The following is a 60,989-nucleotide window of genomic DNA, read 5'->3' as shown; positions in this document are numbered from 1 at the left end:
ATCACCTCTGCGAAGTGCTCCCCATACATTTTTCGGAGTCGCGAACATGAGCAGAGTCACTCCATGCCAGCAGAGGGGCGTTTCATCTAGTCCCAGCAGTTTTGATCTAGCTCTTTGAAAAACTACGAGTGATTTTGCTCTTGTGTCTGACTCCAGCCTACCAAGGACTACTCCAGACTATGGTGGATACAGAGGTGCGCCAATGAGCTGCTCTGGACACCTTCCCATTGCCGACCTGAGGGTACAGTCACACTGTATCCATGTTGTGGCCTGCAAATGATGGTGGGAAAGGACATTGTCCACCTTGGCAGGAGAGGAATTCCAAGCTGAGGAGAGTGGAGGCCCCTTGTGGTACCTATGGGCCAAGACTGGCAGCTGGTATCTTGGTTTTAACCACACCTGGGTTTTCCTTAAAAACTGCACAGAACACAACTGACTGCCAAGCTTGCTTAGGGCTACTTGGCACTCAAGGTAACCCCACTTCATAGGACGCCTTATGACTCTGCCTCTCCTCCACACACTTGCAGTAGATAGTAGAAGAGTACTTCTTTCTCTCAATACTGCAGCCTCCAGCTAAGAAACGTCTCCATTCACGCGAGAAAAGAGGAAAGGCAGATGACAGAGATGACAGAAAAATTTATATATTATTACATTATTCATACATACACATATCTATATGTATATATATAAAATATATGAATTAATTAGTAGTATGTAATACATTAATAATTATTCGCTCATATGAACATAGATAAACACACAGGAGCGCCCAGCTGCGGCCAACCGCCGCTCCCGCTGAAGGGGAGGGGGGAGACGGGGGGGGGGAAACGGGACGGCGCGCGCATGCGCTCCAGTCGCGACCTCCCGCCCCGCCCAACGGCCGCCCTCCCAGGGGAAGGGGCGGGGCTGCGCGGGCGGGCTGCCGCGCCCCGGCTCGGAAGCGGCGCGTGCCGCGGCGGTTGGCTGCGCGCGCCGCCGGGGAGAGGGGAGGAGGGAGCGGCCGCTCTTGCCGGCGGACTCGGCTGCTCTGGAGGAGAAGGGCGGCGCGGGAGGGGGGAGAAGGGAGGCGGTCGGGCCTGCTCCAAGATGGCGGCGCAGAGGAGGAGTCTGCTGCAGAGTGTGAGTGGCATCTTCCCCCCCCCCCTCCGTGCACACGCACTCCCGAGATGTGTGTGAGGGGGGCTCAGGCCTTCCTCTCGCCCGCGTACCGCGGCGCCCTGTGGGAAGAGGGGGTGGCGGTGGGGCCTCTCCTGTGGTGGTGGGTCGTTGTCCTCTGTGGTGCTGCCTCAGGGCAGCGGGTCCCTGCTGGGCAGCCCGGCCTGGGCGGAGGGGGAATCCTGCATGCTCAGGTGTCTGTTCCCTGTGCTGCCCCCCTCCGCCCCCCCCCCGCTCTGCAGTGGGGCATAAGTGAGTAGGGGGTGGGGGCGGCAGGTGGCTGAGAGGGGCCGTGCCTGGGCTGTGGGAGTGGGGCAGCCGGGCAGGCCTTGGCAGGCCCTATGCCTGTGTGTGCAGCGTGTGACAGGCGGCCGGCAGCCCCCAGGGTTCCTCTCCCACTGTCTGCTGCGACAGGACCTTTGCCCTCTTTTCCTGGGTGGAGGTACTCCAGCAGGGAGTCACAGCATTCCCCGTGCTCCTGTGCCACAGGTGTGGGGCAGTCTGGTTCACCAAATGGATCGCTAGTGCTGTGCTGTGCCAAGTGTAAAACTCGGGTGCAAATTTTAGTTCTGATTTCTTGTTAGCAAGAGCTGGAGGTGCAGCCAGAGCTCAGCTTCAGAGGGAAAGAAAGTGGTAAGTGGTACAGATCCAGCAGTGGCAGGGAATATGAAGTTACTGCCTGGGGTGGTGTGCTCTCTGTTTAACAAAGCTGAGAGAGGCTGAGAAGAGGGTGGGGATGGTCTTGCTACCCATGCTGAACCTGAGTCCTCATTTTAGGCTGTTTGGACTGGTCTTTTTTCTTTTCCTTTCTTCCAGGAGCAGCAGCCCAGTTGGACAGATGACTTACCATCTTGTCATCTCTCTGGAGTGGGCTCGGCTCCAAACCGTTCCTACAGTGCAGATGGCAAGGGGATGGAGGGTCACCCCTTGGAAGATAATTGGTTAAAATTCAGGTGAGTGAGTTGCATGCAGGACAAAGACCATAGCAGACACAGGGGCAGCTAAGAGCAGTGTTTGGCTTGTCACAGTAGGACTTGGGAGTACAGGATGGGGCCAGAGTGTGCAGGAGTTGTCTGTGACACAAAAAAGGCACACATAATGAGTTTCTCCAGACATCTGTGACCTCTTTCCTCCTACCCTCTCTGACAGGAGTGAGAACAACTGCTACCTCTATGGTGTCTTCAATGGCTATGATGGCAACCGAGTCACCAACTTTGTGGGTCAGAGGCTCTCTGCAGAACTGCTGTTGGGCCAGCTACATGCAGATCACAGTGATGCTGATGTGCGCCGGGTTCTGCTTCAGGTAGATAAGATTTGGCTGAAAACAGCTGCTGCTTCTCACAGTACCCACCTCCTCTTTTTTACCACCAAGGGAACAGCATCTGGTTTCTGAGAGGATTGGGAACATCTGCCAATAGCTGAGATAGCACTCCTCCTGAGCAGCTGTAGTGCTTTGTTTCGCTCACACCTCATACCCATCTGTCCCCTGGCTCAGTCAGCGCATTGCTGAGAGCTCTGTGGGAAGCTGCAGCCTGTCTTCACTGGACGTATAGGGACAAGTCAGCCTGTGAAGGAGATAACAGTGAGTAAAAGAGAATACTTAATGTGTGGGGAGATGGAGTGTGAGCATACTTTCCTGAGTGACAATAAATAAGTTCTTACAATCAACACACAAAATCAGACAGGTCTCTGACATCACTCTGAACATAACTTGTATATTTTTATCTCCTGTTTTGAGTATTGCAGATTGTTTTTGTACAAGCTGCTAATTAATTGCACTAAAATAACTGTTCTTAGGTGTGATGTAGTAGTGATCCTTGAATGTCTATACAGTGATCAGTCACTCTTGTGAGGCAGTTTTGGTGGGTGGGGATGGATAGCCTGAAAGCTTTGCAGATATTAGGTGAGATCTCAGTCTCTCTTATGGTCTCTCCTAGGCTTTTGATGTGGTAGAGAGGAGTTTCCTGGAGTCCATTGATGATGCTTTGGCAGAGAAGGCCAGCCTGCAGTCCCAACTACCAGAGGTAAGGTAGCCTTACCAACAAAGATTGTGGGAGGTCCCTCCCTCCAGATTTTTAGATAAGTCTTGGAGACACTAGTCAGTCTGGTCCAAGGGAGGCTGTAACTGAAAATTAGTTCTCTTTTGGGCACTTGTGTGAAATGAAGCAGGTGTATTGGTCCAATTCCCACTGTATTCTTACTGGCCCTACTTAGACTCATTATTAGTCATCTCAGAAGAAGGGTGAGGAACTGAACGTGATGCAGAGATGAGAGTTCACCTCTGTGCATGTGGCTCTTCCAGAATAAAGTCATATGACACAGATAACAAACAAGGCCTCAAATTTGCATGGCATCTGGGCAGATGTGGATTCTGCTTTTCAGATGAACTGGACAGAACCTTATCAGAGCCATGTTATTTGTTAGGATGTTTCTTTGTCTCAGCCTTATGGCAAGATTGCATAAGACAATTCCCTCCTTTCAGCATTCGAATTCCAGCTGTGACTTCTATGTTGTGGATTGTATATTTAGGCTTCAGGTGGTATCTTGTGTTCCAGGGTGTCCCTCACCACCAGTTGCCTCCTCAGTACCAGAAGATTGTGGAGAGATTGAAGGTTGTAGAGCAGGAGATCTCTGGAGGAGCCATGGCTATTGTGGCTGTTGTTCTCAACAACAAGCTCTATATCGCCAATGTGGGTGAGTTGTTCTTTGTCAGCCTCTCAGTCGTGGCATTTCTGAGGATGGCTGCAGTTCTAGGAAGGGAAAGATATTTGGAACTGGTGGGGCATTTTTTTGGTCTGTGGCCATGAAGTGATAAGCTTATAACTTACAGCAGTTGCTGAAATCAGTCTAAGTCTTTATATCTGCAAATATTAGCTCATATAATGTGTATTTCCAAAGAACAGAGGAAAATGGATTGTGAGGCAGTAGTGCAGGTTCAATGAGAAGTGGAGAGCCTTCTTTTGAGGTACTAGCCCTGGCCTGAATGAAGAACTGCTTGGCAGGCCTGGTATGCTGTGAGCAAGGCTACTTTTAGGAGATTGTGATAAGACAGTACACAAGGCTTGCTTTTCTTTTCCTTCCTTATTCTTCTTTTCCATTTCTTCTCATCATTTGGATATGTTCTTAACGGTAGAGCTGTCTGGTGTCTCATATTACTGCTTCTACTGCAGGTACTAATCGGGCACTGCTGTGTAAGTCCACAGTGGATGGGCTGCAGGTGACTCAACTCAATGTGGACCATACAACAGAGAACGAGGATGAACTTTTTCGCTTCTCTCAGCTGGGTGAGTATTGGATTTCATGCTCTTATCTGAGAACATCTCATGGCTCAGTTTATTTGTATTACTGGGAATGACTCCAGCCACTGGAAACAATAACTGGCCACAAAAAGCAACTCCTTGTGGGCTGTGGTTTCAAATTACAAGTTTAGTGCCTTCTTTTTCTGCAAATCTAGCTGCTGTGAGGTTACCAAGCGAGTCGGTTCAGCTTGCTGAACCAACAGAAAACTATCTTTTTTTTTTTCCACGTTTTGAGAGTTAGTTTCATGTCCGGCTGCCAAACTGAAATTGATTTGCCCTCCAGCTGCGTGATTGCTAGAGTCGATTTGAAGGCAGGAGCAGAATCGCACAGCTAGAGGGTAGAAGCAGGAAGGACAGTGTGTGACCGCCCCTTTGGAGGCAAACCACAGTTATGCTGGGTTGAGTTCTGCCTGATGTCTCACCCTTGGGATGGTGCATTTCAATATGCCTTTGTACAAACTGTTGCAAAAAAGCAGCTACGTTTCAAACAGAACCGGCCAAACACTGATGTTTACTGGTGTCGTATCAGTAGCTATTGAGCTTTGTCCAATATGGACATTTTGCTTCAGGCCATTTCCCTTTTTCTTTACTGTATTTGACATGTTTTCTTTCTTTGTTTAGCCCAAATCGTTGGTGTGGTTTTTAATACCAAATTCTTCTTACTGAGATACTTATGTCCCGTGGGTGCATTTTTTTTTTCTTTAGGGCTAATTTGGCATTCTTCATTATCTTCACCTATTAGATATATTCTTATCTAGTAAGGCTGTTGGTGTGGTAATTTTCTGCTGCAAGATCTTATCTTGCATTTCATTTTTCTTCCATTTTCTCTTCCCCCCCCCCATAATCTTGTGATAGTGGTATGTACTATGAAATAGAAAAACGAATATGAAGGTCTAGGGAAAGAGAACTTTCAACTGCCTTTCCACTACCAGAAGAACGATGCAGAATTCAGGTGCAGTCCGTAGCAGAACAGGGGTCTGATAGATATACTTGCTGCCTTAACCTGACACAGCAGTGACTTTCCTACTGGTGATCCCAACAGAGGAGAGCACCTGTGGAACAAGCCAGTGTGCACAGGCTCTGTTGGGGCTCAGAGGAGGGCGCTGTAGGGCTAGGTTGAAGGGTAGTGATAAGATACAGTGGAAGTCGTGTTTGTCATGGTGCAGCTTGTGCTGCCTCTTTACTGGGGGAGGGAGGGAGAGAGAGGTGTTATACCTGTATTGCTGTCAATCCAGCACATTGCAGCTCATTCAGTGCTCCAGGAGGGAACTGTGATTTAGACAGAGAACCTCTGGCATGCTGCGAGCCTCCCCGTGTTTGCGTCTGTCGATAGCATGTATCCCCCTGCTGTGAGCTGGCAAATGAGCCAGGCCACGTTGATGAGTCAGCTTTGGTCTGCAGCAGATGGCAGAGTTGTGTCTTACTGCTGGGGTAGGTGTGGAGCCATCTGTGCAGTGAGGTTTGGTTTATCTTGGAGAATTTCAATTGGACCCCTGCCTTCACCTTGTACTGAGGACAGTCATCCCTAGATAAAATCTCAAAACAACATTTTCTGCCTGTTAGCTCTAGGTGTAAGCAGGGACGAATCACCAGAATCAGCAGAACAGACCAGGTAAGTGGCTTGTCTGTTCCAAGTCCTATCTCAAATAGTAGCTGCTCCCAGATGGTCCCAGTTAGGACCTCTTTCAAGATGGGCCTTCCTAACCCCTGCCAAATTAGAGTTAGTCACTGAAGCAGAGGCATGTTTTCTTAAGCTTTTTTCTTTTTTTTTGAGGTAAATACTTATTTACTCACTGTCTTAGCTTTTAGGAGTAGCCAGTACTGATTTGAGCGGTTGGCAAATTTGTTTTCTTTTACAGATAGCTCTCCTTTTTCTCTCCCAAAACAGCATATTAGGAAAATTGTCATATGGAAGTTAGGAGCAGGGTTCAATAGCAGGTGAAAGAGAAATGGAGCAGAATCCTTCACATTCTTTCTTTTCCCTCAGTCTGGCTTTCCTCCTCCTATCATACAGTCTGGAGTTGACAGGCACAGATGCTTCACCGTCTTTTCAGTGAATACGTGTGCATCCAGGCCAGCTGCCGCTGGTGGCCTTGGATTAGGACATGGGCTTTGTCTCAGAGCCAGCCATTGCATTCAGGGTGTGTATATCAGGGTGTGTGCATCTCTCTCCTTCCTGGGATACAAATAATGAGAAGGTGCCCCATTGAACAGAGTAAAGCGTTCTTCCTGTCGAGTTCCTAATGATTCTTTGACATCTTATTTTGTCTTGTAATTCTCCTTAGCTGTGAATATTTCTTTTCTCATTCCTCACTGTGGAACCACAAGAAATCCTGCAAAGTTCCCAAAAGTCAACGAGCTTTTCTTTTTTTTTCTTTTTTTTTCTTTTCCTTTAATCTGGCAGGCTTGGATGCAGGGAAAATAAAACAAGTGGGAACTATTCGTGGGCAGGAAAGCACTCGGCGCATTGGAGATTACAAAGTCAAGTATGGCTATACTGATATTGAACTGCTCAGGTTAGAAAAACTCAACTTTGTGGTTTCAGTCCCACTTTCTCTTCATGGCCCTCCACTCTCACCTATTACTCACTGTTAAGTACTAAATTTGCTATCTCTTTCCAGTGCTGCTAAATCTAAACCCATCATAGCAGAGCCTGAAATCCATGGAGGGTTCTCGCTGGATGGCGTGACTGGTTTCTTGGTGCTGATGTCAGAAGGGCTTTACAAAGCTCTTGAGGCAGCTCATGGGCCTGGACAGGCCAATCAGGTGAGTGTTCCCATGGCTGTTGGCTTACCCCAGTGGTACCAGCTGCTCTCGTGCAGACTTTCTTCCACATCTGTCCTGTGAGTGCCATCTCAGTTGGATGCCTGTGCTCCCTCATCCCAGTCTGTAATAATGAAAGCGCTGCTTTGCAAGCCAGTTGTTCCAGGCAGCTCTCTGTCCATTAGGAGACGTTCCTTAAGGAGAATGGGATGATTCAAGGTACAAAGGCAAATAGCATTGAGTGAGACTGGCAAGCACAATAGCCAGATGAGCTGTTGTAAAATATCTTATGCAAGTTGTCTAGAAAAGGATTCCTACAGAATCTACAGAATCCTCTCTGAAACATCCTCCTGCTTTTTTTTTTTTTTTTTTTTTGTGTGTGTGTGTGCACTTAGGAAATTGCAGCCATGATAGCCACAGAGTTTGCCAAGCAAACATCATTGGATGCAGTGGCACAAGCAGTAGTGGACCGGGTTAAGCGGATCCACTGTGACACTTTTGCCAGTGGTGGGGAACGGTCCAAGTTCTGTCCTCGACATGAAGACATGACACTGCTTGTGAGGAATTTCGGGTACCCCCTGGGTGAGATGAGCCAGCCCACACTGACACCAACACAAGGTATATTGGGGAGGGAACAAAACAAAGTGGAGGGTGGAAGATAAGGTCTCTTGATCCAGCACTGACTTAATATTAGGAGAAAAGATGCTCAGGCATTTTTTTGTTACGGAGTTTGCCCCAGGCTCCAGGCCCTAGAAGCAGACAATTTGACAAAATGCAGAACATTTAAGAAAGTTAGTTAAGTGCAAGTTCTTTCCTTGGAATCTTTGGCCCTTCCTTTGACTGTTCTTTGGCCCTGTGCATGCCCAGTCACTCATGTCTTGACAGGATTTATAATTCTGTTTTTTCCCTTTTCAGGAGGCCGTGTCTACCCAGTCTCTGTGCCATATTCCAGCTCCCAAAGCACAAGCAAGACAAGTGTCACGCTGTCCCTCGTCATGCCTTCCCAAGGCCAGATGGTCAATGGTGCCCACAGCAGCTCTACTCTGGATGAAGCTACCCCTACCCTCACTAAGTAAATATCATGCTCTTGTGATAGCCATAATCCTTCCCTGCACTTCACACTGTGTAATGGGATTGAAAAGCAGACAGACATCTGTCAGTTACCTGTCACTAATTCCTTTATCTGTGGTATGGCCCTCCTGACTGCAGCATCACACTGTATTCACAACCAGCATAATGTGTTATCTAGAAAGCAATTGTGTGAGGAGTGGGAATGAGTAAAGCAAGCAGCTGAAACCAGCTCGAGAAACGTGCCTTGGAAGGTGCTGCTGCAGTCACCAAGAGCACTCTGGCAGCATGCAGCCCTTCTCTTTGGGTCTTGGGTGCTAAGTGTATTGGTTGCTGTGCATGGAGGGAGCATTTTAGTAAGGAGCAGGGGCAGTGCAGGTCACCTGTATAACTACCAGAGAAGCTGTGCTGCACAATTTGGCTCGCTCAGAGGTGGAAGCCAGGGTGGAAGAATAAAGATTAAACCTGGATTCCATCTGGATCCACCTTGCAGGCTCATGCTGATGGCTCTGGTTTCAGTTCAGGCTTTGGCATAGAGTGGAGCATGTACATGCTGCAGAGCAAAGAAGCTCTCTGGTTACTGTGTTCTTGTAGCTTCCAGGAAAAAACAAGGCTGACACACCGGAGTTGTTTTGGCCACAACACAAGTCACACAAGAAGAGATCTTTCTTGCTGCCAGGCTTTTCCCGTAAAGGTCATCCTGCATGGGTGTGGGGAGGCCAGCAGAGTGCATACCTTGCCTTTTTTTATTCTTTCCCCCCTCCTTCCTCTTCTATGTTCTTCAGAAACCTGTTTGTACTTGAGGCCCTGCAGTTAAAGGTGAGGTAGACAGCTTGGGCACTCATCAATTCCACGCAGTTCTGAACCCAGCTAATGCTCTGAGAGAGGGACTACAACTTCTTTTATCTGTTTGTGAAGGATAGCTTGATCTGTGGGGAAAAAAAACTTCGCATTTCTACTGGTGTTTTTCATGTCCAAAGCATCAGCTGGAAAAAAAAATAAGATTCTCATGTTTGTTCTCTTCACAGTCAGAGCCCAACTGTGACTCTGCAGTCCACTAACACGCACACACAGAGTAGCAGCTCAAGTTCAGACGGAGGTCTCTTTCGCTCCCGACCCACCCACTCGCTCCAGCCGGATGAAGATGGGCGAGTTGAGCCCTACGTGGACTTTGCAGAGTTCTACCGGCTTTGGAACATGGACCATGGCGAGCAGGGAGCACTGACTGTGTCCTAACTTGGCGATGCGCCTCCTGCAGCCATCCTGCGCTCAGCTCTGTGAGCAAAGACTGAGGCAAGAAGGAGAGAGCTCCAGCCAACAGCTGTGTTCTGCGCAGAGTTAACTCCTATCCAGGATGTGCTGAACACTGGGCCAGGGTGCCTGTGCAGCGTGCTCACACATGTGCTGGCTGTGCAATGCATCCTGTCCTGACCCACCTCCTTCCCTTGGAAGCCCCGTGAATACAGAAAGGGATCTTGAATGCAACCCTCACTGCAAGTTATGACAAATAAAGTTGCAGAGAGGGCTCCCTTTCTGGATAATCCAAGAGTAGGGGCCTGTACAAAGGCTGTGTGTGTGTGTGTGTAGGTGTGTGTGTGTGTGTGCGCGCCTGAGTGTGTGTGCTGTCATAATGTTTCCATAACTCGGTTCATAATGCTGTGATTCCAGTGTTCAACTCCATAGAAGATACCTCTATTTTGCAGAATAAATAACTTATAGCTACACTCATTGGCACCTATGTGGCTTGCTCTATTACTTTCATCAGACATGTGTGGGTGTGACAGCTCTTCCCATTGAAACCCTGTATTTCTCCAGAGCACAGAGTTGCAGCTAGTAGCAGGCGAGCTTCTGCCTTAAAAGTAGCCTGGCCCCTTGCTGGTGATGTCAAAGCAGGTGTTTGTCTTGCGCATGCTTATTTGACAAGTTCTGTCTTTAGGTTATGACTTGGAGTTAAAATATAAATCCAGATACCCAGCAGGGCAAAATGCATGGCTTTTCCCTCAATGCACTCTCACAGGCTTGATCGGCAAAGATGCGCAGTGCAGGGGAGAACTTAGAGTGTTTTTAGAGCAGCCTCCTGGCAATGAGCAGGAGGAAGTTACGTGTTGATTATACTGGATGCTACAGCTAGGTAGTGGTGTGCCTGCCCTGAAGATGCAGAAGTGTATCGCACGTGTCAGAGCAGAGAGCTGCCTGGTGAGGGGAGGAGGTGGACTGCTCATCTGCTTGCAGCGCATCCAGTCAGCAGGAGGGATGAACTGGCTGGCAAAGGTGTTGGGATCACTGAAATGTTGCCTTTCAGTTCAGTCTTCCGACAGCAGGCGGCAAGCGAGCCTCTTCGGGGCTCCAGGCTCTGTGCTGGTCTCTGTCCCTCCCTGGGGAACCGGGTTTTCACAAGCAGTGTGAAGAGGCCTCTGGGATGACCGCTGCTGCACTGTCCTGTGGCTCCGCGCAGAAATATGATACAGTGCTGGACGAAATGAGCTGACTGCAGGAGTGAAAGTGAAAATGAGGGACCCTGATTCATTTCTGTTTCCAGACTGGTCACCTCAGGAGAATGGGAAGGGGTAAGGATGAAGTAGCAGGGTAAGACCTTCACTACGTGCAAGATTACAACAGGGCGGAGGGGGGCTGCAACAGGATAAAAGAAATAGCACTGAGGCCCCTAAGGCTTGCTGAGACGTACGTGGGCAGGATCTGAGTGGTGAGAGGCGCTTCTTTTCTTGGCACAAAGGCCATCCCTGAAACACGTGTGAGTCGCCCTCCGTCACTGCCCCGGCTCTTGACACAGCTTTGCTCTGTGGGGATACGCGCCAGTCGAGCAGGATACACGCCGGTCGAGCGGGGCTCTCGGCCACCAGGCTGTCTGCGGACGCCCTCGTTTCCGTGCCCTCCCGGGAAGGCTGGGTGTGCTGCGCGCAGCCCGACGTGCTGCCAAGGGAACCTGGTTTCACATTTGAACCCTGCCAGAGCAATGGCACTTAAGGTCTTGGGGGATGGGAGGGAAGCAGTAGAGTTGTGTAAGGGTTGCTGCGCTGTCCCCGCGAGTGACAGGACGGTGAAGTCCTCGCCCCTGCAGAGACATGGGTCCACTGCACTTGTCTCTGCTCTGCAAGGACTCAGGTCTCCGAGTCCAGCTGGGCTTTGCAGCCTGGGACCGCTCCGAAGTGCCCTGATTAATCCCAGGATCCTAGCCCTTCCCTCTAGGCTGTTGCGTGGCTATTTAATAGGATGGCGCAGTCCTGACACAGACTGAAATGGAGCTGAAAAGGCTTCAAGCTAGCCTGTGTTCCCTCAACCTGGCACAAATTTTGCTAGCTGTATAAACAAGTCTTTCTTGCTTATTCCCCCCCCCCCATTTATCTATGGTATTTGCTAACTTATACTGAGAGCAGTTCCAGTGGGAAATATTCCAGCGCGTGGATACTCCAGATAAAAGTTTAAGACTTGCCAAATGCACTTATACAAAGCAGCTCACACAAAACAAGCATATCCGTTGACATAATTACCAGTTTACTAAGTAGAAAACAAAAAGCAGGCAGAAGCGGCTAGAGTGCACCGTGCTGTCCATACAGCCACTGGGAAAAAAAAAATAAATAAATAAAAGAGAGAGAGATGGAAAAAAAGAGAGAGAGAGAAAGACAACTTGGGTTCCTATATGTGCTGGCTCAGGAGTCCAGCTCCGAGGAAAAAAAAGGGTGTCGGGCATATGGTGGAAGGAGACTCACGGGAGAAGGGCAGTGTTTGATACTGCCCTTGGGGAGCTTGGGGAAGATGCAGACTAAGGGAGCGTGGAAAAACAACGCAGTGGATGGAGGAGGACAGAACCAAAATGAGCTGGAGAAACAAGAGAAGAGGCTTTTTTCTTTCTTTCTTTCTTTTTTTTTTTTTTTTTTTTTTTTGGCAATGTAGTGAAATTCAAAACCACCAGAAACATAGCCCTAAGCAGAAAGAGAGAACAAAAATCAGCGCAGCCGCGCAGTGTGAGTCTGCTGCAGAGGTGCTAGCAAATTAAGGCCTGGACAGGCAGAATAACCCCGCCGCAAAGGCAGCTCAGCTGCCTTATCCTTTCCCCTCCCTCCCCTTTTTCTAAGTGTGGTACACAGGGTAGAGATGAACAGGGCAGCGCAGGGCGAGGGCAGCAGGTTTCCCCAGGGTTAGGAGACAGCAGAAGGGTTTGTCGCGGCACCCGGAATAAATAAATAAATAAATAAATAAATAAATAAAACCAAGAACGACCCCCCCACCCCCAACGTAGCATCCTCTCTCCATCATTGCAGGGCAGAGAGAGCTGTAGCCGAAGGCTGAAGCCGCCTGGACATTGCCCCCTTTTTTTAACCTTCCCCTTTTTCTTCCCAGTCTGTTTTTTTTTTTTTTTTTGTTGCTGTATCTAACCAGGATTTGCTTTCTTAAACCCCTGGTGAGCGTGGAGGTGCCAAGAAGCACTTGGCACCTGCCAAAGTTGCAGAGAGGAGTCTGGAAGTGCTGCCAGTTTTACACATCTCTATCCAGGAGCTAAAGAACTGCTTCTGGGAAAAAAAAAAAAAGTAATAATAATAATAAAAAAATTTTTTAAATAAATAAAACCATCACCACCACCAAACCCCCTTCCTTCCCGGGGTGCCGTGCGCTGCGGAGAGGCAGCAAAACCTGGTGCCTGTCACCTCCCCGGCGACCGGGCAGGCTCCGATTCAGCCAAGGAGAGCAAGCGTGGGGCGGTTTCACCCTCCCGCTCCGTGGCCCCGTCCCGCGGCCACAGGGGCCGATCCCGAGGGAAATCAACCAAATCAAAGGCCAAATCAACGCCCCCGAAACAGCCCGGGAGAGAGCCGGACCGCTGGCTCTGCCGTCCGGGTGCTGCACAGCCTGCAGAGCCACCAAGGTGAGCCGTCGATAAGGAGCTAAAAACCGGGATCATGCCCGGATAATCCAGTTTATCCCCGGCGTAAGATTGGCTCTGGGCTGCCCGGCTCGGAAGGGAAGGTGGCAACCAAAAATGCCATTTCCAAAAGGCCACCCCGAGCTCTGCTCGTCGTCTTGGCACGGAGGTCCAAGTCCACTCGCTTCCAGCTACCTCCAGCGGGTCCTCCCATGAGCTACAGCATTTTTTTTTTTTACCTGCAGTCACATGTTACGTGAAAGGGGAAGAGGCTCTTTCCTCTTTTTGGAAGAAAAACATGCAGAGTAACAGCTTCAGATCTGATCCCTAAAACGCTTACAGCTGCTGGATGTAAATGAGGGTCAGGCACTAAGACAAGATAGCTTTTGGATATGAATTCTTGATCCAGGTAGTTCAGTAACTTGCTTAAAACCCCAGAATTGCAACATATTCTGGAGCCAACTCTGCATTTCCTTATTGCTCCTGTCATTAGTTCATCCAGGAGTTCTCAGTTGCCACGGAGAGAAAAATCCAAAATAGCTCCACAAGGGACTTCTCAGATCTGAAGCTTAAAACAACAACAGCAAAAAAAAAGGGGGGGGCTATGTGGGAAATGGAAAAGGTGAAGAGGAAAAAGAAGACAGCCAACATGCGAACAATAAAAGCCTTTGGAGAAGAGATAAGAGTAAGAAAACACGGAAAGGTTTACTGCTAGCTAAAGGTGTGATGGGAATGAAAAGAGCTTTCACAAATGTCTGGAGGGGGGGAGAAATTAGAAGAGAAGCATATCCATTAGTAAATGAGTGTGTGAGTGTGTTATTCATGGTTGCAAATATCTGAGCTGCAGAACTGTGACATTTTTACTTCTATCTGCCTTTAGTGGCAAATTTAAGAATTTTGGAATGCAAGGGAGCAATTAAGACCTAACAAAATAGTTTCTGCCTGCTATTGCAGCCACTCTGCAAATAAAGAAGCTCCCTTGTGCACGATGGCATCCCTCCTGAACTCAGCACGGTTGTTCACCTGGATAAAGTTACTCTGTGTTTGCAGAACTGCCGCTTGAGTCAGCATTTGACAAACAAACAGATACCGTAGCTTGCCAACAAGATATAATACTCAGCGATTTAGCTAAGATACGTATCAGCCGGTGCTCTTCACCATGAGACTCCTGGGTTTGGTAAGTCGCTGAGGTCCTGAGGCCAGCTGGTGCCAGCAGATCCTCCTCCTCATCTCCTTGAGTGCTCCGCCACCCACCAGCGGTGCCTCCCAGGGCTGCAAGAGGGTTACGTTGTGCGTGGAAACACGAAGGACAGCGAAACACGCCTACGATTTACAGCTGCCGTCTGCAAAACCACTGCAAACCTGCCCTTCGTCGTAATGCTTGACACTGCCAGCCAGAGTGGCTACGTCTGGTCTGCAGCCTGCTGAGCGTGTGAGCAAGTGTGCAGTTTTGGGGAGACATACTGTCATGCTAATGGTGTTAGGCAGAGCTCTAAGCTGTCTCGGGACTGGTGGCTCTGCAAGCGGGAGAAGCCTTTCGCTCTGCTCTAATTAGACAAATTTCTCAAGGTAAAGGAACCAGGCACTGGAGAGGGGGCTGATTCCCAGCCTGCTCTACCAGCTCTTTGCCAAACCTGCTAGGAGTCTGTGGGATGAGGGAGGTGATGTGCCTTAGCAAGCCCCCCGTGCCGGGGAGGAGGGAGACACACCACTGTGCCGAAGCCCATTGCCCCAGCTTTTCCCCCATGCCGTGGCCAGACAAATGCCGTTTACAGGAAGGGCAGTACCCATGACACGAACCCACACATGGGACAGAAGAAAGATGTGAGGTCAGAGTGTTAGCCTAGTGCCATGGCTAACATGGAAAGCCAACTGTGTGGCCCAGACACTGGGGATATCCCCCAGCGGAGAAACGACAGCCGCTTCCAGAAGAAGAGCAACCGTAGCTAGGGGAGATCAAGGGATAATAAAAGACTATGTTGTGACAAACTTCGTTTGTGAGGTGCTTGATGTTTTTTGAACCACAGGAGCATGGCAGCTTCGATAAGGTATTTCAGCAGAGAACACAAGTGTTTCAGTATTTCTGAAAAAAATTAAAATTGGCATGGCTATAAATACTGTCATGCAAAAGCACACTGCCTGGAGAACCCAGACCGCTATGATAAATGACTGCTGAGTGCTATTTAGGGCATGGAGGCTTAAGTGAGTGCCAGAGCACTAGATATCTCATCAAGTCTTGGCATCTTCACTCAACAGTTCAAAGGAGAGTGTTAGAAGTCAGGGGCTAAGGAGGGTGGCAAAAGGGGCCGATCCATGCTCCCCAGGTAACCGGGTCTGGTGAAGTCCCCGCTGCGGAAAGTAGCACGTGGAGTCATCAGACAGAGGAGAGATGGTTGCTGCGGAAACTCCTCAAGACAGCAGCCCTGAGGGACAGTACCCAGAGGGCACGTTTGCTAAATCACATTAAATAGATCACCTGGGGTATGGAAGTGGCCAGAAGGTAGCTAGAAAGCAAGCTATGCCCTGTGGACTTGGTGGTGATGACCACCTTTCTTTAGGAAAATATAACTGGTGTCCAAATCCAAAGGGTTTGCTGGGACACACCGCTTCGGACAGACCCCTCCGCGAAAGCAGCGTTGAGCTCGGCTGTCAAAACAGTCTGGTCCACTGATGGCTCCACGCCGGTTTGAGCCCATCTATTTATTTATGTTAACACGATCAAAAAAACAAGTCACGTAAATGTTTGCATATCGGAATGATTCCCTGGCCAAACACCGGCAAAATTTGGACTCTTCATCCCGCTTTGGAATGTAAACACTTTTCAAAGCGCTGGAGCGGCACGGAGCAAGGCATTTCCGCCCCTCGCCAGCTCCAGCCCAACGTGGGAGTTTTTGCGGTAGCGAGGAGCGGCGACCGCGCTGCCTGGGCACGGGGCCCGGCCGCCACGCTCGGTGCGCGGGGAGGCGAGGAAGCCTAGGCTCCGCAGGTGCAAAGCGGGCTGAGAAGCAGCAAACCCCGCTCCGCTTTGCAAAGCCGGTGCCTCGCGGGGACGGGTCGGGGAGGTGGGACGAGGCACCCGTCTCCAAGGCCTGGAAAAAGCCTGAGAGGAGAGTGCAGGGGTGACGGCAGATCGGTGATGCAGGCAAAACTGGATTTTGCTTCCCCGAGGGTCAAGTGAAGACGGTGAGGAGGACCAGAGCAGGTGCGGAGAGCAGAGCATCGTCCAGGGCTTCGCTGGCCCTGCAAACCTAAGGACAGTGCTCCACGGCCTCCCGGGCCTTCCAGCTCATGCCCACTGCCTGTGTCTGTTCATGCAGATGTACAGCAGCGTCCCGCTCATCCTCAGCTCCCTAGCCATCCTTGCAAATCCCAAGAGGCCTCCAGTTTATCACTCTACCGGCAGTGCCGTTCCCACGAGGGAAGGAGCGCCATCGTTCGCTAACCGAGCCGTGTCACATCGACAGGTCCTCTCTCCTTGCTCCAGCTTTGCAGAGCCCTCGGGCTGGCTAGGAACACGAGAGACCAGCGGGGAACAGCTCCACGGGGAGCACGTCATCCCCACGGCGCTCACCCACCACTTCTGGCGTGGCTCTCGACCAGCGATACAGTCAATTCTCCATCATCCGCAGCGAAGGCATCCAGGGCTCGTGGAGAGCTGGCAGGAATGCGGAGGAGCCGAAGGGCTGCAGCAGCGCTCGCGCTGCGTTTACCAAACAAGTCTAAAACACGAGGCCAAAGCATTTACTTATGGTCTGGCTGGCGCGCAAAGTTGACCACAGTGAATGCTGCTGGAGACCGGAGGCGCTCGGAAAGGGAGCCAGTGCAAATCCTCCCCTCGCCACACTCCTCCTCCGCCAGCAGAAGAGGCCACCACAGCGCTACCGAAGCGGCCCCGGCACCTGCAAGAGCGCTATGCAAAAGCGCAAAGACGCGAGCACAAGCAAAGGAAAACTGTGCTCGGAGAACGGCCCTCAGGAGGGTTTTTTTTTTTCGCAGGAACTCGTGCCATCCGGGACAGGCTCACAGGAACCTGGGCCTCTGCGCGTCTTCCTGCCCCCAAAGCATCGTTGCTTGATAGCGAATATCTGCAAAGCACCGTCTCTGGCCACTGTATTAAGCAGATGCTGAAAGACCTGGCCTCTTTCCTGAAGACAGAAGACAAAAATCTATGTAAGGAGATAAGCGAGCTGGTCATAAAAGCAACAACAACAACAACATGAATCTTGCTAATTTAACTAAGCCCCTATATTTATTTGCTGATCCGTAAGGCCTTCATTAGAGGTTGGCTAGGAAGGCATTTGTTTTAGATTATGTCCAGGGAAAATCTTGTGCTTCTGAGAAGGTTCTTCTGTGTATCAGACCCAGGTGTTCAAACATCATGAATCAGATATCCCTTAATATTCTTATGTTTGGCTTAAAAATGAAAATGATACCAGATCCTTTCCATCTGTGTGCTGCTCTTTGAGCCTTTCAGGTGCCCCGGGCAGCTTCTCCAGGCATTTCTGTGCAAACCCCACAGTCAGAAGCATGTGGAGCCCAAGGGCTGCAGATGGGGCACGTTGCCTCTTCGCTCTCCTCTTCAGCCCTGTGCCTTCTCCCGTCGCGTTGACATTAAAGGGAATTTCACCAGGCCTGAGCTTGTTCCCTCCTGAAGGCATCTACGGTATTTTGGACACAAGCACGTTCCTCCCACCCTGCAATCCCCGCGGCCCATATAAGGGACTGGGGAGGGGGCTCCCGCGGCAGCAGCTCCTGCGCAGGGGCTCCGCAGCTGCTGCTTGGCCACAGCGAGCAACGCTTCCTCTCGGGCTCCAGCACATCTGCTCAGGCTCCGCTGCTCTGAGCCTGCTCCAGACAAGCGATCTGTCATCCCAGTGGCACTGAAATGCAAACGGCACCACCGCAACGTGCCTCTGCATCACCCCGTCCCAGCCAAAAATGGGGACACGAGGGGCAGAAAATGCCCTTTCAATAGAGTCCACGGATCCCTCTTAAACTCGGAGGAAAACTTCATCGACATCCAAGATCTGCCTCTTTTCACCTGCAAGAGCTGCTCGCTACAAGAAAAACAAGTTTAAATAAGCAGAATAAAAATAAAAGAGCACTCAAAAGGGAAATAGCTCTGCAAATTAAGACCCAAAGAATCCCTGAGGTATTTGATGCTTGAACGGCTGGACGAGATGCCATTCTGCAAGGCAAAGCATTTGCAGTCATTTATTTATTTAAATTGGCATCGGACCACTGCTCAAATTTGCCGCCAGCAGCTTTCCATCAGCTGGGATCTACCAGGCTGACGAGAGCGCGGCGAGCGCAGGGGGACGGATGGAGAGCTCTCTGTGCTCAGAGCCTTTCCTTGTTGGGTTTTTGTTCACGTGGTGGAGACAGCTGCAAGGGAAGGGGAAGTAAGTGGCCATCTACCTGAGACAACTCAGCAACACACGCAACACAAACAACGAAGCATTTCTTATTTGCCTTAGGAGCGCCCGTTGAGAGTGCCCCATCCAGCTCTTCTGTGCTTTACTGGGAGGGCAAGAAATTCAAGGCAGAGGAGGGGAAAAAATACTCCTGCCAGGACGACCAGTACCAAAGTGCTTGGGCAGCACGGTGGAGGGGGTGTGCAGTTTGAAGGTGCTTCACGCTTCCTTCATCTCCATCCTTCTTCTCCTGCGAGATCCACTTTCCTAATGGCCACAGAATTGAAAAATCGCCCCTCTGCTCCTCTTTGCCAGCGCCATGGCTCAGGCCACAGACCCTCTGAGCTGGGTGCCACGCTCAGGAGGGGGAACGAAGGCCGCACAAGAAGCACTTTGGGACCACGCGCTTTGGTCGTCTGCACTGTGATGCTCTTGGCATCACTTCAGGTGCTGTTAAAAAAGCCTGGAGGCAGGGACAGCAATGACGCACAGGGAGAGGCGACCCTCAGGTGTCTGCACATAAATACGTCAGGAAAGCACAGCTGCAGAGCACACTCCCACCAGGGCTGTGAGTTGCCCAAAATGCGGTTTTCAGGGGGGGCAGCAAAAGCTAGGTGTGGCCTCTCAAAACAGCCCCTCCTAAAGGTCTTGTAACACCTGCACACGGCCAGACAACCTGTGAGTGGGCTCCTGCACAAGGCTGAGGCTCCTCCAGCCCCTCTCCGGCTCCATGGCCCATATGGAAATGAATTGCATCAGGCTGGATGCAAGATTGGAGCATCTTGTTTGGGGCCACCAGCCTTTTCCTGCCCTTTTTCAGCTCGGGATGCAAAAACCAGCCCTTGGGTTGCTGCAGGAGACCAACCCTCCAAAATGCAGGCAGCTACAAAAGCGACACGAATTTTGTTTCCCTTCCCCAGCAGGCCTTGAGCTCAGCTCAGCTGCATTTGGACTTGTTGGTTCAAGGTGGAAATAAAGGTGAACTAAAGCCAACCCAAGCTTTGTTTAAGCACGTTACGCTCCTCTCTCTGGGGCTCTGCTGACATTGTACATAGTTTTCCGGACTCGCGCCAGACATTTTCTGTGGACACTTTCCCAGTGGCTTTCCAGACGAAGCGCTGTGATAAAAACCTAACCCATTATGTTGGAGGGCACTTCCTCCTCGCCCTCGCGTAAACAGAGAGCGGTAGTTATTTGGGACCGTTACAGCTGCAAGGAACGGCACCCGCGTAGTGCATTTCACCAAACAAAAAGGACCCCCCCCCCAATTAAAATGCAGCTAGAGAAAACACGTGAAACCTGAGATATGGAACAAATCCCAGCTTGAATCTTCTGGTTCCAAGACCTGCGTGGAGCCCATTGAGCTTGAGCTAATATCTATTCACAACATGCAAGGAGCAAAGACAAACAGGAACGGCCTGGAGCTAACGTTACACAGCGCCGTACCCACCGCCGAAGGTGCCGGCCGCCTCTCCTGCTCGGGCACCTGCTCCTGATGCCGGCCCTGCTGCCCCCGCGCCCGCCGCCTCGCTCTCCTCCGACCCGTTCCCTCTTTGCACCTCAAAGCCCTTCGCCGAGGGGGCAAAGACGGGGGAAAACTGAGGCCTTGGAGCGTCACTGGGAGCGAAGCAGTTTGGGCAGCCAGCTCCTCCGAGGCGAGCCCGACGGCGACCTGCCGAGCGCCCGCAGCCCCCGCCGCCTTCCCGGGCTGCCCTCTGCAAGCTCGGGAGCCGTCTGCGTTTCCGAGCTCTCTCGGGAATCCTTCCCCAGCTCCAAGGGATGCGTAAAGCCCCGGTCCCTCGCGGCTGCGCTCTGCCCGGCGAGCCAGGCGCCGGCGCGCTGGTTGTCGCTGGGACGCGCTGGTAAGCCTCTGTTTCTCAAGGGACTTCGGCAAGGAGTCATCAGATAAGACCAGCTGTTGACATCCGAGTGAGAAATTACCTGGAGTGGTTCAGAACGGGTGGGGAAAAAAGAGGGAAAAAAGGAAGGGAAAAAAGAAAAAGGGGGAAGAAAGTTCCGACCAGTCCTTACTTGCGTGCCGGTCCCCTCGTCCCGCCGGGCCATGCGGCCCTTCCGTGCGCGTCCGCGGCGGCGAGGCCGTCGGTGCAGCTCGGGGCTTGGCCGGGCTCTCCTGCCCTCGTCCTGGCCACCGCGCCGGTCACCGAGGCCGGCGAGCTCCATCCCGGGCTGGCTGAAGCGCGCTCGCCGCGCGCCCCGGGGCGGCGTTTTAACTCGCACGGCCAAAATCCCGCCGTGCCGTTGGAAGTGGCTCTGCCCGGGCAGGCGGGTTAAAGCGCAGCCCGCGGCTGCTCAGCAGATGCAACCGGGGCAAGACGCAAAAAGATGCTGGAGGACGAATCGAGGGAGCTTCAGCTCAGAGACGAGGGCCAAGAGGTGAGGAGAGGAAGCTGCGGGAGGGGTCTCTGGGCTGCTGCCTCGCCTGGGACCGCCGCGGCCGCCGGGAGGTTTCGGAGAGGCCACCGTGCCGTCGGGAACATTTAAAAGCAGGCTCAGGAGAGAGCCGCACACCTGAGTCAAGTCCCTCCTCGCTGTAGGCGCAGCGAGTTTCCCGGGGTTAGCAACGCTGCCGTTGCACGTATTCCTTCACCAGTCCTCTCCTCTCTGCTTCCTGCCTCCCCTCCAGCAATCCCTCCGGCTGCAGGCTCAGCGCGCAACCGGGTTTGCAGGGCGGATGCCGGAGCAGCAGGTACGGGCGCGAGCCACGCCTCGCCTTGGGCTTCGAACCTGCCCGCCTCCCCAGGAAGGCGGGCGCCGGGATTCAGCCGCCCGCGTTGAGTCTGACGGCACCTCCGCGCCTTCCCCCGTGCCCGCCTTCAGCCCCGGGACTTACTGACGATGTTAGATGCTCAGCTTGGCACCTAGCCCCAGCCACGCAGCCCGCTCCGACACCGCTGCCGAGCAGGGTCGGCCCGTGTAGACGTGTCTCCTCCCAGAGGCCTGCAAGCCGGCCTGAGGTTTCCCCCGTGTACAGACACATCTCCGGCAGCAGGTCCGCAGGGAGCATGCTGGTGGCGAGGAGGTGGCAGGATGGGACGTGCCACTCCGCCACGTTTTAGGCGCTAGCAGCCTTTGAAGCAGCTGAACAGCAGCACGGCCAACAACCTCGGCGGAGCCCCTGCCTCTGCACCACGCAGCAGCTCCCTGCGCCCCGGGGGCTCCGAGCCACCTCCCCCTGCAGTACCACGTCACCACGGTTTTTCTCCAACTCTAGGCACTGGATGTTGCCAGCGTCTGCACCTTACTGTGATCACCCCAAGAGGGTGACAGAGGTGAAAATTCACCAGAAAATGAGAGTGAATGGAAATGACAAAGTAAAACCCCTCAAGTCTGTTGCCACCAGACAAAATACACTGACAGCCAGCCCAGCAACTCACCATTTTCTTTCCTTTTCATGCCAGTAAAGTGATTTTAAGCCACATTGCAATACCCGCTAGCACATAGCTGCTGTCATGCTGGGCAGGCGGACAGAGAGTGTTTTCCTGACCCGCAAGTGGGCAAGAGAGTTGGAGCGGAAGAAGATGAGCAAAACCCAGCAGAAAACAGCATCAAAGCGGAGGAGCTGGCCCAGGCATGGACTCCTTCAGGACACAGACATGAGGAGCCTAGGGGCACTCATCTCCTCCTTCCCCTTCTTCAGCCTCCAGCAGAGGGGTACCCAAAGCTCTCCTCGAGATGCATACTTGGTCATACCCCTGTTTTGGATGTTTTGGTTATTTCCCGGGACGCTGCTGGGAGGACACGACGTGCCGGGCGGCACCACCTTCACGGAGGAATGCGACAGGGAGCCGCCAGGCACGTAGGGCTGGAGGAGGCCCTGGGACAGCTCGGAGGCAAGGTGGGTCCCGTGGCCGGCAGGGCTGGGGGCAGCATGGCCCGATCTCACCTTCCGCCTCCGCGTCCCTGCGTGACCAGGGCTCCCTACCTGACTCCCAGGCATGCGGATGCAGCTCCTTTTTAGGGGATTTGGAAATCGTTCCGCAGTGAGCAATGGGAAAAGCCCCCTTTGCTGCACTGTGCCACCTCGGCTTTCCCCACGGCGCTTCTCCGCGCGTCGCAGCCCTCCCTCCAGCGTGGTCAAACCTCGGCAGGGCGAGACAGCTCAGGCTGGGTGGCATGCAGGGGGCGGCGGGCTGGGAGAGCCGGGGGTTCAGGTTGGTTAGGCCAGAGCGTGGTTCGGCCGAGGGAAACGCAGCGCAGGGTGTCTGCAGGCAAGCTTGGCACCCCTGCGAACGGGGTCAGGAGAGACAGGAGGGTTCCCAGCCAAGGTGTGCGATGGGGGAACAGGAGAGGGGAACGGCTGCTCGCTGTTCCCCAGGTCTTCTCTCTCTTTTTTCCCCCCCTTCTTTCCCTTGTGCTATGGTAATTATGTTTACAAGACCAAATTAACAAGTGGAGTGTGAATAACAAAACTCAGCCCCAGGAAGGAAGGAGCAGGCTGCCTCCCTCCGGGCGAACGCCCACTTCTCGACCGCGGCGGCAGCGCTCTGCACCCCGGGAAACAGAGCCGCTGCACACACGTTTGTACATCCAGCATCCTCTCCTTCCACCCCTGTAGTAGCATCATACGTAGAGAAACGCTCCCGTTGGCTTCTCCTCTATCTTTGTTTTGGCACATTGCAGAACAGAATACTTCTTGAGTATTTGGCTTCTGTGGCCCAACGATGATGGCTTTTTGGCTTGTGTGTCCAGGCTTGGGGAGAGCTGGTGGATACCGATCCCCTGCTGCGATCCAGAGGGTGCAGGCTGGCTAGATAATCTGAGGTCTAGCAGTAACAGGAGCTAGAGGAACGGAGGCAGGTGACCTTCTTTTCCTGCTTGCTGCTACTCCTGAGGGAAAGACACTAGAAAACTCCTGGCCAAGAAGCATTTATTCCGCAAGAAGAGGCTTGCTGTCACAGTGAGAAAAGGTGATTTAGAATAACAGCACCCAGTGACACCAGTTCTCCCAGTGTCCTCTGCTGTGTGTCTGCGATTGCTGCGCAGCTTTATGTGCACTGCTGAAGAGCTCTTCTGCGTTGCTGCAGAAATGGCTCCGAAGCCTCTTCTGTACGTACCGTTTGTTCAATGCACAGCTTCATTTTTTTTCCAAATTTTGGGGGAAAGGCACTCTGTCACTGCCGGACCAAATTCTTGCTCAACTTTTTCTTCACCCTTCTCCTTGCAGACCACCAGTGCCTCAGTATTATTTATATTTCAGTTGCTCTTAGAGGCCCACACGTGATCGAAGCCCCAGTACATCAAGCGCTCTAAAATCCCACAGTGAAATATAGCCTCAGGCTAACGAGTTTCCCGTCTGGGAGGGAACAGGGTTAGCAGGGACAAGTGGCATGACCCGGGCCAGGCAGCATGTCAGAGGCGAAGCTGCGAGGGACGGCTCACCCGCCAAGTCCAGAGCCGCCCCGCAGCTGCTGCGCTCGCCTGCCCTCCTAGTCTGGCTCCCAGCTGCAGAAAGATGAGATTTTTTTTTTTTTTTTTTTTTTTATGCTGCCCAGATTTATTCTCTAGTATGACACGATGAAATACGATCACTTTGACTTTAAGATTGTGAACTGAAGTAAACCAAATGCATTGCAGCAAATAATCCAGGGAGCAAGGCTGCCAGAAACCCCTCAGTGAGAGCAAACAATCCTTATCTGGCAAAGTTTTACGTTGCTTCATGTCAGCGTGAGTTTAAAGGCATGTGTTTGTTTCTTACATACGAGGCATCTTTTCTGGGCAGATACTGTTATTAGTGCTGGTCCCTGAGTATTTGTACCAGCACTTGTTCATCTTCCCATTTTCTCAGCTAAAGCCTGATTGCTAGAAATAGTGATTGCCAATGACTGTAATTTTTTCAGATTTGAGGCCTCAGAGCACTCATGGAAGAGATAAATATCATTGTCTTAGGCTGCTTGCCTTGTGACCAATGATAGAAATGTCACTTTGTTGTTCTCCTCCCTGCCACCAGCAGTGCAAAATGAGCAAGGGCATCAGGTTTCAAGACTGGTTGGCTCAAAGGAGGACTTTGTTTGTGGAGTCCAGCTCAAAAAGGCGTTAAAGGGGCTGTAATCCCAAAGGGGGGGGGGAGGAGGAAGAGGCGACCTTTCCGTGATCCTCTGCGGAAAGGGCAACAGTGAAAGTTCGGCTCTGTGACCATTAACTCAGCTCTGTAACTGGGTATGAGGGAATTAACCAAATGTCAAACTTCTTGCATGCCGGCAGCCCCAGAATCACTTATCAGCCATAACCTCATGGTAAAAAAATATTGCGGAATAACGACTGAGCAGGAAGTGTTGATAATTCCTCTTTCTGAAAAGAAAGGGGCTTGCAGATACCTACTTCTGTAGCAACAAACCCCTAGGAACAGCCCCTCACATGTGCACCGGTTTCACCAAGAAGTGGTAGAGAAGCGGCTTCCCATCCCTGGCCTTCGGCAGGCAGGTCCGAGCCACCCTGCCCCGTGCCAAGCCTGCTGGACCTAGCAGCCCCCCAGGAGGAGCTTGCCCGCAGCACCCCCTTCTTTGCACTGTCCAAGGGGAAGGAAGTAAAGCCAAGGGCCGCCAAGAGTACACGTGAATATTTTGTGCTTCAGGGCAGCAGCATGGTAAGAAACAAATTGTTAGGGAGCTAAATGCACTGTCAAGGAGCGAATGTTGGCTTAAGTCGCAAACGCGGAGGAGCATCGCGGTTAGCAAATAGAGCGAGCTGCCTGCTCGGTTGAGGCTGGGCGGCGTTTTATCTCGCTTGCCTCATTAGAATTCATTTGCACTCAGAGGTTTGGATTTTCGGCCATTTAAGGTTAACTCTCTGCAATATGTTAATCAGCTTCTTTCCCCGAGGAGAAGCTGACAGGGGTTAGGGAGCACGAAAAGCAGAAGCTGCTCTGCGAGCGGTGGAACGAACGGCGTGTGGTCTCTGCCGTATTGGTGTCCGGGGTCCCTAACCCACCGGGCCTCTGCCCCACTCTGAGTCTCCCTCCAGCATCCTCAGCTCCACTGCTGGTCTCGCCAACCCCACGCGTCATACTCATCCCTGGCTCCCTGCGGTGCCTGGACCTTCAGCCCGAGGACAGCAGACACGGAGGGACACGCTCTGGTTCATCTCCCTCTTCTCCTGCCAGGTCCTGCTTTGCTTTAAGAGCTCTTCCTCGCCATCAGGTTTGGTTGAAATTGGCCAGTGGATTCAAGCCGAACCGTGGGTGGCTGATAGACAGGCAGATAGACAACACGATTGCGAGAGATTCGTTTCTGTAAGAAATCAGGCTAAAAATGACTCCTTATCCCAAGGGAGTTTGTCCAGCATGTCTCAGACTGAAGTATGCAAAGCAATGAGAAAACGCTACAGAGACAGCAATGGTTAGGGTGCTAATTTGGAACCGGCAGTCAAATTTCTCCGCTACCACAGCCTCTCTGTTTGGCCTCCAGCAAATCACATAGTCTTTTTCTAATCTTCAGTTCCTTTTATGTAAAACAGAGCTAAAGGTTTGGGAGTTTTACCTTCTGGAGTGGGTATGATGGCTAAATAAATTAAAAACCATGAGGTTCTTGGTTACTACATCTAAGTCTACAATCTCAGTCTGGTGACATCAAAGAACAGAGTGCCACAAAAAAGAAAAAGAAAAAGAAAAAGAAAAGGAAAAGGAAAAGGAAAAGGAAAAAGAAAAGGAAAAAGAAAAAGAAAAAGAAAAAGAAAAAACTTATGATGATGATGTCTGGGCCTGCAAACTCGGAACCACATGAGCTTGGAAAAAGGTCCTGTTCAGGAGGAGGTGCAGATATGGCTGTGCTTGTGTAGAAGGAGGTTCCTGCATGCTATTTCAGCTCATAATGTAAAAGCACACACAGAAACCACAATCTTCTGGATCGTTTTGGTCCAGTGTTTGCCTAGGTTTAAGAATGTCGATCCCTTGTCTTTTCTCTGCACAAAGATTAAAATACCCAGCTAAGCTAAAATTCCCTCTGGGGCTTTGTAGGGGATGTGACGGGGCAGACGCCCGGGGGAAGCTAAGGGAGCCTGCTGCTGTAGCTGGGAGCACTGGTGTGGCAAACCCTGTGGTCACAGGACAGGGGAGCTGTGGTATTGCAGCTGCATCTGTCTGTGCGAGGGGATGTTCTGCCTCAGATTCGTGATCTAATGTTCCTGAACATTTGCAACCTCTGAGTGGGCACAGTAACATGGAAAAGGGTTGGCTGTCTTCAGATGGTTCAGGGCACTATGTTCGAATCAAGGGATAATGTTTTGCTAAGGAGGTCCAAAATAGAGATGCTTTCTTCCTATCGATGCCAACCACCCTTTCGCATGATGGACGTTCATTGGCTGTGGGAAATGTGTTGGTGATTGCTGCCCTCCTCAACAGGATTTGTACTCCCCGAACTGAAATCACCCCCCTGAGCAGCGCTGACACCGCCATTTGCCAGCTATCTCAAAAAAAAAAAAAAAAAAAAAAAAAAAAAAAAAAAGCAATCAGGGACTTGATGCAAAGTGAATGATGGCTGCTAAATCCCCCTGGGGATCAGAGAGATGAGGGCTGCCTCCAAGCCCGGCTCTCTGACAGGATCTGGGGCCATCTGGGAGAGCTGCCAAGAAACAGCAGTCCCATGGATGAGCAGCCTCATCCTGGACCCACAGTGATGCACCACTACCGTACATAGCTGGAGAGTGTCACCAAATGATCCCAGACTCTAGACCTGCCAATCTGGCACAAATTAACTTCCAAAGAAGAGTGATGGAAGCCCTCGAGCCCCACAGGGAGCTGTTACCTTTCTGGCATCTTCCCACCAGTATGCTATTCCACTCACGCCTTGGGACATGGAGCCTTTCAGTGTCCTTAAAGGCTTGTGGTTGTGCGGTATTGTCTTCTGCCGCAATATTGCTCCCATCATAAGCTGAAATCTTCACTTCCTGTATTGTTATCTTCTGCTTTCTTCCTCATTGCTCTCCCACGATACTTCGGCAATACTTCCAAGGCACTTCTGAACCCAAATGACCTCTGCATGTCTTCAGTCATCGTTCCAGCTGAGTTTGCAAAGGGGAAAATTCCCCTTCGCTTAGGCTATCTCTTTGCCTGAGATCTCAGACTGTCTTGGTTTTGCCGTCAAAACTCAGAATTAGGATGGCCTTTTCTCAAGAAACCCTGTTGTGGTGCTGACTAGGTAAGATTATGAGAACAAGCAGAAAAACAGTCTGTAGGGCTCTTTTTTTCCTGGTAAACCCTTGCAGATCACCACCGGGTTATCCTAAGCACTACTCATGAGAATAAAGCTAGCAGTTTAACAGAGTTGCTTTTTATTCCCCAGCAGCTCACTCGTCTGGTAAGTGGGGAAGGGTGGCAGGATGGAAGGGGTGGCACGATGCTTTGTTTTGAGCGTGCTGTTTTTCTAAATTCCTAACAAATCGTTAGGAAGGGTGTACCCAGGTTCTGCTTCCTTTTGACCTTTAGTTAGCTCTCCGCTGCAACGGGTGAGGTTTCAGGCTTGCACTTCACCATGTTTATAGCTGTGCCGTTCGGCCAGGTTTATTTTGGTTTGGCTTGGTTTTGTTTCCCTTTACAAAAATCAGCCTGGTGAGGAAGAAGACAGGGAAAAGTTGAATGAGGAGAAGGCTTTTTTTTTTTTTTTTTTTTTTTTTTTTTTGCGGTTTGGGCACAAGATTGGGAGTCAGCAGATGCAGGTTCTATTTCTGGCATCGTAGCAAACTTCCTGGATGCCGCTGGGCGAAGCCGCCTGCACATCTCCACCTCGCCTCGCCTCCTCCCGCCCCACAGCAAACCGCCCTCCGCTCTCCCGCCCGCGCCGCGGCCCCTCCGCGCGGCGAGCGATGCTGCGGGGCGCGCAGACAACGCGGCCGCGGCGGCGGGGGAAGGCGGGGGGGGGGGGGCCGGCCGGCTGCAAAGCGAGGTGCGCTTTCGCAGCCCGCCGCACCGCCGCCGCCTCCTCCAGCCGCGCATCCCCGGCGGCCTCGCCGCCGCTACCGCAGCCCCGTCGATAGGGCCCGCGGCGAGGGGCGGCGGTGGCGGGGCGGGGGGGGGGGGGGGGGGCGGGGGCGAGGCCGCCGCTGCCCCCGGCGGCGGGAGCGGGGCCGGCGGCGCGGGGGGCGGGCGGCGGCAGCCCCCCGCGGCGGCCCGGGCGGGCCGGGGGGAGGAGACAGGCGGGGAGGGCCGGCACAAAACGGGCTGCTGCAGCCCTGCCCGCCGCTGCCGGCGCCGCGGCGGGGCTCGGCGCCGCATCCCTCCCGCGGCGGGCGGCGGAGCGGGAGGAGGAGGAGGAGGAAGGCGGCGAGGGGCTGCGGGCTCGCCTCGCCTCGCCTCGCCGCGGCCGGCGCCTCGCCATGCCGGGGGGCGGCGGGCGGGCCGGGGGCGAGCGGCCGCCGCGGCAGCCTCGCCCCGCCGGGGGCCCGGCGGGCACCGACGCGGCGCCGGCCGGGGGTGAGTGAGCGGCGGGGGGCGGCGGGGAGGGAGGGAAGGAGGGTGGGGTGGGGGGGGGGGTCGGACGCACCCACCGCGGCGCCCGCTCCCTCCCCGCAGAAGTTGGCGGCGCCGCGGGGCCGCGCACCGGCGCCCGCTCCCCACCTTTCCTCCCCCGCTACTCGTCACCTGCAACTTGTGCTCGGTGGGGACCCGTGGTGGGGAGCCCTGTTGGGGAGCGAGGTCTCCTTCTCCACCCCCCCTTCCCTCCTTATTATTATTATTTCTCTTTATTCCCCCTTCTTTCCCCCCCCCCCCATAATCCCGGCATCCCCTGCTAGGGAGCATCAGTGATGGGGAGGAGGAAGGCGATGCTGCGAGCCCCCTCTCCCACGGCACCCTCTCAGCCTGGGCGCCGCAGCAAAGGCCCATCTGCTGCCCATGCTTGCCGTGCTAGGAGGGCACGGGCTGGGGACGCGTGCCAAGCCTGCAGCAAGCGAGAAGGAGTAACAGGAGTGCGTGCGTGGGAGGGAAAACATACATACAAATGTGTGTGTGTGTATGATCATCATCAAACATCTCTTCTTCCTTCCCCCGCCCCACATCAGCTTGCTCCAGTCCCCCATCAAGGGCCACCTGCAGAAGGATGCAGGCACTGAAGTTCTCCCCGCTTCTGCAGGGCTGCCAGGGTGTTTGTGGGCTGGAAAATAGCTGTGCATTTGTTCTGGAGCAGCACAGGCTTGCACAGCTCTGTCCTTGTGAGGGCTTTGCTTGCTGGGTGAGGGTGACAAAGGTGATGGGGAAGGCAGCATCTGCTGCAGCTTGAGACTTTCTCGGGCAGCTCAGCAAGGATGGCCAGAGGCACCCCTCCACTGCCTCAGTCCGTGGCTTTCCTCGAGGGCTTTCTGCAGGCTGTGTTTCTGCAAGCTGAGCCCTCCTCTGTTTCCCAGGGAAGAAGCCAGGATCTCGTAACCGTCTCCTCCACCCTGGGACAGAGCTTAGGTCAGGAGAAATGGGCCCCCTTCTTCACTGCGCACATGCACAGAGGCAGGGCAGTGTGGGTGCTGAGTACCTCCCTTCCTGGAGAATGGCCCTCTAGTTAACACCAAATCCCTCCCCTTGAGTGGGAAGTTCAAGCCAGTGAAAACATTCAGTGGCACCACCGCTATCAAGTATGACTTGAGTCACCGGGAACCCCCAGCCCTATGCAAAATGAATTTCAAATTCCCACCTACACCTATCTCCACTCTAGCAGGATACAAGTCACCAGGACCTTTTCAGGCCTCTTCCCCTAACAGTGGGTCTCTCAGTCATCTGAGATTCCACCCTCAGAAGTGGTGTTCAAGTCCAGCTGAAGCCCATGACTTGCATGTCACTTTAAGTCCCTGTTGCTGAAGCTTGAGTTGGTGTCCTCTCCTCTGGGAGGAGCTGAAATCAAGCAGGACCTGCTATTACTTGAGCCTCAGACAGCTGAGAGCCATCTCAGAGAAGAGGGAAAAAACAAAATTCCCCGCTCCCCAATGCACTTCCAATTCCCAGCACTCCCTAAAACACAGCCATATCATCTGTGCTGCCCTTCAGCCTCAGCAGCAAGGCCAGAAACATACCCTCCAAGCTGTGATAGGAGAAGAGCAGTCCTGTGAGCTATTCTTGGGGAGCCTCCTGCTTCCCCATAGCAGTATCAGGCAGGCTTTGAATGAAAGCTGTTGCAAACTGCAGAACAGGAGCAAAGCTGGCACAAAGATCCCTCTAAGATTTATAGCCCTTCTCCACCTTCAGGAGATTTTGCAGCAGTGGTAAGAAATCCATTGCAAGGTATAACATTCCCTCCCTGTGAGGGCATTCAGTTATTATACCTGCATAGCTTGTTTATTAACACCTTGGAAATACAAATTATACCCCTGGGATTCTGACAAGCTTCAGGTGAGTTTCCTTGCCCTGCTCCTAACGTGGTGGCTCAGCTGTTGCCTTTCATGCCACCCTACACACCTTTGGTCAGTAGTGCTGTTGGTGCTCACCTCCATCAGAGGAGCCTGGAGTATGCAGAGCCATTTCCAACCTGGGTTCAGGGGCTGAGCCGTGGCCTCCCTCACTGCAAGCAGCAGCAAGATTATGGAAAGAAAGAGTTTGCCTTACCAAAGAGGTTTGAGAAGTGGAGGTGGAAAGTAGTGCGTGTATTTGCATGGCAATGTTAGCTTTAGGATGGGCCCACAACTGTAAACATTTATCGAGAGTACTTGTGCCCAACACGAGAGAGGGATAGTGAGTCTGAAGGGTTGCTGGGTCTATCCTGCGGCTGCAGAGCCTGCTTAACGTGGGCCAGATGCACTGTGGTAAGCGCAGATACGCTCAGTGTGTTCGCCTGGGGAATGTACACATGAAGTTTGTGTGCTCACGCGTTTCCCATGCTTCTTGTGTTTATCCTTCTCCTCCCTCTCCCACGCACAATTGCCTATGTAGTGTGTGACTCCGTGGCCTGCCAGATTGGTGTAACACATATTGCACGTCTTTAAGGGATGTTTGTGTGACAGACATGGGTATTTGCAAAGGCTGGGTGCATGTAGCAATACCTGCAGGTACTGCCGAGTACAATGCAGTAGAGTGCATGTGCTTCTGCAGGTGTTATGCTGGCAAAAAATATTGATGTGTATAAGCAGTCATTGTACAGGAGTTGTTTAGAATAATGCTGTGGATGTTGTTGGGCATGTACAACGAATGAGGGATACCCTAGTCCTTGCTTTAACACACACCTTGCTTTAATCTGTCAGCAAGCAGAGATAACTCTATCTTACGGCAGGGTTTATATCTGAGTTTTCAGCTTGCTCTGTCTATGTTTCCGCCTATCTTGAGAATAGCATCTTTAACACTCGCTATCACAGACTGGCTTTTTAAAAAAAAATTTTTTTATTAGTTTTTTTCTCTCCTGTGCACCGGTTCATAAAGGCTGAAGAAGAAAGAGGGGCAATTTGGTGATGGACAGAGCGGGTTAGCTGGGCCAGCGTTCATTCCTGGAGGCTGATTAGGTTTTAGGTGGGGTTACTTGCTCTCAAGCGAGCCCTTTGTACATTGTTGGAGTCCGCGACCCAATCAGTGGGACGGAGCTGGAGGAGGTGGTGCTAACGAAGGCTGGTACGGCTGACAATGGCTCCGGCAGATAGGGTGGCAGAGGGGGTACTGACTGGCACCGGAGGCATCTCTGCGTCTTTAGGTCGACGTGAGGTGCCTGAGAGGGCTGGGTCATACATCAGGCCTAACTGTGGGGATGGGGAAAGAGTGTGGCTAGTTGTCCCTCCTGCTTTTCCCTTCCGTCGCTGCCATGCTTCGTTTCGGCAACAAAAAGCCAGGCCACGTTGCATTTGTCCTGATGACAGGATGGCGTCTTGTAGTATTACGGTGCAGCGTAACGGTGGGATCTGAAATCTGGGAAAGGTAGAAGCATCGGGCAGCACAGTGCAAGGGGGTAAGGCTACATCCTAGGAAAGTCGGTGGTTCCCCACAAGTGGAGGGGTAAGCCTGGAGCTGCAGGCAGCACTCCGGGTGCTGTGGGGTGCTTTGACAGACTTAGGGCGGTGCGTTTGCTAGGGCTGGGCTGTGTGGGTCAGGCTGTGCCGCAGGAGCAACGCCGTGCGGTATGCTAGGACTAGAAGCTTGTCCCAGGTGCCAGAAACCAGGGAAGGGTTGCAGTCACAGGGAGGTGGAGATCCCCTTTCCTCACGGGGAGGTAGAAGGAGACGCTGTGTATTGGGGGCTGTGGCAAAGGATGGTCAAGAGCTCAATTCCCATATCCCTGTGAAATGGGCTCTGGTTGCACCTCTCAGGAAGACGGACCTTCCTCTTCTGGCTGCGCTGTGCTCCCTGCAGGGCAAGCCCTCTGCTTCCCTCAAGCTGCTCCTGAAGCACAACAGGTACCTCCTGCTCTCCAAACCTCTGAATACCTGAAGCAAAGCAGATACATTTTTATGCTCAGAAACTTGCCTAGTAGAGCTGATCCGCGAAAAGGAGCGCGGTGTGCTGCTCCGAGCTCTCATCGGGCAGGCCGAGGGAAGAAATAGCGATGAAGGGAACTGGGCACCTCACAAAAAGCAAGGACTTGTTCTTGAGCCGTGACTTAGAAAGTGATTATCCTCTGCTTTAGGATAGCAGTAGTTACCTGAGCTGCTTGCTGTGGGGGCCTAGGCCTTTCATACAGAGATAAGCCCCTCTCATCGACTAGGCAGCTCAATCAGCTCAGTTAACGCTTTTTCTGTTTCCCCAGCTGGCAGTGGCTAAGGGAGTACCCACACTCGTGCCCATCTAGAAAGGCTTTTTGCACACATCAGTTGTGGCTGTGGTATGTGACCAAATCGAGCTCTGCCGGCAGGCTCTTTCAGCTGATGGAGTAGAAGTTGCAAGCAGTGGGAGAGGTAGATAAGACCCTCCAGAGGGAGAGAGACGGCGGGGGAAATGCCTACCTCCTCTTTCAGAGGATTGTCTCAATGTCTTGTGTTTTTATGGCAAGGTTCATTTCAAAAGGCTTCAAAGCAACCCGTTAGGCTTCTCTTAGTTAAGCAAGCCCCTTACCTGGAGGTGGAAAAGCGGCACTCCCGTTCTGTGTCCAGGGAACCGTCGGCGTGGAGCAAGGCTGTGGCGTGCATGAAGTGACATGTTCAGGAGGAGGGAAAACAAAGAAGGGCAGAGCTCACCTGCGGCTGTCTAGCAAATCCCCTCCCACCCCCCAAACTCCTGCAGGCTGGGCTGATGCAGAGCTTGGGGTTGTCAATAACTTTCTGGTTGCCGCTTGGATCCTGCCGCCCTTTTCGCCGCGGTTATCACCTCTTTCTTGATCTGTTGTCTAATCTGTAATCCCAGCTCCCTGCTGCCTGTCCCTTGGAGTGCCATTTTTCCTCCGTGTGTAAATCCTTATGGATTGGGTTAGTGAGCAGAATCAGTCTTTGTCGTCTCTTTAGGGCTTTGGTATGATTTTTTTTTCCCCCTTGGAGCATTGCTGTGTTTGTTTTTGCATCTTACCAAAGCCGCAGCAAGTGAGTTTGAGGCGTACCGAGAGAATAATGCAAATTAGACCCACTGCATAACGTCTTCAGCAACTGTGAAATCTGTGCTCTAAAATGCAGGTAGCCGCTATGCTGACTTTATCTGCGCTCGGATCCTCTGTTTCAGCATTCAGATACCAGAATTGAACAGAAAGCAAAAGAGGCGGCGTGGCAAAGCGAGAGACATGAAAGGGAGCCTCTCTCCTAGATGCTTGAGCCCTCTGAGAAAGAAGGGGAAGGTAAGCTAGAGCCCAGAGACTTTAAACCGGTTGCACCGAGGTGGAAGACAGGGCTCTGGCAGCGCTTTTGATTCCCCCTCCTCCGACACGATCGCTTCTAGCCGGGCGGCAGGTAAAAGGAGAAGGACGGAGGCCTGAGCGTGTTGGGCACGGGCAGCTCTGGGAGCCAGGAAAGGCAGGGCTTTGGGAGGGCTGGCCGGCGCAGGGGCCCAAAGGAGGTGCTCCCTCCTCGTGGAGCTGGTAGGGCGAGGGCCGCCTTTGAGGCAGAGCCGAGCGCGGGGTAAATCGGGAGCGCGGTGCCCCGGAGCGACCAGCGCGCGCTGCGCACGAATATTTCCTGACCCCATTGCTGCGGGAAACCTCTCTCGCCCTGGTGTTCAGGGAGGCAGTGTTTCCTGAAGGCTCTTCGAGCCGGGTAGGAAAGCGGCCAGGTAGTCTGTCTGCTTTTAGCTCAGCCTCCTCCGTGTATTGCTTGCGTTAGAAAAACGGTTGCCTCTACGCTATCTCCAGGCTGTTTCCATTTCCCTTTTCTCCTTCCCTCCTGCCCCGACAGCCCTCTCTTGCCTTCGCTTTGCTGTGCTAGTGCCCGAGCCCCCTCGCTGCTTAATTTGGGGCGCAATAACGAGACGAGAAAGCCAGCTTGGGGAAGATGTGATTTCCCACTTTCCTCCTGGGACCACGTGAGGTCTCTGGAGAATAGGTGGGTTAAAGGCATTACTGTTTCCCCGGGAGCCCTTTGTCCCCGGCTACCTTCTGCTGCGCTGGTGTTTGCGGCAGGCCGGACTGTTTGCAAGTGGCCATTGGGCTTTCAGATATGTGCTGTTGGCACAGAGCCTCGGTGGCCTCAAATTCTCTATTTAGCAGCAACTTTTGGAGCTAGGGTTGACCACACCTGCATTCAGCCTGGCCAGGGGGATGACGGGATTGCTTCTGCATAATTTAGCAGTCTCTTGAATTATTTATAGTGCAGTTGTGCTCGGAACAGAGTCTTCTCGCTTCCCGTGAGCGCTGGGGGGGGGGGGGGAGTTTCTGTCAGGCATCCAGAGTCTATCACTTCATGTTGTGGGAGTGCTGTGGGTTTCCTTTCTGCCCATGTTTGCTTCCCTATGCCTTTATGCAGCTGCACTGCCCTAAGACACCGCTGTTGAGCAAACCCAGTTCTGATTTCTGCATCATTCAGGTGCATGGTACTGCAGAGCATCTCTGTGACTCGGGACTGTGCAGGAGATTCCCAAGTGCGGAGACATGTGTTTACAGTGAAGAGATGGCATCAAGTACAAGAGAGTGAATTTGGAGCTTGGATTTGGTCCCTGACTCAATTACAGTGCCATGCTGTGGATCTGGGACGGGGATCACCAGGACTGCTCTCTAAAATATTCGGGTTCTGGAGAGCATGTTTGGAAAGCCCATCTTGTCCTGTCAAAGAGATTTTTAGCTCTGGCATGACACAGTAAGTCAGATTTTGCAAGAGATCATCAGGACCTGAAGACTTGAAAGCTCGTGCAGTTATCAGCAACCCGTGTGAATTGCATGACTGAAGTTCCCATCATTTCCCACTTACTTAACCCTAAACAGAGGGAGCTGAGGGCAGAGGGAGGCTGGGACAGTTTTCACAGGCTCTTTCAGCAGATGAGTGTCGTGAGGATGAGCCAGGTGGCCTGAGTGCCCACCCCAACGCCATATGTGCTTCATCCCCTCTGGCTCACCATGGCAGCCTGCTGCACCATGCAGCTGGGTTGTCCTGCTCCTGCTCAGGCAGTCTTGGCAACTGAAACACAGCTGTGGCTTCTAATATATTGCACGCCCTTCCGGTGCACCACTAATTCTAATGGCGTGTTTATATGTTAGCTTTTATTGTCTTTTTCCTCTCCTTTCTTTCTGGCGTGGCTGTGGCGGCTGATTTCTCAGAAACAGAGTTCGAGATAAATGTGTTTGCGCCGTTGAAGACCTGAAAGGGGAGGGACAGGGTCAAGGGGGTGGAAAGCAAAAGGAACTTGGACCGTAATCAAGCAATTGTGACCATAAACCGCTCGCTCTCTGTCCACTGTGCTGCTGAGCTGAAACGTGGGGTTTCCCTGCTCCCAGCTGCACTGGGTCGGTTTGTGGCTTTGGTGCTCAGGAAGAGCTGGCGGAGTTAGCTGGGTAATCGCCATGGGGCTCTTCGACAAGCAGCTCTCTCCTGCCTGGTTCTCAGCCTGCAACACCACCAGTTCTCGAATCCAGTGGTTTTTACCTCCTGTCATGGAAGCCAGCAGCTACATAAATAATAATAATAAAAAAATTCCTCATCGTCGTTCCCAAGAAAGGTCCCAAGGTGATCTTAGGGAAGAGCGGGAAGAGAAATGGTACCAAAGCCTGTGCAATGTCCAGGATGAAATCTGATCTCACCGGATGAAGACAAACTCTTCCCCTCTTCCCTCATCCGTGCCCTGGCCCCCAGGCTCAGGGCTGGGGGCAGGTACGGCTCGGCTCTGCCGCCGCGGCTCCGGGCCTGGCCTTTCCCACTCTTTGGCCGTGCCGGCCCTGGGAGCAGCAGGCAGCTCTCCGGCGAGGCGAGTGGTGTGTGGCTTTGCCCCTAAGGAGAGGGGAACGTGGGTCTCCCGCAGTCCTCTCCGCTCGGTTTACTCCAGAGATCAGGGCGCTGCTTTGCTTAGTGAAAGGGAGCGTGTGTACGGAAGGAGTAAACATATTGTTGAGACCTGTAACGCCTGTAAACAGGATCCAGCCATCTGTGGGAGGCAGAAGAGAGATTTATGTGACCCCGAGTTAAGTGCATTAGGAGGCTTTTGATTTCGTTCTGGGAAACTGCCCCTTTTCACGGTACCATATGCCCGTTACTGGCACAGAGCGGTTAGTGAAGATTTGATTCGGACGGATTTAATCCGCGGGGCTGTGACACCGCAATCGGAAGGATTACACGAGCGGGGGCTTGCCTCGGCGAGCCGAGCTCTGCGGAGCCCCGAGCCCCTGCCCTTTGCCCACGCCGGAGGTCGGAGTCCGGGCTGACTCACTTCTGCCTTGGGGGAAGGCATTGAGGAGCTCTCCGCCTGCCTGCCGGCGCTTTCCTTTCCTTCCGAAAATAATAACACAGTGAAGTGGCGGTGGGGGGTCCAGGCGGCACTGTGTCGAGGTCTTGCCTAAGTCTTGAAAGAGGAAGTGAAGAACAAAGGCAGAAGAGACAAATAAACAAGGGTCTGTTCTTGGTCCAGGAGAAATTCCCAAGGGTTCGCGCAACGTTCTCGGAAAGACACAACGCTCCCAGTGCTGGAGTTAGTTTTTGAGAAATAAAAGGAATGGGAAGGAGAGGCGAGAAGGAGGTGGGAAGAACTGGGGGCGGAGAGGAGAGAAGGAGGGAGAGACACCCTAGAGAAACCTCTCCGCACGGAGTCGGAGTCGGGTTTCTCGGCTGTTCCCAGCGAACAGGGGTTAACGCGGTTTGCGTGGGATTGGCTGGCCACCAGACATTCAGAGGAGAGGGGGATCCGGGGGCTGCCAAGCGGGACCCCTGTGGCCTGAAAGGAGGGGAGGAGGGGAAGGAAGAGGCTGGGAACGCTCTTCCAAACAGCAATAGATCGGCTACTGTGGGAAAGCGAGTGCACTGCCAAGCCCCAAGTGGTTCGTGATGGATGGGGGAGGAAAGGGGGCGGGGATGGAGGGGCAGCTCTTCCTCTCGGTGGCCGCTAGGATCTTGCCATTATTGCCTTTTATTCCCTGGCCTCTCTTTATTTATTGTCTTTCCGGGGTTTAATTACTGCCCTCTTCTCTCCAGCTTGGAGAACGTTTATCCCAGGGATGCACAAACAACTGCCACCTGCTTCAAAAATAGCTGGAAGCAACGTGGTTTCTGCCTGCCTGCGTGGGCTGCTGCACTCTACCCATCACCATGGCATTAAGCACTTCTTGCCTTGTTCCTTCTTTAATTGCCTCTCTCTGGCCCGCAGGACATCCACCTCACCTTGTTCTGGGCTGTTGAACCTGCACTTCCCAGAGCTTCACTGTTGCCGGGAGTCCCTGGGATTTCTCCTGCTTTTCTTTGCTCTTTTGCTCGGGGCTTATGTGCATGATCTGGTGCACGTCTGCCCTGCGCTTCTCACCCAGGGGCCCTCAACAATTAGTACAATTTTGGCTGCCCATTTTGCTGCTGTTCTTAGGATTCTTGATTTGCATTCTTCAGCACGTGTGGATCACCTGGCAGGCTCTGCTTTGAAAGCCGTTGTCTGCTGTTGCTTCTTCCACATCCCTCCTTGAGACCTGCTCCTTCCCTGCTGCTTGCCAGGAGGAGCTAGCTAGCTCCTGGTAGTTGAATTGGAGCCTCACTGGAGATTTGGTTAGATCAGCCGTATTAAAAAATGTCCTTGAATTTTGAGTGTCTGAGGATGTAGTTGCATGATATCTCAGTTTTGTTAAGAACTGAGCTGGTGAAGTCAGTTTAGGAAATTTCTGCCAGCCAACCACTTGTTCCCATCCCTAGGCACTTTTATTGATGTTTATTTTTAATTCAGTTAGATCTGCTGCTGGTTTGGGTTTACAACACAGACTTTCATGCAGTTGTACTGACACAGCTGAGGGGTGGTGAGCTGTGAAAGGGGTGAGTGAGAGGAGAGAACCTATGAAACCATGCAGCCCGTGTTACCGCACGCCTCACTTGAGTTTCTGAAGGCATAATTTTCTTTTACACTCAGAAGGAAAAAAAAAAAAAGAAAAAAAAAGATTTTGTCCTGTTCCTCTCTGCAAGACACAGACTGTCTGGGAGTTCTCACATACTTCTTTGATTACCCGATGGCCTGTCTAAGGACATAAATTGTTTTTGCATAGTTCTGTCCGTGTCCTTTCATATTCATTGTCTCACGATGATGTGTTCCTTCTCTGTATGACACCAAAGTCAAAGCAAAAGAACTAGCAAACTCTGTTTTGCATTGCTGTAACCACTGCGCACTTGAAGCAGTGAGCAGCAGTAATACTGTGTTTGGCTGGGAGAAAGGTCTTGCGCCCTTGTTATGTATATGTGTGTTCTGCAGAGCATCATGAGCCATGTCTCAGCTCACTCTGATGTCCTGAGAGAACCTATGTGTGGGCCAAGTGATGACATAATCTCCAGGGCCATCACAACCATCTTCAGGGAACTGGATGTTACAAGAACGCAGTAAACAGGATTGAGGAAGAATCTTTCCAGGATGTTAGGAGATAGTGAAGGAGAAAAGAGGATAGGAGTGCTACTTTTCCTTCAGTGGAAAGAGTGCTTAGCCTAGTAGTACCAGGAAGTTTAAATTATGGTTTCTGAGAGCATCTGAAGAATCAGTATGTGCTGAGGCATCTTGGAACCATAGAAATTCCTATGGTGAGTGTGATTTTACCTGGGGAGAGGAGAAGAGAGCTACAAGGAAGCCCAGTACAGCAGAAGCATGCTAAGAGGAATATTCAATAGATTCCAGTGGAGTTAGAAATCCAGCTTTAAGTTTTCTTTAACGCACACCACTGTACCCTTGTGATGTCCAAGTACTTCTCAGATAAAATTAAATTGGTATCTCATAGCCCATTATTGAATTTACTCTTCTCTGAGCAGATCTTCTTTTAAACCGGGGGCTGGAGAATTATATAATTATGCTGCTATTAGTATTATGGTAGTTACAGTAAGAACAATCTGTTCAAGTGAAGGGTTCTATAATGGACTCTGAAGGAGTTCAGATGCTGGGTTATTCTGGTGACTTCTGGAAGAGCAGTCTTGAGCCAAAACTCTCTCAGTGAAGACTGATTTATCTCCAGGTCCTGTGCGCTCTGTACGAAGGGTTGAGAGATGCTTTGTCCCAGAGTGTGCAGCTATCTTGCAGTGGTTGGACATGAGACACCTAAAATAGCCCAGACTAAGTCCACCAAAGATCAGGACAGTAGAAACAGTGAAAGCCCATGGAAGATGTGGAGTCCAAAGGTACGGTGCTTCTGGGAATCCTTTGCCTTGGGGAGATGGACCGCCACAATATTTAAAAAGCTAGAGTCTCTGCATTGTGTCCCTCTTAGTTTCTATATACAGCAGACAGTAGCTGCTGGCTTGGAGAATGTTGCACAGAGATTGTTGTCTGGAGGTTTCCTACGAGAGTGCATGGGAGAGTTATGGTTGACTTGATATACAACATCTGTCTGCCTTCAGTGGAAGGGGAAAGGCAACATCTTGGTTTCTCAGTTGTGCTCTCACCCTTTCCTGGCCAACTTTGTCTCAGCCTTGTGTAGATTCACTCTTTAGCTGTTCTTTCTCTGTCCAAGTTTTCTCCTGGCTTGATGTCACCCATTGATGGTGTGTAGATATCAGATCTGGAAGTCAAATGGATGCGATGGTCATGCGCTGTTGAGAGCGGTGACCTCATGTCTCCCGGCTTTTCCAGGCTGCCTTGCCTTACTGTTGAAAGGGAGGGAAGATGCTTAGGATAGAGCCTAGTTTTCCCTTTGCCTGACCTAGATCCTCTTGAAGAGTAGCTGTGCTGGACGATTTTGCATCAGCTAGTTGGGCTGGAAGTGAGTCAGTGGCACCTTGTGGTCAGTTGCCTCAAAGCTGCAAAGAAAATGCATAGCATGAGGAATTACTGTCTGCATTAGTGCTGTGGGTGATAGCTCTTAACGAAGGTCACAGAAGGATGTTGAATCCCCTTCCTGAAATGTGAATGGAAAGCAATATGAACCTATCTGCATTCAAACCACCTTGCACTGTGACCCCATCAGAACTTCCTGCCAACATCCTCATCACTTGCAGTCCCTGAAAATACCAAGGCGTCTTTCGCATAAGACAGAAATGCTGAGCCCTAGTTACTGTCTAGTTTGTAATGCTTCCCTCTATTTTCCCTGCTGTCCAGCTTTGTAGGATATGTTTCTCTTCCTATCCTACAGGAAAGCAGAGTTCTGCTGTCCCTGAGCTAGATACATTTCAGCTGTAGATAAATAATAGTTTCATAGTTTCTCCTTACTCCCGTGAATGTTTGCAGGACAGAAGTAATTTGAGATTTTAGAGTGTTTTAAGGTACTGTAGCTCCAGTGTGTTGTTCTATCATGTGCCCTGTGAATGACAGGTAGATACAGTACTTCAGAAGTGTAGAGCCCATCCACATTTATCTGCAGCCTGAGTGGAGAGTGAGTTTGGCCCTCAGTGTGGAAGGCGGGATGGAAATTATGTCGTATTTTGTTCTGCCGTCTGAAAGCAATTCTAGTTTGAATCATTGCTCTGTGTCAATGTGTCCAAGTGATGGGCAAATGTTACTCCATAGGTGTTCAAGGGATACCTTGAGGCACAGGAGATGAGTTTTGGGGTGTGGGAGGGTGAGGGGAACAGAGTGTCTGTTCTGACTTGTCCTCCTCAGCAGTCTTTCTCGTGTAACCCCAGGAGGAGCATAGGGAGTCTCAAGCGGTGAGCCCTAATGGGCCAGAGGCTGGGGAGCTGTGCATCCTATAGCTTGTGTGGCCTCTTGCCAGTGTCCTCCAGAAGAGAACATTAGGACTGGTAAATTGCCAGCTCTTAGTTGTGCATATCTTTCTGTCTGGCTCCTTGAAATCAGGATATGATTTCAGGATGGTATAAATCAACTCATCACTTGAGATAATGGCAAAGTAAAACTGTTACAGGTGCCTGGGAGTAACTATTATGCACACCACCCCTATCTTTCCTCCTCCTTCTCTGAAAGCAATTCCCCTGTGTCATAGAGACTTACCACTTCTTCAGGCGAGAAAATCAGTGTGGTCCCTTGAAAAAAAAAAAAAGCTTTCAGCTTTCCTTGCTGCATAACTGCATGTTCCCTAAAGTGCTTTGTCCATACTCTTCTCAGCCTTTTTCTCTACTTAAACACGAAAGCTTTCTTTTTCTTTTCTTTTTCTCTCTTTCTTTCTTTCTTTCTTTTTCTTTTTTTTTTTTTTTTTTTTTTTTTTTTTTGGTCATTGTTTTTAACTTGACAGCAACTCTCTCTCTGAGATCAGGTTGACTCTTTTTTTTTTCTTCCTTCTCTCCTCACTCAAATTTGTCAGAAGGGAAGCACCTCTTGCTGTTTTTTTGTGTTCCTGGTAGCTGATGGCTGCTTTGTGATGGAGCAGCTGGGATCCTTTATGACAAGCTGAGATGTCTTCCCGACTGGTACCTCCTTTCTAATTTCCACCACACGTAAATGCTTTGGATGGGGAAACTGGCTAATAATGTCTTCCTCCCCTGCTGGCCTTTGTCTCCAATTAGCTATCACTCAAAGACGTATCTTTCACTGTAGTGCTGATCAGAAGATACAAGAAGGGATATGTGACTGATGGTTTTTAGCATCTCAGCCCACCCAAGGGTGGATGAGCCCTCTTCCTCCCTGACAGAGGAGTCCCTGGTATGGGAGAAAGGAGGTGGCTCCAGGGAAGAGGATTTGAAGGGGATGCAGTTTTATTCTTCACTTGCCTCCTTTTAGAAAAGGATAGGAAATGGGTTTGTCTTCCCGTTGCCTCAGAAGGCAGCAAAAATTGCCTCCTGGGAAATATCGGTAGCGCAACAGCAGAGGGTACTGCAGGGCCAGCTTGTTTTGGCAGAGCTGCAGAGGAGAGCTGTGTGCACCAGCCCGGCTCTCCCAGGCGCAGGCTGCAGTATCAGGGAGGCAACCAAGCCATGCAAGGGCTGAGCTGTGCCAGTGGGTGAGGAGCTGCAGAGCCGTGTGCTGGGCCTGACAGATACTGATGTATGCAAATGTCAAGTGAGGAAAACATTCTTTACTTCCTAAAACCATGTATCCTGCTATGTTGACATGGCACACCACACCCCAGAAAGTGAAGCAGTCTGTTAAATGTCAAGAGTTATGACCTTTGTCTGGGAATTTCACAAGACATGCAGAGCATCTCAGCCGCCTGGGAAGGAGATGGAGATCTGCCTTGGGTGCGTGGCTCCTTCGGTTCTTATCCTCTGAACTGGCCTGACCCGGGGGAAGCTGGCTGCAGGAACTGGAATGAAACCAGCATTGCCCGGCAGCAATGCCGGTGGGATTGCCGTAGTGGAGCAAGCTGGGTCTCCATCTGACCAAGGACTTTGTATTTAGTGAAGACCTGGTGTCTGGAGGTGATGCCTCAGAGAAAGCACAAGGCACCTAATAGGAGATAACTGCATAGTCGTTTACCAGTGAAGGACGTTTTTTCCTAACAGCAAATCACTATGAATTTAGTCTTTTTGGCTTCCTTGTGCTCTTTCCCCGAACCTAGGGGCAGAGCAAAACCGGTGACATGTAAGGCGGAAGCTCTGGGTACTCCTCCGCTCTGCAAACAACCTCGCCGCTCCAGCAATAAATGGAGCCTTAAGAAAATCATTTTACCCTGGACACGACAAGATGGCAGTGGCGGAAAGGGAGGGAGGTCTTCAGCAGTCTCGCTTCACCTCGATGAAGAAAACGTTACAGCGAAGCCCAGAACGGCCTTTACGGGTTTCAACAAAACGCTCTGGCCAGCCCGGCGCAGGGATGTCCCCTTGGGGACAGGCTGCAGCACGGCGGCAAGACGGGCGAGAGGCAGGCGGCCCAGGCACCGCCAGAGCAGGGACGCCGCGTCCTCGGCCAGGCCGGCCCGGCCGGGCTGACAAGACGGCGGGCGCTGGGTTTGGTGGTGGTTTTTGTCCGACTCTTCCCTTTGCAGCAGCTCAGGAGGAGGTCAACCCAAGGGGATTCAGGACCACTTCTCCGCCAGCTTCAGGCTGCTCTCCTCCCCTTGGAAGCCAAATAACCTCACCGCTAAATGTTGGAGTCTTCCCATAAGCGCGCTGTTTCACCCGGCGCTGCTCATCCGTCTTAGCTTTGGGGCCTCATCCGGGCCCCCGCCGAGCCACATCCCTGGGAACCACATTGCCCAGCGTGCGGGGTGCAAATGAACGGCTGGCCGGGTGCTTCGGTTTGAGAGGTGCCACAAGGCACCGCGCAGCACGTTTGGTTCAGGGAGATGGAAAACGTAGGGCTGGAAATGGGATTTAAGGGCTGGAAGCCTTGGAAGTTCTCCAGAGGCCGTCAGCACGGGGGGGACGATGTCAGCGAACAGCGGTGTTACTGAAAGGGGACCACAAAGCGTCTGGGAACATCTGCTGCTGCGTTGTAGGGTATAGGTGGAGATGGTTGCTCTATCAGAGCCCTCCATGAAGATCCACACGTGGGTTGTGCGGGTTTTTTTTCTTTTTTTCTTTTTTTTTTTTTTTTTTGTCTCAGTTACCTTTTGTCTAAACACTTTATAGCTTCTCACTGTAGTATTAAAGTCTCTCCAAGTTAATAAGTAAGCGTGCTTTGTTATATTTCACTTACTGCCCTCGGAAGCGGCGAGAGAAGGCCAGAGATTTCTTCCCTCCGTTCCCTCCCCGGGACACGTGTCAGCCTGGGGAGAGCCCAAGCGAAGGGCTCGGCATTTCCCCCTGGTGCAGGGCGGTCTGCGCTTAGCCCTGGCGCTCTGGGCAGGATGGTCCCATACCCGAGTCTGCCTCCCACGGAGGTGTCGCCTAACCCTGGCGCCCGTGTTCGACGGAGACTTTTATTAACGACCCCGTGGGATGCGTTATTCCCGTACGAGAACTTTGGTCCTTAGAGGGGGAGGAGGAGCCGAATCCCACGCGCAGAAGCGGCACGCAGGGCGCCAGGGCCCTGGCGAGCCACCCCGCGTTGGCAGCCTGCGGAGCGGCGTGGGCCAGCTGGTGCGTTTTGGGCGTGCGTCCTCTTCTGCACGGGGGTGGAGGGGACGCTGAGGCTTGGGCTGTAGAGGGGGAAGGGGTCTCTCCACCTCTCTGCACAGAGAGTTTCATGCTGCTGGGGGGCGGGGAGCGTATAGCCTCCGTGTTGCAAAGGGCATTTATGAGATGCTGTTCCAACACCTACCTTCTCCCAAACCTTCCAGTTTTAGCAGAGGGAGTCCCTCCTTCCCTAAACAGCAAAATGCCTTTTCTTATTTTCCTTGGTGAAGCATTGGTTCAGGTTAGAGCTTCTGTCTGTCCTTCTGTCTGTCAGTCTTCAATTACTTTTCTGCCTGACAGCAGCACTGCGCTCCCCACCGGGGCTGGAGGTGGTGTAGAGAGGGGTCAGAGGCTGTTTTTCTTACTGTTTTCTGAGAAAAGGGCTGAGCACTGCTGGGTTCTTGGGGACCCAATGCGGATCCTTCACCACAGCACGGTATTACCGGCAGATAGCTGGATGTGTATTTTAGCCACCTCAGTCAAGATGCAAAATGCTTTGCACCTGGTTCACAGAAAATAAAAAGCAAAGGGCAACACCTGGAGGTGTTCTGGACTTGAGAAGGAGGGGAGGAGAATAAAAGAGACAGAAACTTTTTTTTTTTTCCCTATTCCCATACAGAATCAAGTAGCACTTCCTGGGAGTGAGGGTTTTTTAGGGTGCGTGTTGTGAGTAAACCTTGAAAAGATCTGGGAAATGTCGGTACTTGCTAGGTTCTGGGAGGCTGGCTAATGATCTCAGTCCTTTAAAATCCAAGTGCTCTCGTAGATTGGTCATGTTTTCAGTTGTTTCAACTGTGAACCTCTACCCCGTCTCATCCCTCTTGCTCTCTGCTCGCTCTCCATCTTCCCCCGGGTCTCTTCTGGTACAAGACCTGAGGAGGCCTGAGTTTATTGTCACTGCTGAGTGTGGGGACTTCATGAGATTGTGAATCCCCTTCCTTTCTGCGTTTCTCTTCCTTTTACTTTGTCACCAGTGCCTTTCTGCTCTTTGTGAGGTTAAAAGACTGTATCTGATCTAGAAGAGGTTCAACTTGGTGTAACCTAGCCAAGATAAAAGGCCTGTTGAAGGTGGCAGAGGGTGGGGAAAGCTGTTTTGGACTTAAAGGATGCATCCTGAACTCGGACTAGGTGTGTGGCATTCCCAACCTTGTCTTCCTACAAGTGGTAAATTTTTGCACCCCAGTAGCTGCTCAAAGTGACTTTTCTTTTCATGGCTTTTCCACAGGATGAAGATGAGACGCCATAAGCTCTTTCTGACTCTCTGCATGGCTGGTCTCTGCCTCATCTCCTTCTTGCACTTTCTGAAGGCCCTTTCCTATGTCACCTTCCCCCGGGAACTAGCTTCGCTTAGTCCCAACCTTGTCTCCAGCTTCTTTTGGAACAATGCACCTGTCACACCTCAGGTTAGCCCTGAGCCAGGGGGTGCAGAGTTCCTCCGCACGCCTCTCTACTCCCACTCCCCCTTGCTCCAGCCCTTGCCTCCCAGCAGAGCCAGCGAAGAGCTGCACAGAGTTGAGTTTGTGCTGCCAGAAGACACAACAGAATATTTTGTCCGTACCAAAGCCGGTGGCGTTTGCTTTAAACCGGGCACCAAGGTGTTGGAGAAGCCATCTGTGGGAGGGCGGCCAGAGGAGCGAGCAGATGGTGCTGCCTCAGGGCGACCCGCTCGCAAGCCACTAAGTGCCAGCGGGACCAAGCGACGCAAGTGGGTAGAGTGTGTGTGTTTGCCAGGCTGGCACGGCCCAAGCTGTGGGGTCCCCACTGTAGTCCAGTACTCCAACCTGCCCACCAAGGACCGCCTTGTGCCCCGTGAGATCCCCCGGCGGGTCATCAATGCTATCAACGTCAACCATGAGTTTGACCTGCTGGATGTCCGCTTCCATGAGCTGGGAGATGTGGTGGACACCTTTGTGGTGTGCGAGTCAAACTTCACGGCCTACGGTGAGCCGCGGCCCCTCAAGTTCCGTGAGATGCTCCTCAATGGCTCCTTCGACTATATCCGCCACAAGGTGCTCTACGTCTTCCTGGACCATTTTCCCCCCGGTGGCCGCCAGGATGGCTGGATTGCTGATGATTACCTGCGCACCTTTCTCACCCGTGATGGCGTCTCTCGCCTCCGCAACCTGCGCCCGGATGATGTCTTCATCATCGATGATGCTGATGAGATCCCGGCCCGCGATGGTGTGCTCTTCCTCAAGCTCTACGACGGCTGGACAGAGCCTTTCGCCTTTCACATGCGGAAATCACTCTACGGCTTCTTCTGGAAGCAACCAGGCACCTTGGAGGTGGTCTCAGGCTGCACTATGGGGATGCTCCAGGCTGTCTATGCCACTGATGGGATCCGTCTACGGCGCCGTGAGTATTACACCATGCCTGGCTTCCGGCAGTATGAGAACAGCACAGGACACATCCTGGTGCAATGGTCACTGGGAAGCCCCCTCCACTTTGCTGGCTGGCACTGCTCCTGGTGTTTCACGCCAGAGGGGATCTACTTCAAACTGGTATCAGCCCAGAATGGGGACTTCCCCCGCTGGGGTGACTATGAGGATAAACGAGACCTCAATTATATTCGGGAGCTGATCCGGACTGGTGGCTGGTTCGATGGTACCACGCAGGAGTATCCCCCTGCAGACCCCAAAGAGCAGATGTACGCTCCCAAGTACCTGCTCAAGAACTACCAGCGGTTCCACTACTTGTTGGAGAATCCATACCGAAGAGCAGAAGGGGCTGGGTGAGGCCACTGGGGCTGGCATAGAAAATTGGAACTTCACAACAAAGGGAAAGAGTCGAGTGTTTTGTCAGTTCCTTTCTTTTTTTTGTTTTCTTTGATTCCAGGTGGGGTGTACCATTTCTGGGCAGTCTCTACCCTCCCTTTCTTCTCTTCTTCCCTTCCTCCCAGGGTGATGCCTGGGGACAAGAATTCCTGAGTCGCATAAAGGGAGGCCCCGGGCAAGAGAAGGAGAGAAGTTGGGGACCTACTCTGGGAGTAGCATAAAGACTTTACTGCATCTCCTAAACCTCTCCTGCTGGCTGGAGAGAATCTTTGCAGCCAGCTGATGGATTTTCCTCTGTGGGAGGCTGGGAGGATCCCCTGGGGAGAGAGGGTAGCTGTTCCCGTCTGCCCTCATCCTTTGTGGATCGGAGCAAGCACAGATGTGAGCCTGGACTATTCAGTGAGCGTGTGAGTCAGCAGGCACAAACCAATGTGAATGGCCATGTGTGCAGATACGTGTCACGGGCATTTTTTGGATGTGTGAACATGCAAAAGCATCTTGGTATGCGCTTATTTTTTGTATACCTCTATATTCAAAGAGTATTTTGGGGAAGGTAACTCCTTTGCTTTGAAGGTGTTCTCCTCAGTACACAGTGTCCTCCCACAGGCCTAGCACATCTATCCTGGGCCAGGTCTTGGCCTGATGCTCTACCAGTCTTGGAGCAGGCAGACAGGGGAAGCGGGGAGAAGGCTAATCTTTTTTACTTCTTTTTCACCCATGCCCCCACAACACTGCACTGGCTCGGCCCACAGAACCTGAAGCATCTTTCCTGCAATACATGCTTTTTGCAGGGCAGGGATAAGCTGCAGAGGACTTAATCAGATGTTGGGAGTGTATGGTTACAAGTGCATGGTTTCCTGTGTGCATGAGTGCTAACATGCATGGTTTTGGTATGCACGTGGGTGTTTGTTACCAGTACTGGGTGGGGGGAAGGGGACATAGTTGGGCTTGGCTGCGTGTGTTTCCATAGAGGTCAGAACATGGTGGGATCTGGAAGCTATGATCTCCATCTAAGCATGGATTACGTTTCAGGGAATGCATAGGAGAAAGTATTAGCTCCATATACCAGTGCTACACACGAGATGGTTGCATGCTGGCTCTGGCTGTGTGCAACCCTGCAGGCTATCCCTGCTGCAGGGCTGCTGCTTACAGCAGGGCTAGGATACACATGCTGGCTATTCCTTCTTGTTATGGGGTAAATGGGAGGGGAAAGGAGAAAGGCAAAGCCCTGAGTCAGCCAACGAGTCTTGTGGGAGACACAAAACATGTCAAGGCATACCACCCATCTATCTGCTCTTGGGGTGTGAGGGAGCTCGTGGAGAAAAGGACCATGAGTGGGCTTTCCCTGGGGCCAAGAGGCTGTTTCGGGATGATCAGGCAACAGAGAGAGGACACGCAGCCCACACTTGCCGCTGGGCCCATGCAGACGAGATCATGCAGAGCAGAGGGGAATGCGAATGAAACTAATTGCAGCTGGTTAGTGAGTGTCTACTCAGAGTTCATCAGTGATGGGTAGTCAGGATCTGGCTTGTCCATGTCTCAGACTGAGGTTGAGTTCATTGAAGAGGCAGATCCCTGCTTCCACCCTTACCTCCCTTCCTTAGCAGATGGCTGCTTGACAGGGTGCCCGGAGCCCAGACTGTAGCGGGCAGAGGATGAAAAACATGGGGAGCTTGCTCTGTTAGCTTTATGGTGGAAAGACTGGGTCATTTTGCAAGCAGAGATGTGAGGATCATGTGTAGGATGAGGAGGAGGAAAATACTGGCCGTAAGAGAGAGTGACCCTGACATCAGGCCAGCTGTGCTGAAGTGGGAGGGTTTCCATTGCTGTTAACTCACTCCGTCAGGGCTCCATATTCTTGTGTTGTCCAGCCCGTTCTCTCCCTTATGCCTCATTCCCGTTTCTGTATCTCTCTCTTTCTCTCCCTCCTAGTCTCCTCTCTAGAGAATTGAAAAATAATTTGATTCCCTAATAAGACTGAGACAGGAACTAGAGGTACAGAATCAAGATGAACATTGCTGCTCAAACTGAGATCAAGTTCATTTTAGCACCTTCTACATCTCACGTGCAATAACAAGTGATTAAAAGAACTGAAGGACTTTTTTTTCTTTCTTTTTTCTTTCTTTTTTTTTAACCGCTATTGTCACTTCTGCTGCATGCACTCCACAGGCAGAATAGCCCCTTTGGGAAGTGAGCAGAGGACCGAGTAGCCAGAATGCCCTTTCCCCAAAGGGAAGCTGTGGCTTTTCTGAGTCCAGAGTTGCCAACATACCAGAAAGGTGTCTGGTCACAGTCATGGGGGCTTTGTGCCAGCTTGCTACATTGAGTTCTTGATTATAGAAAGATTATGGAGAAATCAGGACCCAGCTGAGAAAGGAAATGCCTGGATAAAGAGAGACAAGAGCAGGGCATTGAGCTGTTGCTCAAGGGAAATGTGCTTTCCCCAGGGGAGGCCAGAGGAGAGCCCGATGCGTTAGCTGAAGGGATTCAGTAGATGGTACTTGAGAAGTATAGACTGAAGTAGTCATTCCTAATTTTCACTGTTGGAAGGAAGCCTGAGACCTGCCCTCGGTCCTTTGGCTTTGCCTTATGACAGTCATGACACAGCAAGCCTAGTGCCAGGCCTTGCTGAACAGAGGAGAGAAAGAAATCGGTGTGCTTTAGGGGCACTACAGCCCCATGAAGCAAGGGCTGAGGTGCTTGCGTGCTGGGGCTGCATCTTGCAATCTCCTCGAGGAGGAAGCTACATGGCTGGGAGCAACCTCTGCCCTGGTCGCAGCCCTTCCCATGCATGAACTTCTTTGGGGATTTTTAGTGTGCTACAAGTCATGTTTTCATTGCTGGACTATAGCCTTTTCCTCTTAGGAGTTTCAGTTGAGCCCACAGCTGCAATATCTGGATCTTCTCTTCCTTAAGCGCAGCCTGTTCCCTTCCCTCCTCTCTTCTCCGTTATTTACTCCATGGTTCTCTTCATCCCCCTCTGAGTTTCTTCTCCCTTCTCCTATCCTTCCCAGGCAAGAGGAAAAGGTCTCGTTGGAACTGGATAAGCACAGCGTTGGGGCTCTTCTATGCGATGGCCTGGCCCTGTGTCCCCCCTAGACTTTTCCACTTCCTTATTCTTATAAAATTATATTTAAAACAGGCTTCTGTTGTGGGGGAAGGAAGAGAATTTACAGAGGAAGTACTTTTTTTTTTTTTTTTTTTTTTTTTTTTTTTTCTGGAGAATCATTTAAACACTTCTGGTTTAAGGCCAAACCAGTCAATGTTTCTGTTGCCTAATTTGTCTGGCTAACCCTGTGTTTATTATCCTAAGGGAATTAGAGTGCTTGTCATTAAAAATCTTCCTTGTCCCTCGGAGGGTGGGGACTTGCAAGCTGACTTTTGCACATTGATTTCCCAAGGTCGTGGCTTGCCCTCTGTCCAGCCTTTGCATGCAGTGTTTAACCCAGGAGCTCAACGGAGAGGCAGCAAGGTCAGAGTCAACCTCCACAGGAGGGAATCCAGAGCGGATAGGTGTGTGGGGTGGTGAGGGATGCAAAGGAGGGAGGCAGGTCTGTATCAGACTCCGACCCTTATTTCCCTAGGCCAAATGCTTTGGGGTAAGCATTGAGGCCTTTTGATCTTGTCTCAACAAGGGAATGAGGTCTGAGAAAGGAAGGAATGGAAAGGCCCGAACCTGCTGCTGGGGTGGTGTTGGGATCAGATCTCAAGAGCCTGCCGTGCGTTGGGTTTTTCAGCCGTGAGCTGCTCAGCCGAGTGCCGGCTGCCTCTCCTGGAGTGAGGCATCCAGTGGAGGGGTGGGCAGGCTGGCGTTAGCAGAGGGCTGTCAGCCTTTCCCTGCAGTCCTGTTCAGCTTGACAGCTCTGTGCCATTTGTTCCCAGGAATCTTTTCATCTTCAGATTAAGTAGTGCAAGGGAGGGCTGGAGAGCAGGAGCAGCAGCACGTGGCGTCCCTGAGCCCTGTGCTCTTCTGCTGCTGTCTGGCCACATCTCACCTGCCTTTCCAACTGCTGCTTTCTTCCCCACTAACAAAGGTTGTGTGTCCATGCATGAGCAGGACATGGGCTTTGGTGGACCTGCAGCAGGTGAGTTTGCTAAAGCAGGGAGGGGACAGGGAGATCCTCTGTCTTTGCCTCTCCAGAGGACTGGGAGTAATGCAGTGCCCCAAGTGCTGGACAAAAAAGAGATGAGGTGGTTTTGTGCCTGTGTGGTTGGTATGAAGGACAACACGCTCAAGTCTACTCTTGCTGTTGCATTCTCTGCTCCCCGTGTCCTGCTGACGTGCTTGATGTCATGCATCTTACACTGCCCCACTGTGCCTCTGTGGTGGTTAAACGAAGGGGACCTTGTGGCCTCCAAGTGACGTGTGAGTCGGAGGGAAGCAGTGTCAGAACAGAACGGGTATCAGTTTTTCCCTGTTTATTCTCTTTTGATGTATCCTTGTGGGATAGTAGTGTCTTTCCCCCTCCCCAAACCACCCCAGGCTGTATCCTCATCTCCCTGCTGCTGCCAGCAATCTCTGTGGCTGCTATGCCTCTGCACTGTGAAGACACTAGTCCAGGGTCAGCCCTGGTCCTGTTAGCGAACACTGGTGGTGAAGAGGGAAGGAAACGCTCATCCTGGCTTCATTGACCTCAAACCTTGTCAAAAAAGGAAGGAAGTGCCTGGGAGACTGGATCCTGAATCCCTCCATCGTGTTCCCCCCCCCGCCAAAAAAAAACCCCTCTTAGTATGGAAACTAAGAGGGAGCTGGAGGTAAGAGGGTGGCAGGAGGGGCTCAGATCCAGCATCGATAAAGGAGAGATGTTTCTAATGCAATACACTGACATTTAAGGCTTTGGGGACTACACATAATGGCTTAAGAAGGGATCTGAAATACTCTGAAACTAAGAATTCAAACCACTATTTTTTCCTTCCTGTGAGGATGATGATGCAGTATCATCCTGGGGGTGGTCCAGCAGCACTTCTTGAACTAGGGTCCACCTGGTCCCACTAGTTGTGTTGCTCCTGGGGTGGTCCCAAAACACCCTGTTTTGGCAAAAGAATGCGTGGACTTGCCAAAAAAAAATAAAAAAGGAAAAAAAAAAGGGGAAAGCGGCTGCAAAGCTCCTTTCAACTCTGTAATTTATAAACAGCAAGTAATAATGAATTTTTTGTAAGGATAAATCAAATGTACATTCTGAAATCATTTTCTCTGTAAATGGTTGAATTTCATTTCACCCTTAAAGGGATGCTTAAAAGGAGGAGAATAATAATAACAAAAATAAAAAAAAATTTACAAAGGATGAAAGGAAACCAGCACGTGTGCGTGTGACGAGTTTTATTTCTGATCGTCTGGCAAAGGCACCACTGGCGAATGGAGTGAGGGAAGTCGCTTCTTCCTGCCGGTTTGGGGTTTCGGTGCCTCTTCTCCTTCCTTCAGTACACAAAGAATGACTCCTGATTTTGTGGGTCCCAGTCGGACCTAATCTTCTGCACGTTAGGGGAGCATCGGCATGTACGGGCAGACCTGAGGGGAAGAACAGCTGCCATGTGGCTCTTTAAAGAGCTGCGAGGGGGAAAGGTGGTCCTTTCCCCACTACTCAGGAGGTGGTTCCTCATCACTAGCTCCTTCCTTCTCCCTTCCCAGTTGCTTTTTCAACTAAAGCTGTGGAAACCCTGGAGCTCAAAATTATCCCCTAACCTTCCCACTCAGGAAATTTTGAGAACGTACCCTCCTTGATTTTTATCTTGTCTAACATAATTTGGGCTATTTCTGTATAAAAACCTAGTGCCTTTTGCAATGGCCTTTTGCAAGTCAATATGCCATCTATAAATATTTCATTTTTATCTTTCTAAGAGTTTTGCATTTCAGTTTGTTCCAGTCCCATTTAGAGATAGCGACTATAAACATTATAGATTAAGCTTCTTTATAATCATTAGTTCCATCACATCTCCTCTTCTTTCCATCTGCCAAAACAGTCTGATGTTTTTGGTTTCCCACTTGTGGAAGGCTTTCCATCAAACTAAAGAGTATCCATGTCCATTTTTACTGCCTTTCCACTTCTTCTGTCTCCTTTCCAAAGCAAATAGTCTAGAATACACATACTAGTCAAGATTAAGAATTTAATTAACATTTTCAATTAAGAAATGTTGGCGATCCTTATTGATTGACAGATTTTTGCACCCTAATATGGAATAAACTAAAAATAGATCCTCACCAGAATGTCTGTGAACTTTCCCATTTTTCCAGAGGGGAAGATAAATTATCTAAGTTTAGGCCAATGGAAATTTTGTGAGACAGTTCAAAAAATGAGAACCAATTAGGGCAAAGGTTCTCCTATATATTTTTCTTGCCTCCGGTACAAGGTCTTCTACTGACATTTTACGTTATTTTAAGAAATATTGTAGATGGCATTTCTTTAGTTCCTCTTGAGCTCATGAGGCTTTTAAAAAAGGTATTGACTAGAACCCAAGACTTTTTCTTTTTCCCCCCTCCCGGAAAGCGCCAGCCTCTGCCGCGTGAGCTCCAAGCACCTCTCTGAGCTAGGGATCGCCTCCTCCGCAACCCGGCCGGGCGCACCCTTGGGTGCAGGAGCAGCGCTGACCGCCGGCGCAGCGTGGCTCTGCTGCGGGCCCTTTTCCGGAGTCAAACCCCGGCTTTGGTCAAAGATGTATGAAAAGGGATTTAGGTGATGCTGAGCAGCGGGAACCGAGGCTGCGGCAGACGCCTCCATCTCCGTCTCACCTCGCGGTTGGCGCCGGCTGGTTTCTGATCGATGCCTGCAGCAGAGGTTGGCTGATGCGGGGACGGACATGCTGCTTCCAAACACCAGGGTGCTTAGAAACAAAACCGACTTCAACACAAACTCACAACACGTTTCTAACATTGCTGGGTGTATTTTTTTTTTAATAAAGTGAAAAAAGAGAAAATAGTCTTTATGGTTGTTTGAAAAACGTTATAGTTATACAAAAATATATATGTTTCAAGGCCATGTCTCTCCTCACCCTGCCAAATGAAACAAAAAAATAACCCCCCCATTGCTTCACGCTTGCTTATGTTTCCTGTGCCTTACGGCTTGGACTGTGCATCCCTTGGCTGAAATCCACAGCAGTAATGATTTAATTTAGGGACCGCACTTCACCTTTCCAAAAACGAGGAAAACTGAGAAGAGCGACTCAGTTGGGCTGAACAAGGATCTAAAATGACTTCTCTGTGAACTCAAATTAAAGAAACGGTGTTGCCCAGGGAATGGATAAAATCAGGTACTGTAAGACTGTCCAGCAAGCTCTCTCCTGGCATTTTAGCCCTATTCTACAATCCAGACCTTTTCCAAAGACAGAGCAACAGATCATCAGTCATATCTATTTTCCCCAGCCACTTACTAAGAACCAGGCATACACACAGGAATAAAAGAATGTAGAAAACATTTACTCACTTTTGTTTGAGTGTCAGTGTTTTTAAAGCATTCGGCTGAAACTGTTTTCCAGGAGGGAGCCTCAAACTGCTGCAAAACCAGAATAAGACAAATATCCCTAAAGGGGCAGAAATAAATCTAAGGACCTGTGAGTTAACGAGACGAGATGTGCAATAGGTGCCTTCACATAGAAATGAAGGGAAGCAGCATGACACGGCAGCTCCGTACTTGTCAGGCTGTGCATGCACATGGCACCAACCCCGCGCTGTGCACGGCATCCAGACTGCCCTTGCACAAGCCAAATACCGTGTTTGCACTGGGAGGACCCCAGCACAGGTCGCAGGGCTGCATGAGGCTGGGCATCACCAGGGAGGCTGGCAGGGTGCTGGGGTGCGAAGCCCCACGAGGCCTCCAGCACCCGCCAAGGTCTCTGGGGTGGGCAGCTGATGGGGGGAGAGGGGGTATCCTGCACCCGCTGCTGGGCTGAGATCTGCCCGCATGTTTCCAGCCCAGTCCGGCAGAGCTGTTGAGTCCAACCGGATCTCACAGCCGGGCTCCGTCCTAGAGAAGGGGAAGCAGCTGGAGTTGCAGCCGCTGAAGCGCAACTCGTCCTCCGGCCGTTTTGGACAAGCTGGTGCTGTGCAAGCACCGGTCAGGTTGTGTGTGACCAGCAGCTCCAGTAACAATCAGGGACACTAGCCAGGCCAGCTGGAAACGGGCCAAGCAAAAAAGCCAGGGGCAAGCGTGTGCAGCCCTGCCTGGGGGGCCGGCGCCTCCGGCTGCGAGCCCTCTGCAGACGCTTCCTAGCGCAGAAAGCCCACAAGGCTGTCAGATTAATGCAAAACTGCAAGGATAACAGTGCTCACAAAAGCAGGGCTGCTGAATCGCTCTGGAAACCTACTGCAGCACACAGCTGGTACACAGCGAAATGGTAGGGAAAAAAAAATCTGGCTACCCAGGGAATAAGAGAAAGTCCCCAGCAAACTCAACCACAGGCAAATATGGTTGAAGAAACACAAGTTGTGCTGAGCTTAGAACAAACATGCATGCGGAGCGACTGTAAAAATACTGCAGCAGCTATTTGCAACCAGTTTCAAAAACGGGGAGCTTCTCAGCAAACGTGAGCGCAGACCCCTCATAGCAGTGGCAGTTCTGCAGGTGCCAGCGTGGCGTGCAGGAAAGCACGCGTTGCTGCCAATATTTGCAGTCCCCGAGGCTCCTGCGCCAGAGGTGAAAAGCTCCATGTTAGAAGCAGCTGGGCTGTGAACTTTGTCTTTCTTCCCTCTCAAAAACACACTTCAAACAAGCTGTGCCAGAGTGGCTAGGTACCCCCTAAAATTACTACTAAAATCTGGGGCTCAGCTGTAAATCATGACTGTGCCTTGAAACGTGACTATATGCCAGCGGTCACTCCTCTGTCAACACCTCTGCTCCTTTTTAAGTTTGTCCAACATCAAAGTTGTTGGTTTTGTGAAAAGAAGCCGTTTGTGCCACCATTAGCCCTTCACCACTCTGGGCTCACCACAGCTGGAGAGAAGGAGCAGGATCCCATTATTTCTGGTGCATTATCAACAGATTCTTGGGTTTCTTTTCCCTCTCCATCAAATTCCAGTCCATTAGACCGTAGAGAGTCATATAAACCCAGAGGGATGCAAAGCATCCCTTTAAGGCCTTGTCCAGCACAAATGCCGTTATTCCAAGCAAATATTCAAGAAAAAAAAAAGGAAGAAGAAGTAGAGGTGGAATAAAAGAAAGAACTGTTGAATGGACTTAGACTTCCAAAAGGTGTTTTGCAGGGTCCCTTTATGAGAAGATATTAAGGATATTAAGACCATGCTCAGATGGCATAAGCAGGTCACCCCCCTCTTGTGTTTTGGGATTGCTTTCTGGCTCCTGTATGAGGTCGCTCTTCTGTTTCCGAGTGCAGCCAATCCCCTGGAAAAAAGCTTATAGACCCCCTCCAGGGCGCCATGCGCCACTACCCAGTTTACATTCATGCCCCTGCTTCCCAACCAGGGCAGGCTTACCGATCTCATGCCACACATGGATATATCCCTGGCTGTGACTTGCCAAATGGTCCTAGTCCTGCCAAAACGGGCGATGGGCCATGTGCGAAGCCCTGGGGATAGAGCTGCACCCGCTCAGGACCTGCTCCCAGGAAGAAAGGCCACAAGCAGGGAGCAGCTGGAGCAAGCCCCCCAGTTTCTATTGCTCCTGCTTTTGGTGACCAACAAAGCCATGTGGCAGCGGCTCTGGGAGAGGGAAGACGGGCTGCAAACCTGAGAAGACCGTCAGCAGAGCTGTGGCTCCAGGAACTCCTGGGGCGGTGGAGGGGAGAGGGAGGTGATCCCTGTGCCTTACGCCCTGGTAACAGGATGGGTTACTGTGCCCCATAACCCAGGCTGCTTTTGAAATATAACAAGCTCGCTTAGTCTTTCAGGGACACAAAGGTTGTTTTTGTTCTCTAGGCATACTGTTGAAGTACACTTCCTCCTCTTTGCCTGCAGATCACCGGTACCGGTGGGGGTAAATTGCCTTTACTGCAGGGGATGTAGCTTGCTGCAGGGGGAACCCAGACTCCCAGCAGGTCCAAGGGGAAAGAAGGGCAGAAAGGGGCTGAGGGCACCCTGGGCAATCACAGAGACAACGGGACGCACGGGATGGCGGCTCATCGGGCCCGCTGACGCCCATTCCCACTCTAGGCCTGGTGCGCTGCAAGGGACCTTCAATGCTTCTGCGGTCCCCGACAGGGGCAGCTACATGTGGTGGGTCAGGAGAGGAGGCAGCCACATTGGGAAACACTGCAAAGGATGTTGCTTCACTGTCTCAAGGCAGAGTTCCAGTTTATAACCCTGGGCACGTTGTCAGAAATCCAGTGCTCGCACAGTGGCTGACAAGGAGATAGCCAAGAGATGCTCTGCGATGGCACTTGCACCTCTCTCTGCTTTGCAGAAGGGGCTGGTTGAATGCCTCACCCATGGGCGTGGGGACTCCACAGCCGGCAGCAGCCACCACTTCAGGGGAGATCCGCACTGCTCTAAGGAACGAGGAGCCTCAGGCTGAGGGGCTGCGAGTTGCTGGTGCTGCGGACCAGAGCTGCAGCAGGCGAGCGGCTGCGTGGTGAGGCACTGGCAGGCACGGCAAGCCAGTGAGCTGCCTCCCCAGAGGCGCCGGGGCAGTTTGGAGGCATGCCGAACAGCATGGCCTCAAGAGTTCACAACACACACAGCTGCTGGCGAGGGGCCCAGGAGCTGGCAGCTAGCCCAGAAAAAAATGCAGAACAAAACACTAGAACAGGCACAACTGAAGGGGGCCAGGCTGGGGAGGGGGTGCTTACAAAGGTCTGTAGACCTTGATGCCTACAGCAGGAGGGCAGCAAATAAAGCCCCCAGAAAAGGCCTTCCTGCCTGTGGAGGTCACAGCATTGTGCACATCCAGGGCACCTCAGTGCAAGGAGGTCCTGTTTCTGAGGAAGCTACGGAACAGATCTTTTTCTCCTAGGCTATGGTCACATCTTCGTTTTCACCTGCCTTACCCTTCACAGAAGATGCAGATGGCTCTGGAGACAAAGCAGGGTCTGAAATCTTCCTCGGAGAATCCCCTCCATGCACACGTGCAACACCTGAGGCTTGTGAGTGGATGGGACGCCCGCACCCTGGCAGCATGCTGCAGACCATAGCTATCACATAGGCTCCTGTTGGTGGCCCTGCACCCGCTGAGCTCCCTGACGCCTCCTGCTGTGAGCAGGGCTCCCCAGCCTGCAGGATGGGTACTCATCGTGGGAGTAGAGGCTGCACAGGATCTGGTGGGATGAAGGAGAGCTGGGTGAGAAGGGCTTGGACCTGCTGCCGGGGCCCAGCGTGGTCCCTGCATGAGGGCAGCTGAATGGCTGCACCTGATGCAGCACAACAAGCTTCAAATCCAGTTCACCCCAGCACATGCACGCAGTTCCGCACAAGACTGATCTGTCAGGGTACTTTTATGCTGCATCAGTGCTTTGGCACATGTCACTGCAAAAGTTTTGATCCAGACTTAGGAGCCTCAGGAATTGGATTCATCAGTGCACCTGTCTAGACATTATATAGCCCTGTTGTGAGAAGCAAAGTATTTTTATGGATCAGCAACCGAACAAGGAGACAGGAAGCCAGAAGGAGAGTTCAGTGATCAATTTTCATTCTGGCAAAAGGTTAAGGCAGGGAATATGAATGCTCTCTGAGGCACTGGGTAGCTTAGTACATAAACTGATGATCTAGAAAGGAGAATGAGCAATATACTAAACATTTTTTATGAGATGACTCAAAGGTATTGACTCCTGAGGAGACAGGAAAAGACTGTAAGTAAATTACAAATATGGCAAATGGGCAACAACATGGCATTCACCATGCTTTAACTTGGCATATGCAAAGTCAGGAAAAAAAAAAGCAAATATGTTGTATGTAAAAATTATATAGCTCCAGATCGACTCTACCAACTCAGGAAAGGATCTGAATGTCGCTGTAAGCAGTCCCCCACAGACCTTGGCTTTGTGAGCCGCTGCAGGTTAAAAAAGCGCACACAAAATATTAGCATGCAGAAGGAAGAAGAGAATAATATGGAAAATATGATAATGCTATTATGTAAATCAGTAGTATGGCCTCTCTGGGAATATGGTCTGCAGTTCAAGTAAGCCTTTCTCAGAAAGACTGATTAGGGGCATGGCAAACTCGCACGTGAAGAGAGATCAAAACGATTGGGGTTGTTTATCTCAGAAAGGAAATGAACAGGAGGAGATTGGCACAGAGCAAGGCAGTTCGGAGTCTGTTTTTCTTTCTGTTCAATTCTATCACTGTCATATCTGGTGTCACTGAGAAGTGCGTAAAGTGATGTGGCTCTCCTCTGCCACACAGTTTGTTCTTTCTCTCACCCTCTCTCCCTGGGAGGCATGGCGTATGTAGTTATGTTTTCTGTTTTGGTAGGATTAGGGGAGGAGGGCATAGGGATGGCTAAAGATGAATAGTTACTCCCTAGAGCAGTTCATAGTAGAGAAGGTACTCATGAAAAGGGGGCATTTGCACTTGGACAGAGTGGACTGAAGGTCCTGGTTTTGGGAGGCTTGTTTCATCTCCTCAGGCCAGCTACTGCCTTCATCCCAGAGCTCTTGGCAGACTTTGGAATTTCCAGGCAGGCTATGGGGTTCTTTGGAGATAAAAATACGGAGCTTGAATTTAGTAAGTTATTCTGAAAGAAGCATTGGGGTCACTGGAGGTACCCTCAGCGAAACAGAGTTAACTCATTGCTCTCTGTCTATTCTAAAACATGAAAAAGACTCTGCCCCTTTACTATTTACTTCACATCACTGCTAGGCAGCCATCACGGACAGGCTGTGATGACTGTGGTAATCTGTGCTGTGGATGTGACTCACTGCAGCATGCTGAACTATCCCTTTCTTACATGAAGCCACTGGATGGCATTTGGACTTGTCAAAGTCAGAACAACAAAAGGAAATGTATATCTGTGCTCTAGCTGTCCTGAACTGTGGAGACCACGCTCGCAAGCATGCAAAGCCACTGAGGTCAATAACCCAGTAAGTTTCAACAAAGCAAATGAAATGTATATTGATAGCAAGACTTTCCTGTGTAGAACAAGTACAGTGTCACGAGGAGGTACTGGCTTTGCCTGCACAGCCTTGAACAAGCAGCATCAAGCACGAAGTCAAGGACTGTCTGCAAGCCCCTGCCTTCTGCCCCAGCTGCTTCACAGCACCTGGCCTTATTCCACCTTGCAAGCTTGTTCTCAGTGCGAAAACAGAATCTGTCTTTGAGGGCAGAAAATCTAAAGGGAAAGCATCAGCTTTCCCACTAGAGCACAGGCTTGAGGGTTTAAACCCATTTTTATTG

The 60,989-nt window shown here is 51.5% G+C and overlaps 2 protein-coding genes across 3 annotated transcripts; both read left to right on the top strand.

Annotated features, from left to right (window-relative positions):
- The first annotated feature begins 1,057 nt into the window (after nt 1-1,057).
- On the top strand, nt 1,058-10,003 carry TAB1 (TGF-beta activated kinase 1 (MAP3K7) binding protein 1). Its single transcript, XM_062587774.1, has 11 exons — nt 1,058-1,119; nt 1,972-2,108; nt 2,305-2,458; nt 3,093-3,179; nt 3,711-3,849; nt 4,326-4,439; nt 6,859-6,970; nt 7,076-7,220; nt 7,613-7,835; nt 8,133-8,289; nt 9,314-10,003. The coding sequence occupies exons 1-11, from the start codon at nt 1,087-1,089 to the stop codon at nt 9,519-9,521; spliced, it is 1,509 nt and encodes a 502-aa protein (XP_062443758.1). The 5' UTR covers nt 1,058-1,086; the 3' UTR covers nt 9,522-10,003.
- Nucleotides 10,004-28,948: 18,945 nt separating this feature from the next.
- MGAT3 (beta-1,4-mannosyl-glycoprotein 4-beta-N-acetylglucosaminyltransferase) lies at nt 28,949-53,472 on the top strand. 2 transcript variants are annotated; one of them, XM_062587752.1, is made up of 2 exons: nt 28,949-29,001; nt 46,168-53,472. In XM_062587752.1, the coding sequence occupies exon 2, from the start codon at nt 46,169-46,171 to the stop codon at nt 47,675-47,677; it is 1,509 nt and encodes a 502-aa protein (XP_062443736.1). In that variant the 5' UTR covers nt 28,949-29,001; nt 46,168; the 3' UTR covers nt 47,678-53,472. The 2 variants fall into 2 exon arrangements, with proteins under 2 accessions (XP_062443736.1, XP_062443744.1); XM_062587760.1 differs by lacking the exon at nt 28,949-29,001 and adding an exon at nt 34,205-34,249.
- The last annotated feature ends 7,517 nt before the right edge of the window (nt 53,473-60,989 follow it).

Source organism: Rhea pennata, chromosome 1, assembly GCF_028389875.1.
Source record: "Rhea pennata isolate bPtePen1 chromosome 1, bPtePen1.pri, whole genome shotgun sequence".
In the NCBI taxonomy this organism is placed as follows: domain Eukaryota; kingdom Metazoa; phylum Chordata; class Aves; order Rheiformes; family Rheidae; genus Rhea; species Rhea pennata.
The sequence above is the reverse complement of the archived record's forward strand: the minus strand, read 5'-3'. Positions and strand labels throughout refer to the sequence as shown.

Excerpts from the sequence above, each read along its gene's own strand:
- TAB1 (XM_062587774.1), top strand. The coding sequence starts at position 1,087 with ATGGCGGCGCAGAGGAGGAGTCTGCTGCAGAGT. Across the intron at positions 3,180-3,710 it reads TGCAGTCCCAACTACCAGAG|GGTGTCCCTCACCACCAGTT; the intron begins GTAAGGTAGCCT and ends CTTGTGTTCCAG. Across the intron at positions 4,440-6,858 it reads TTTTCGCTTCTCTCAGCTGG|GCTTGGATGCAGGGAAAATA; the intron begins GTGAGTATTGGA and ends TTAATCTGGCAG.
- MGAT3 (XM_062587752.1), top strand. The coding sequence starts at position 46,169 with ATGAAGATGAGACGCCATAAGCTCTTTCTGACTCTCTGCATGGCTGGT.